The 72089-nt window shown below is 35.1% G+C and overlaps 2 protein-coding genes and 4 pseudogenes across 2 annotated transcripts; all 6 read right to left on the minus strand.

Moving 5' to 3' along the window:
- Positions 1–719: 719 nt before the first annotated feature.
- On the minus strand, positions 720–1664 carry LOC109674736 (olfactory receptor 52A1-like). The gene has a single exon (XM_020151649.2). The coding sequence runs from the start codon at positions 1662–1664 to the stop codon at positions 720–722; it is 945 nt and encodes a 314-aa protein (XP_020007238.2).
- A 7246-nt stretch (positions 1665–8910) lies between these two features.
- Positions 8911–9839, minus strand: LOC109674745 (olfactory receptor 52A1-like; annotated as a pseudogene).
- Positions 9840–30846: 21007 nt separating this feature from the next.
- Positions 30847–31791, minus strand: LOC109674737 (olfactory receptor 52A1-like). Its single transcript, XM_020151650.1, has one exon. It carries the CDS (start codon positions 31789–31791, stop codon positions 30847–30849), a length of 945 nt encoding a protein of 314 aa, XP_020007239.1.
- Positions 31792–41414: 9623 nt separating this feature from the next.
- Positions 41415–42336, minus strand: LOC109674742 (olfactory receptor 52A1-like; annotated as a pseudogene).
- Positions 42337–48900: 6564 nt separating this feature from the next.
- Positions 48901–49677, minus strand: LOC109674744 (olfactory receptor 52A1-like; annotated as a pseudogene).
- An 8351-nt stretch (positions 49678–58028) lies between these two features.
- Positions 58029–59026, minus strand: LOC109674746 (olfactory receptor 52Z1P-like; annotated as a pseudogene).
- Positions 59027–72089: the final 13063 nt, after the last annotated feature.

Raw genomic sequence — 72089 nt, forward strand, 5'->3', positions numbered from 1 at the left:
AGAAATATTAGGTTGTGTGTCAAACTTATTTCTGTGTTAATGCTCTCTTCATAATTGTTAATGATAGTATAGGTTTTGATAACCTAAAATAATAATCAGTTTGGATAAATTTATTAAAAATATTGTTGGATGGAGCAGGAAAAATATTGGATGTTAAGTGATCTGTGTGCCTGTAAAATCCAAATAACCTAAGGAAAATATTTGTCATACTAGACAATCTCATCAAGGCAAGAAAGTTGTTTCTCGATATGGAACATATAAGATGCACTGCCTTCATGTTTTAGAAACCACTAAGGTGTTAAAGAAAAATGAATGAACAAGTCATTTTCGAGGAGTGCCTGGACATTCTGTGAAAATGAGCCTTGTAATTCCATTCAATGACAGAGGCATAAGACATGAATAATTATGAAGATTGATTCTTAGAGGAAGAGGTCAAACATAGACTAATAATTGAAAGGTACTAAAATGAGATACACTTACTATTTTGTTCTTGTTACATTTATTCCTTTCATTCTTCAGGTAAGATTCACAAATCCAGCGACTGGTAGGTGCCATGGAATATGGTCACTTGAATACAATTTACATACTAGCATATTTACAAACAAATACACTGGAAAGGTAGGTATATCAAACACTTAGAGGGCTGTGGTTGTTTTGTTTTCATATATCACTCCTATTGCACAAAAAAGAAAGAAAGCAGATATAAATAAAGGTTAATTTTATGAACAACACATTTTTGCCACATTCAAGCGGATCTGCTTGGTCTTCAAACCATAAACAAGTGGATTGAGAAATGGTGGGACCAGCAGGTACATGCTAGAGAAGAGGATATGGATGTAAGGGGGAATGTGAGAACCAAACCTATGTGTGAAGAAAGAGAAGAAGGCAAGGAAGTAGAACTGGAGGAACACACAAATGTGAGCGACGCAGGTATTAAATGCCTTAAATCTGGCCTCTTTCTGGGGCAAATGAAAAACTGTGATAAATATCTGTACATAAGACAATGTGATGAATGTGAGGTCAAACACTGAAATAGCGAAAGCCACAAACAACCCATAGATTTTATTGACCCTGACATTTCCTACAATTAGTTTCACAATGGCCATATGCTCACAGTAGGAATGAGAGATGACTGTTGTGTGATATAACTGAAACTGGTGCTGAAATTTTATTAGTACTATGCCTGGGGATATGAGAACAGCTGCCCTGACCACTAGGAAAGCTCCCATTTGTGTGATCAGCTGGTTGGTGAAGATGGTCCCATGTCTCAGTGGGTAGCAGATGGCCACATAACGGTCCAGGGCCATGGCCAGCAGGATGCCTGACTCTACACCTTGAAAGGTGTGGATAAGCCACATTTGAAGCAAGCAGGAATCAAAGTAGATTTCTGGAATATGAAACCAGAAGACTCCAAGCATCTTGGGCATAATGCTGCTAGCAAGTGCAATGTCTGTGGCTCCTAGCATCCCTACAAAAATGTACATAGGCTCATGGAGGCTGTGCTCTGCTTTGATGATAAAGAGAAGGAAAGAATTTCCAATCATACCTATGAGATACATGGCACAGAATGGGATCCCAATCCAGCACTGCACAGACTCTAGGCCTGGGATACCAATTAGTGTCAGCACAGAAGGCATGAAGACCGTCATGTTGGGGGGGTACATGGTGTTCTTGGGTCCTGATATCAAACAAAAGATTTTTCTCACGCAGTTCTATTGCACTCTACTTTCTGTTCTTATCCAAAGTCAACATATTAAGAGTGTCTGATTTTGGTAGACTGTTCCATAGAAATATATCACTGTTTTCAGAAGGGTCATCCCTGTTTATTGAGCCAAAGAAAGATGTTAACTGCATGTCGAATTGATTCCATTACAAAGAACAAAATCACATCTTTAAAAGTTGAAACTGCTCTTCTGTCTGTCAGTTCCTCTTTATGTCTGTGAATTAAAAGTGAAACTTCTTTATTTTGATTGGTATTTTCATTCTATTCCATATATGAGTGTCTTTATTCTCAATTTCAGGTTTTTTCTCAGTGCTCTGTTCCTAATTGTCTTTAGTTGAGGGACAGCCAGTTCACACCAGCCGATTTTCACCCTGATCAATATATTAGTTAGAAGGCACTAGAGATAAGTATAGTTGAAACTCAGTTATTTATTGGTATGTATCTCTATGCCACCCAAATCTATGTAAGAGTAAATTTCTTTTCATAGTATCTGAAAGGAGGTGTTCAGAATAAAAAATTTAAAACCATATTCTTTTGACAAAGTTGGAGCAATGTTTCTGCCACATTTTAAATTTCTTGAAATTCTATATTCTTTTGTTTTTATTTTCATGAGATGAACTTTTAAAGTTTATTGTGGACTTCAATTAATTAAAATTCTATAATATACTCCAGAAGCTAGAGAGGAGCAAGCTCCAATAGAATGGACAGCAGTAATGCACATGGAAAGAGGACTCATTTTTTTTTTCTGGCAGCCGTAGGATTTGAACTCAAAGCCTCACATTTGCCAGGGATGTGTTCTATCACTCAAGCCCAGGATTCGTTATTAATGAAATGCAGATATGGAGAATTGGCAATGATGTTACTTAGCCAGAATACAGTCTAGTTTCTGGGTTTCACCTCTGCAGAAGTTGAAATATGGTCAACTTCATGAAATATGGTCAACAGCATGAAATATGGTCAATACGTTTGTTCTTAAAAAAATAGAGATAATCTTGAAGTTTCATGTCATTGACTGAGTTTAAGAAAAGGAGATTTATTGAAAAGAAAGGTGAAAAAAAATAGTTTTCTTAAAAGGAGTCAAATAGAGTACTAGCAGAGACAACAGACAATTGATAGAGATATGGAAAGCACCATATTAAGTGAAGTAAGCCAGTTCAGAAAGAGAAACTATGTGGAGGATAGGTACGAATATAAGCATTATCATATATACATATATGCAGAGCAATTATCCAACACTGGAACTGCTTGAAGAGACTAGGTGAGGAGGAAACAGAGAAAACAATGACAGTGCATAGTATTGAAATACATGGTATCCATGTGGGAACAAGACACAGTGAAATGAACTAAAAACTGTTGAACAATATGGGATGGGCAGAAACAGGAAGGAAAAGTAAGAGAGGGTGCTGGAAGAGGTAAAGCAGACTTATTTACAGGTGGACGACTGAGGCAAACTCCACCTAGCAATGAACACTTAAATACTGAAGGACAGAAACGTAAACTAGGTCTTGCTATAGGGAGTGTACTAGTGGGAGGATGAGCCAATGAGTAGGGTACAGGAGGTGAATATGGTGAATGCACATTACATACATGTGTGAATATAATGTTAAAACTTGTTGAAGTCTTTTTAAGACCAGGAAGGAGAAGAGTGGAATAATGGATTGAACAAACTTAATCAGGGTACATTGTATGCATATATAGAAATGTCTCAACACGAACCCTGTGCAATATTATATACTAAAAAAATAAATAACTGAAGAATTTTCAAACTCTTCTAATTTTCTGGATGGCTGAATTATCTCATCAAACAGCTTAAAGCTTGAAAACTAAGATGAAATTTCTCTAATCAAAAGTATCACTTTTAAAAATTACATATTATTAATTAAGAAATTCTTCAGTTATGTATAGAGAAATGTTTATGATGAGTTTTGCAACACAAAATCATGCTATCTTATTCTTTCAAAGGCTTTCAAGGAAATTTCCTTATGCCAGAAAGCTCATGAATTGTCTAACCTTATCTTTGACTTCAAAAATATGCCAATAATTCAGAGTGCTTCTGGTTATTGGTGTTGACTCTCCAGTAAAAGAATGAAGTTATCTAAGGACAGATAAGGACATGTTATGGCAGCAAGGCTGTATCTGCTGACATATATTTAGGATAAAACAGTCAGTTAAATACTGTGACTCTGACAGGATTTTATATCAATATTTACTTTTATGATATCCCAAATGGTTGGTCAGTGAATTTTTTCTAATAAGGGCAACATTTTTTACCTCTGAATGCAATCTAGCTGGAATTGGATACATTTAGGAAGCATGGGTGTCTGAATTATTCAAAGGTAAGGTCCTGGACTGGTGAGCATTACTTGACAAATACAAACAAGGGAGTGGTAGGCATAGGTTATGTAAGTACCAGGTTTGATGAATGGTGTGATTGTTATTGGAAAAGCTGTTAATAATAAATTATGGGAGTATAATTGATAATTGTGGTACTTACCCCCTAGTCATTGTCATCAGTTGGCTTGAATTTCAACAGGTACATGATGAATATCTTCAGTTTTTCATGTCCCTTTCACTAATCACACTACAATCTTTTTCTTTCATGGTGTCCAGTTATGTTTCCCTGAGTTTTATGTTTTGGCTTCTGTTTAACAGAACCTACTTACTGTCATGAACTCTAATCCATTTGGTTCCAGGGATTTGTGCCAATAAGACACTGTGAACATGTCAGGATAGATTTCATACTTTTCTTTCGTCTCTCCAATACACACATTCTTTTTCCTCACTAGGTCTATTTGAAACCATAATTGTGGGTTAAACCACTGTAAAATTCATGTCAAGGACTAGAACACAGTGTCTATTTTAATGTTTTCTAATGAATGTGTGGAGAAAGAAGAGGCATCATGAATGTGGAATGAAGGTTTTTCAAGTCATCAGCCCAAGCCACAGGGACCAAACAAATTTTCAACATCTCTCTTGGGTTCATTCACACAAAATGCTTCTAATGATTTTCACACGCACAAAGTTCCCATGACTCTCTTCTCTATTCCCTTAGTGTAAAAACAGTGATTCATAAATCAGTGCTTTTTCTTTTCAATCAGGAATCCTTTTTGCTATCATTATGTACAGAAAAAAAAAAACCTTGTGTACGCTTCAATGCCAATTCCACTCTAATTTTAAAATATTTTTGTCACACTTCCTTAAATGGAGGCCAAGACTTATCATTAAGGGAGTGAAAGTAGATGTGTATCCACAACTACTGCTTTACCACATATCTTCCAGTTAATCTTCTGTGACTGATGCCCTTTTGGTAACATCAATAACATTCTGGAGTGATCAATTGTATTAAAGATGTCTAAGTCTTGCCATCTATAGATCTAAGCAATTGTTGTACAATTGACTACATGTTTTTTCATCTTGCCTTTTTTCTCTTTTTCCCTTGTTACTGTGGTTGCTCCTTGTTGTTCCAAAAGCAATGATGAACTTGGTTCTAAGTGAGGTTGAGAGCTGTCAGCATAGTATGCCAGTGTCCTGTGATAGCCCCCACTCTCCTCTCTCCATAGAGCAATGAACTGCTGAGCAGGGTGTGAAAGAACAGAGACTTGTTCTCAGAACACCTGAGTCCCTCAGTTCCCCTCCACCAGTGCAGAGCTCAGTGCTCTGTTTGTCCCTCCACAATAAGAAGTGTTTTGTGGACAATCCTAAGGTCGTGCATGGGATGCGTCAGAGGCCACAAAGGCCAAAAGTGGGGTTTGTACCACTCATGAGAATCTGCTTGGCTGATGGGCAATAAAGCACAGCTCAGGGAGCACATGCTTCAAAAACACAATGGTGATATGTTTCTTAGAGTTGATAGAATTCTCTCTTGTACTATAGATGAACCATCAAGAAACAAATAAGAAAGTAGCACAAGGAGTCAGATATGTAACACAGAGATGGAGATAGTGATCTTGAGTGAAGCTTTCATGTCCTGTTAGGACAATTGGTCAGGTATTATTAATGGAGTGTTACTTAATGTTAACAATTAACTCTTCAAATAAAAATGTTCTGGTTTTATGAGTTGCTGATTTCTGTGCTTTAATTGCTACTACCAATTACAAGATGTAAATGTGAGTCCCATGAATGCAGTGATAAAATGTACATCACATATATTAATGGGCTGCTGTGATGCAGGATGAACACAGCATCAGGCATGACCTAGTAGATCCTAGATCTCAAATGCTTGCTCACCTTGGTGGAACTGAGATCGAACAAATCCTCCCTGCATACATCCTTTTTGTTGCTATTTCTGCCAACTGAACTGTAGGCATTACAGTTTCTCTGATAAGACAGGGCAATAGCAGATAGAGTCAGCATCTCTTAAGGAGGGATTTTCCAAGTTTAATAATTTTCATAATCTTTAAGAGATTTACAGAGAGGATGAAGGAAGCATCTGCACTGACAGGTTTGACCATGGTAAATATGGAACATGCCAATGCAAAAGCAAAGGAAATACTAATTTTACAAAAGCACTCATTATAGTTTAAATATAGAATATTAACCAAGTCGTGCATGTATTTTCCATGCCTTCTCTTTTAACTCTTCTTACTTTGTCATCCAAAATTAGATCATACATAACTTTAATTTAGCCAATTTAGCAGGTGTTTGTTTACAATTTGTACTTGTCATTCAAAAGAATGGAAGCATGCTACAGTACATCATCTTTCAGTGTTGAGTGAAGTAAGCAAGATAAAAACCCTTTGTCTTACGATTCCATTCATATGAATTACCTAACATAGAGTAATTAAGAGAAGAATATGGATCACAAATTACAAGAGATTGGAGAGTTGGGTTTTGATATGTACAGAGCATTTGCTTTAGGACAATGAAAAAGTTGTTGAATTAGATATTGATGATGGTGGCACAATATTCTGGAAAAATGAATTTCACTGAAATGCACTTTAGAATGATTCATATTCTGGCAAATGTTATTGTACATATTCATATATGTTATTATATATCCATATAACATAACACATAATGCTATTATATACATAACATGATCATATCCCCTTAAACACATTTTTAAATAGAACAATTAACATCAAAAATACAATGACATCTAGTTAGTATATTGCATGAAATTAGACTTAATTCATAGATTGTTATGAAGGAATTATTATTCCAAGGAAAATGAAGAATTTCTACATTTATTTGTGATACATATATATTTTATTACCAACTGTAATGGTTTTCTGTTACTACTGCTGCAAAAAACATTATTTGTATGTTGTTTTGTGAAACCCTGTTTTCTCCCACTCCTGCTATGCTGTGAAATGATTCAGTTATCCACAAAAAGTAAATAAATGCAGTGCAGATGCCAGATTTGTCATATGTATTATTTTTATTGATTATTTAGCTTAAGCCCTCACTTAGGATTCAGTGTTCTTCAGGTTCATATATCCATTTGATATGTCCTGGCCTTGTTATACACAAGAATGATTCTTCCAATCAATGGCAGTAAAATTCTAAATTTCAATTGCACATAAACAAATTATTATCGAGCATCATAAAGTGATTTAGATTGTTTTAACTAATAGGCATCTTGAATTTGTATCTTCTCACACAAAGCCTACGCTATTTATTGTTTGGTGCTCTATATAGAATTTTTCTGAATTCTAGTAAGAACGTTAATTCTGCTACCAGATTAGTTTAATTCGTAAGGAAATTATGTTACCTATAAATAACTACTCATATCAGTAACTCAGCAGAAAGAACTATTGTAAATTTTGAGACTTAATTTCAAAGATGCCCAAACCTAGCCTTTGTGTCTACAATATCATTTCCTGCACATCTAGGAGATTCAGTCCATAAAAACAGATAGAATTTCCACCAACCATGGACAAACTATACAATGTTTCTTACATATGCAGTGATTTTAATTTGAACAAAGTATAAATATCAGAACATAAGTGGAAATTATCCATAAGCTTTTGAAAAAAAGAAATCCTGTGTATCACTGTTAACTAGCAGCAAATTCTCAGGTAACTAGTCTTAGACATAACACTCCATCTCTTCATCAATAAAGCATCTTGCTTCATTTAAAAGCATGTTGTACATCTGTTTGGAGGCTATGAGGTCACATGTCTCATTGAAACACACATGTGTGAATGGTTTTCTGTTAGACATAAACTGCCCACTGACGTATCTGATGCGACCCAGCCACTGTGCACAACATCATAGCCATATTTTTATTCATAATTTCCCTGTCTCCACAGTGTTTTCGAATTGAACCCTATTGAAAAATCTGTTTTTTTCTTAAACCACATTCTGTAAACAAAAGCTCCCCCTGTATGATGTGTGGGTTCTTCCTTTACAACTCATTCATCATTGCTTGGTAATCATATTACCTAGGTGTAACACAAATCTCTTTTTCTAGCTCTCTTTCTCTCCCTGCCTCCTGATTGCCTCGTTCTTTCTCTCAGAAATATTCAGCTACGAACTCAGAAATACTAGGTTGTGTGTCAAACTTATTTCTATGTTAATATTCTCTTCATAATTGTTATGATAGTGTATGTTTTGATAACCTAAAATAATAATCAGTTTGGATAAATTCATTAAAAACAGTGTTGGATATAGCAAGAAAAATATTAGATGTTAAATGATCTGTATGCCTCTAACTTCCAAATAACCTAAGGAAAATATTTGTCATACTAGACAATCTCCTCAAGCCAGAAAGTAGTTTCTGGATATTTACCATATAAGAGGCACTCCCTTCACGTTTTAGAAAGCACTAGGGTGCTAAAGAAAAATGAATGACAAAATCATTTTTGAGGAGTGCCTGGATATTCTTTGAAAATGAGCCTTGAAATTATATTCAAAGACAGAGGCATAAGCCATGATTATTATGAAGATTGATTCTTAGAGGAAGAGGTCAAACATAGACTAAAAATTGAAAGACACCAAAATGACACACACTATTTTGTTCTTGTTACTTTTATTCCTTTCATTCTTCAGTAAGCTTCACAAACCGGGTGACTGTTAGATGCCACGGAATATGGTCACTTCAATTAACATACTAGCAAATTTACAAATAAATACACTGGAAAGGTAGGTATATCAAACACTTAGAGGGTTGTGGTTGTTTTGTTTTCATGTATCACTCCTATTGCACAAAAAGGAAAGAATGCAGGTATTAATCAAGGTGGATTTTATGAACAACACATTTTTGCAACATTCAGGCGGATCTGCTTGGCCTTCAAACCATAAACAAGTGAATTGAGAAATGGCGGGACCAGCAGGTACATGCTAGAGAAAGAGGATATGGATGTAAGGGGGAATGTGAGAACCAAACTTATGTGTGAAGAAGGAGAAGAAGGCAAGGACATAGAACTGGAGGAACACACAAATGTGAGTGATACAGGTATTAAATGCCTTAAATCTGGCCTCTTTCTGGGGCAAATGAAAAACTGTGATAAATATCTGTACATAAGACAATGTGATGAATGTGAGGTCAAACACTGAAACAGCGAAAGCCACAAACAACCCGTAGATTTTATTGACCCTGACATTTCCTACAATTAGTTTCACAATGGCCATATGCTCACAGTAGGAATGAGAGATGTTTGTTGTGTGATATAACTGAAACCGGTGATGAAACTTTATCAGTACTATGCCTGGGGATATGAGAATAGTAGCCCTGGCCACTAGGAAAGCTCCCATTTGTGTGATCAGCTGGTTGGTGAAGATGGTCCCATGTCTCAGTGGGTAGCAGATGGCCACTAACTGTCCAGGGCCATGGCCAGCAGGATGCCTGACTCTACACATTGAAAGGTGTGGATAAGCCACATTTGAAGCAAGCAGGAATCAAAGTAGATTTCTGGAATATGAAACCAGAAGACTCCAAGCATCTAGCAAGTGCAATGCCTGTAGTTCCTAGCAACCCTACAAAAATGTGCATAGGCTCATGGAGGCTGTGCTCTGCTTTGATGATAAAAAGAAGGAAATAATTTGCAATCATACCTATGAGATACATGGCACAGAATGGGATCCCAATCCAGCACTGCACAGACTCCAGGCCTGGGATACCAATTAGTGTCAGCACAGAAGGCATGAAGACCGTCATGTTGGAGGGGTACATGATGTTCTTAGGCCTCGCGATGTCAAACAAAAGAAGTTTCTCAGGCAGTGCTATTGCAGTCTACTTTCTGTTCTTATCCAAAGTGAACATATTAAGAGTTTCTCTTTGGTGGACTGTTCCATAGAAATATATCACTGTTTTCAGAATGGTCGTCCCTTGTAGTGAGCCAAGAAAGGTGTTATGAGCCTGAACGTTTGATTCCAGTAGAAAGAACAAAATCACATGGGCAAAAGTGAAACTGTTCACCTGTTATTTCCTCTTCAGAACTGTGGACCAAACATTAGATTTCTTTGTGTTTATTTTACTTATTTCCTGAGTCTGTCTATATCCTAATTTCAACTTTTTTCCAATGTTCTGTTCCTAATTGCCTTTAGTTGAGGAACAATCAGTTCAGACCATCAAATTCTCACTCTCATCAGTATATTAGTGTAAAAGACAATAGTGATAAGAATAGTTGAAATTCAGTACATAGTGTTTTCCATATCTTTAGGTATCTGTAGGCCATCCATATCGCTATAAAAGTAAATGTCTTTTCAAAAGAACCTGAAGGAAGGTCTTTAGAAAAGAAAATTTAAAGTGAGGTACTTTTGACAAGTTTAGACCAAAGTTGCTTGACACAATATAAGTTTCTTAAAATCTTATCTACTTTTTATTCTATTTCCAAGAGATGAGCTTCTTATAATTTATTATGCAGTTAACCAAAGTTCTGTAATACACCTTAGAATATCTAGATAGAATAACCTCTAATACAATGGACAGTGGTAATGCACATGGAAAGGAGATTCATTTTTTTTTTCTGGCTGTAACGGAATTTGAACTCAAAGCTTCACATTTGTCCGGCAAGTGCTCTATATGTTGAGCCCAGGATTCATTCGTAATGAAATGCAAATATGGAGAAATTGGCAATGTTTTTACTTAGCCAGAATAGACTAGTTCCTTGGGTTCCAACTAGGAAGAAAAGTAAACTAAGTCATGCTAAAGGAGGCTAGTACAGGGAGGGGAAGGGCAATGAAGAGAGTAAAGGAGGTAAATATTGTCAATGTACTTTACATACATTCATGAATATAATGTTACAGCTTGTTGAAGTCTTTTTAAGACAACAAGGAGAAGAGTGGAATAATGGAAGGAATGAACATAATCAGGGTATGTTGTATGCATGTATAGAAATGTCTCAACACGACCCCCTGTGCAATATTATACACTAAAAACATAAATAACTGAAGAATTTTCAATTCTTCTAAATGTCCCAGAGGGCTGAATTATCTCGTATCACAGCTTATAACTTGAAAACTTAGATGAAATTTATCCGATCCAAAGTATCACTTCTAAAATTACATATTCTTAATTATGAAATTCTTCAGTTATGTGTAGAGAAATGCTTATGATGAGTTTTGCAACACAAAATCATGCTATCTTATTCTTTCAAAGCTTTCAAGGAAATTTACTCATGTCAGAAGGCTCATGAATTTTCTAACCTTATCTTTGACTTTAAAAATATGCCAATAATTCAGACAGAGAGTTACTGGGGTTAACTCTCCAGTAAAAGAATCAAGTTATCAGAGGTCACTTTATGGCAGCAAAGCTGTATCTGTGGGCATATGTATATATATATATATATATATATATGATAAACCAAGCAGTTGAATAGTGTGACTTTTATACCAATACTGGTTTTATGATATCCCAAACTGCTGGTCAGTGACTCTTTCCAATAGGAGCAATATTTTTCTTGTCTGAATATAATCACAGCTAGAACTGGATATATTTGAATTATTCAAAGGTAAGGGCTTAGACTGGCATTACTTGAGAAACTCAAAGAATGGCTGGAAGGCATAGGGTATGTAAGCACCTGGTTAGAGGAATGGTGTGATTGTGTTTGGAAAAGCAGTTAATAATAAATTATGGGGGTAATGTTAGGAATTCTGAGACTTACCTTGTAGTGTTGTAATGAGCTGGAGTGGATTTCAACTGTAACCTGATGAATATTTTAATTTTTCATGTTCCTTTCACTCTTCACTTAGTAATCTCTTTCTTTCATGGCTTCCAGTTACATTTCCTCAAGTTTTTTGTTTAGCTTTTGTTTAACAGCACACACTTAATGTCATGAACTCAAATCTACTTGGTGCCAGGGATTTCTGCTAATAAGATACTATGAACATCTCAGGATAGATTTTCATGCGTTTCTTTTGTCTCTTCAATACACACATTCTTTTTCCTCACCTGTTCTATCTGAAACCATACTTGTTCGTTAAACTGCTGTAAAACTCATGGCAGGGACTGGAACACAGTGTCTAATTTAACGTTCTCTAAAGAATTTGTGGAGAAGGAAGAGGCATCATGAACATGTAATGAAGGATTTTCAAGTCACCAGCCCAAGCCACAGGGACCAAACAGATTTTCAAACATCCCTCTTGGGTTCATTCACATTAAAATGCTTCTAATGATTTTCACACTTAGAGAGGTCCGATGACTCTCTTCTTTATCCCTTAAGGCTAAATACAGGAATTCATAAGTGCTTTTTCTTTTTAATCATGACTGCTTTTTGCTATCGTTATGTACAGAATTAGCATAAATGCTAATTCCACTCTAATGTTAAAAACATTTTTGCCCACTTCCTTTCATAGAGGTCAAGATTTATCTTTCTAGAATGAAAGTAGTTGTGTATCCACAACTACTCCTTTACCACATATCTTCCAATTAATCTTCTGAAGTCTCACTCTTCCAAAGTTATTTGACTGATGACCTTTTGGTAAAATCAATAACATTCCAGAGTGATGAATTATATAAGATGTCTAAGTCCTGACACCTACAGATCTAAACAAGTTGTTGCACAATTAACTACATTTTTATTCATATTGCCCTTTCCCTCTTTTTTCCTTGTTACTTTCATTGCTCCTCGTCTTTCCAAAAGCAGTGATGAACTTAGTTCTAGGTGAGGCTGAGAGTTGCCAGCCCAGCATGCCAGTGTCCTGTAATAGCTCCCACTCTACTCCCTCCACAGAGACATGAACTGCAGAGCAGGGTGTGAAAGAACAGGGACTTGTTCTCAGAACACCTAAGTCCCTCAGTTCCCCTCCACCAGTGCAGAGCTCAGTGTTCTGTTTGTTCCCTCCACATTCAGATGTGTTTTGTGGACAATCCTAGGGTCATGCTTGGGATGTGTCAGAGGCCACAAAGGCCAGAAGTGCGGTCTGTACAGCTCATGAGAATCTGCGTGGCTGATGGATAAAAAAGTTCTGTGCAGTGAGCAGAGCCTTCTAAAACAATTGTGATATGCTTCCTATAGTTGAAGAAATTCTATCTTGTACTGTAGATGAACCATCAAGATACAAATAGGAATGTAGCACAAGGAATCAGATATGTAAGTCAGAGATGGAGATGGTGATTTTGAGTGAAGTTTTAATGTCTTGTTAGGACTATTGGTCAGGCATAATTAATGGAGTGCTATTTAATATTTAATAATTAACTCTTCAAATAAATATGTCCTGATTTTATGAGTAGCTTATTCCTGGGCTTTAATTACTATTACCAATTACAAAATGTAAATGTGAGTCCAGTGAATGTAGTGATAAAATGTACATCACATACATTACTGGGCTGCTGTGATGCAGGATGAACATAGCATCAGGCATGACCTCAGTAGACCTTAGATCTCAACTGCTTGCTCACCTTGGTGGAACTGAGATCGAACCCAATCTTCCTACATACATCCTTTTTGTTCCTGTTTCCTGCCAACTGAATTGTAAGCAGTACAGTTTCTCTGATAAGACAGGGTAATAGCAGATAGAGTCAGCATCTCTTAAGGAGGGATTTTCCAAGTTTAATAATTTTCAGGATCTTTAAAAGGTTTACAGAGAGGATGAGGGAAGCATTTGCACTGACAGGCACGACCACGGTATACATGGAGCATGCGAATGCAAAAGCAATGGATACATTAATATTACAAAAGCACTCATTATTGTTTAAATATAGAATATTAATTCACGTTGTGTATGTATTTTCCATGCCTTCTCTTTTAACTCTTCTAACTTTGTCATCCAAAATTAGATAATACATAACTTTAATTTAGTCAATTTAGTTGTGTTTATAATTTGTACTTATCATTCAAAAGAGCCTATTCCACACCCATAGTAAAAATAGGTTGATACAGAGATGGAGAAGGAGGTAGTATTTCAGACAGATATGTAGGCAATGAGAAAGAGATAGTAATGGTGGTGATAGAATTAGAGGGAAAGAAAAAAAGAGAGACAGAGAGAGAGAAAGAGATACTGAGAGACAGTGACACAGTGAAAAACAGTGACAGAAGACATAAAGAGACTTGATTCCAACTAAAAAAAAAATCTGTCATGGTGACATGGGTGATTATCATTTTTACTTACTCAAACACAACATTATAAGCTATTTTCTAATATCAGTAATTGTAAATGTAAATTGTAAATATTTTCTAATATCAGTAATTGTAAATTCTTTCCTCTATCATTTTGAGGATTTGGATAAATTTTATTTCATATTAACACTTGCGTATTGCTGTATTGCTTTAATCTACACTGTGATCTTTGATAAAAGTGGGGCCTTTTTTTTCATTTGGTTAAAAATATTTTTTTTAATTTTTAAAATATTTTATTCATATGAACATACAATATTTGGGTCATTTCTCCCCCCTACCCCTCACTCCCTCGCTACCAGGCAGAAACTATTTTGCCCTCATCTCTTATTTTGTTGAAGAGAGAATGTAAGGGATAATAGGAAGGACCAAGGGGTTTTGCTAGTTGTGATAAGAATAGCTATACAGGGAGTTGACTTGCATTGCTCTCCTGTGCATGTGTTTTATCTTCTACATAAATTCTTCTCAAACTAATCTTTTCTTTAGTCCTGGTCCCCTTCTCATACTGGCCACTGTCACTTTAAAGTATCTGCATTAGTTTCTCTGTGTTGAGGGCAACAAATCCTATCTAGTTTTTTAGGTGTCTTTTTTTTAATATTTATTGTTTTATTATTCATATGTGCATACAATGCTTGGGTCATTTCTCCCCCCTGCCCCCACCGCCTCCCTTAACACCCACTCCGCCTCCTCCCTCTCCTCCCCCACTTTCTTCCCCCCACCCCCTCAATACCCACAGAAACTATTTTGCCCTTATCTTTAATTTTGTTGAAGAGGTAGTATAAGCAATTATAGGAAGGAACAAGGGTTTTTGCTAGTTGAGATAAGGATAGCTATACAGGGAGTAGACTTGCATTGCTTTCCTGTGCATGTGTGTTACTTTCTAGGTTAATTCTTTTTGGTCTAACCTTTTCTCCAGTTCCTGGTCCCCTTCTCCTATTGGCCTCTGTTGCTTTTAAGGTATCTGCTTTACTTTCTCTGTGTTGAGGGCAACAAATGCTAGCTAATTTTTTAGGTGTCTTACCTATCCTCATATCTCCCTTGTGTGCTCTTGCTTTTATCACGTGCTGAACTCCAATCCCCTTGTTGTGTTTGCCCTTGATCTAATGTCTGCATATGAGGGAGAACATAAGATTTTTGGTCTTTTGGGCCAGGCTAATCTCACTCAGAATGATGTTCTCCAATTCCATCCATTTACCAGCGAATGATAGCATTTCATTTTTCTTCGTGGCTGCATAAAATTCCATTGTGTATAGATACAACATTTTCTTGATCCATTCGTCAGTAGTGGAACATCTTGGCTGTTTCCAAAACTTGTGAATATTGTGAATAGTGCTGCAATAAATATGGGTGTGCAGGTGCCTCTGGAGTAACCTGTGTCACAGTCTTTTGGTTATATCCCCAAGAGAGGTATTGCTGCATCAAATTGTAGATCAATGTTTAGCTTTTTAAGAAGCCTCCAAATTTTTTTCCAGAGTGGTTGTACTAGTTTACATTCTCACCAGCAGTGTAAGAGGGTTCCTTTTTCCCCACATCCTCGCCAACACCTGTTGGTGGTGGTGTTGCTAATGATACTTAGTGTGGTTTTAATTTGCATTTCCTTTATTGCTAGAGATGGTGAGCATTTTTTCATGTGATTTTTGGCCATTTGAATTTCATTTTTTGAGATCTGTGTAGTTCACTTGCCCATTTCTTTATTGGTTCATTAATTTTGGGAGAATTTAGTTTTTTAAGTTCCCTATATATTCTGGATATCAGTCCTTTGTCTGATGTGTAGCTGGCAAATATTTTCTCCCACTCTGTGAGTGGTCTCTTCAGTTTAGAGACCACTTCTTTTGTTGAGCAGAAGGATTTTAGTTTTGTGAAGTCCCATTTATCTATGCTATCTCTTAGTTGCTGTGCTGCTGGGGTTCCATTGAGAAAGTTCTTGCTTAAACCTATTAGTTCCAAAGTATTTCCTACTCTTTCCTGTACCAACTTTAGAGTTTGTGGTCTGATATTAAGATCCTTGACCCATTTTGAGTTAATATTAGTATAGGATGATATACATGTTTCTAGTTTCAGTTTTTTGCACACTGCTAACCAGTTTTCCCAGCAGTTTTTGTTGAAGAGACTGTCTTTTCTCCATCATAAATTTTTAGCGCCTTTGTCAAAGACAAATTGGTTATAGTTGTTTGGCTTCATATCTGGGTCCTCTATTCTGTTCCACTGGTCTTCATGCCTGTGTTTGTGCCAGCACCATGCTGTTTTTATTGTTATTGCTTTGTAATATAGTTTGAAGTCGGGTATCGTGATACCTCCAGCATCGTTCTTTTAACTGAGTGTTGGCTTGGCTATTCGTGGCCTCTTGTGTTTCCATATAAATTTTATGGTAGATTTTTCAATCTCTTAAAATGAATGTCATTGGAATTTTGATGGGAATTGCTTTAAACATGTAGATTACTTTTGAGAGTATAGACATTTTTACTACTTTGATTCTACCAGTCCATGAGCATGGGAGATCTCTCCACTTTCTATAGTGTTCCTCAATCTCTTTCTTCAGAACTTTATAGCTTTCCTTGTAGAGGTCGTTCACATCCTTTGTTAAGTTTACACCTAGGTATTTGATTTTTTTTGAGGCTATTGTAAATGGAATTGTTTTCATATATTCTTTCTCAGTTTGTTCATTATTCGTGTATAGAATTGCTAATGATTTTTCTATGTTGATTTTATATCCTGCTACCTTGCTATAGTTATTGATGGTGTCTAGGAGCTTTTGAGTATAGTTTTTTGGGTCTTTAAGGTATAGGATCATGTCTTCTGCAAACAGGGATATTTTGACAGTTTCTTTACCTATTTGTATTCCTTTTATTCCTTCTTCTTGCCTAATTGCTCTGGCTAGGAATTCCAGTACTATGTTGAATAGGAGTGGAGATAGTGGGCATCCTTGTCTCATTCCTGATTTTAGAGGGAATGGTTTTAGTTTTTCACTGTTAAGTATAATGCTGGCTGTAGGTTTGTCATATATAGCTTTTATAATGTTGAGGAACTTTCCTTCTATTCCTAGTTTTCTTAGAGCTTTTATCATGAAATGGTGTTGGATCTTATCAAAGGCTTTTTCTGCATGTATTGAGATGATCAAGTGGTTTTTGTCTTTGCTTCTGTTAATGTGGTTTATTACGTTTATTGATTTTCATATGTTAAACCACCCCAGCATTCCTGGGATGAAGCCTACTTGGTCGTGGTGAATGATCTTTTTGATGTGTTGTTGAATTTGGTTTGCCATTATTTTGTTGAGGATTTTTGCATGAATGTTCATTAAGGAGATTGGCCTATAGATCTCCTTTTTGGAGGTGTCTTTGCCTGGTTTTGGGATAAGTGTAATACTGGCTTCATAAAATGTTTTAGGCAGTTTTCTTTCCCTTTTTGTTTCATGGAAAAGTTTAAGGAGTGTTGTATCAGTTCTTCTTTAAAGGTCTGATAGAATTCAGCAGAGAATCCATCAGGTCCTGGACTTTTCATTCTGGGGAGATTCTTGATTGCTGCTTCAATTTCATTTTGTGTTATAGATCTATTCAGTTGTTTAATGTCCTCATGGTTCACTTTGGATGATCATATGTATCTAGAAATCTGTCCATTTCTTTAAGATTTTCGAATTTATTGGAATATAAGTTCTCAAAGTAGTCTCTGATGATTTCCTGGACTTCCATGGTGTTTGTTGTTATCTCCCGTTTTGCATTCCTGATTTTACTAATTTGGGTTTTTTCTCTCCTCATTTTGGTCAGGTTTGCCAGGCGTCTATCGATCTTGTTTGTTTTTTCAAAGAACCAACTTTTTGTTTCATTAATTCTTTGTATGGTTTTTTTGGTTTCTATTTCGTTGATTTCAGCTCTTGTTTTTATTATTTCTCTCCTTCTACTTGTTTTGGGACTTGCTTGTTCTTGTTTTTCTAGGAGTTTGAGATGTATCATTATGTGATTGATTTGAGATCTTTCAGTCTTTTTAATATATGCAGTCATGGCTATAAACTTTCCTCTCAGGACTGCCTTTGCTGTGTCCCATAGGTTCTGGTAGATTGTGTTTTCATTTTTATTGACTTCCAGGAACTTTTTAATTTCCTGTTTTATTTTATCAATGACCCATTTTTCATTAAGCAATGAGTTATTCAGTTTCCAGCTGTTTGCATGTTTTTTGTCTTTATCTTTGTTGTTGAGTTCTAGTTTTATTGCATTGTGATCAGATAGAATGCATGGTATTATTTCTATTTTCTTATATTTGCTGAGGCTTGGTTTGTGCCCTGGGATATGATCTATTTTAGTGAATATTCCACGGGCTGCTAAGAAGAATATATATTATGTAGAAGTTGAATGAAATGTTCTGTGGACATCAACTAGGTCTATTTGATCTACGGTATATTTTAGATCTAGGATTTCTTTATTTATTTTTGTTTGGATGACCTATGTATTGATGATAATGGGGTTTTAAAGTCTACCATGACCATTGTGTTGGAGTTAATATATGCTTTTAGGTCCTTCAGGGTATGTTTGATGAAATTCGGTGCATTGACATTGGGTGCATATAGGTTGATAATTATTATTTCCTTTTGGTCTGTTTCCCCTTTTATTAGTATGGAATGTCCTTCTTTATCTCATTTTGTCAATGTAGGTTTGAAGTATACTTTGTCTGAGATAAGTAATGCTACTCCTGCCTGTTTTCGGGGGCCATTGGCTTGGTAAGTCTTCTTCCAGCCTTTCACCCTAAGCCTGTGCTTATTTCTATCTGTGAGAGAAAGAGAGAGAGAGAGAGAGAAAGAGAGAGACAGAGAGAGAGAGAGAGACAGAGAGACAGTGAGATAGAGAAAAACCCTGACAGGATACACAAAGAGATTTGATTCCAACTGAAAAAAATCTGTCATGGAGACATGGGTGATTATCATTTTTACTTACTTAAACACAAACTTATAAGCATTTTTCTAATATCGGTAATAGTAAATGTTGGTCTTTTCTTTTCTCTATCATTTTGAGGATTTGGATATATTTTATTTCTTATTAACACTTACGTATCTATGTATTGCTTAATCTACACTGTGATCTTTGAAAAAATTGGTGCCTTTTGATGCATGCATGATGTTATTATTCTCCTGTTTTTATATTATGTGTGTTCATATTTAACTGGTTATGATTTACTTCCTCTTTATTATGTTATTGTTGTATTGGGGTTACATTGTGACATTTACAAAAATTACTACAATATATCACAGTTGAATTCACCTCCTTCATCATTCTCCTTTATTTCTCCTCCCATTTTTGGAATAGTTTCAACATCTCATTTTTCCATTTTTTACATGAGTGCATAATACTTCTACTGTATTCAGCCCCTTCACACTCTCCCACTGGTACCAAACCCCAAACAGTAACTTTTTACTTTTCTGTTGTCTGTTTTTGAAAAAAAGTATTTTGTTTAAAAGAGTCCTACTAATTTTCCAAATTGTTCTCCTTTCAAAAACATTAAAATCCAAAATTCATTTTTTTCTGCTCATGTATTTTTATTTTATTATTATTTTTGTTCATTTAATCACATATGCATACATTTTGGGGTCATTTCTGCACTTTTCCCCCTTTCCCCACCTTTATCCCTTCCCCCACCTTTACCCCCTTTCCTCCCTCAGTTCCAGGCAGGTTCCATTCTGCCCTTAACTCTGATTTTGCTGAAGAAAAGATGTAAGCATAATAAGAAAGACAAAGCATTTTTGCTAGCTGAGTTTAGGATAGCTATACAGAAGGATTCCTACCATTGCTTTCATGTATGCATGTGTTACAATCCATGTTGATTCAACTCTAACTGATCTTTACATTGGTTCCAGATCCCTGCTTATGATAACCTGTCATTTTAAAGTTTCTGTATTAGTTCCTCTGGAGTGGGGACATCAAATGCTTTCATGTTTTGGGTTTTCTACCTATTCCTATACCTCCCGTATGTGCTCTCCCCTTGTCTTGTGATCCAAGCCCAACCACATTGCTGCTTTTGCCCTAGATCTAAAGTCTGCATGTGAGGGAGAACATATGATTTTTGGACATCAATGTGTGGCTGACCTGGCTCAGACTGATGATCTCCAGTTCCATCTATTTAACTGATGATAAGATTTCATTTTTCTTCCTGGCTGAATAAATTCCATTGTGTACAAGTACCACATTTTCTTGAAGCATTCATCATTAGTGAGGAAGGAATCTTAGTTGTTTCCATAACTTGGCTATTGTTATGCCAAAGTTCTTAAAAATGGAGATATGATCTAAAGTTAAGTTTTAATCTATAAAATACTTAGGAGAAAATCTATAGTATACTTAGGAGAAAAACCAAACTGGTATATCCGCATGAAACTTGATTTGGCATTATATTCTTCAATGTGTACCACAAATCATGAGTAATAAGGAAAAATAAATGTATTGGAGCTTGTTAAAATTAAACGTTTTCATGCAAAAAAAAAGAGAAAGGAAAAAAAGTTGCAGCATAAGGAATTTAATACAAATCACATGTCTGATAAGAGTGCAATATGCAGAGCATATGAAATTCTCCTACAGCTCCAATAGCAAAGAGACAAACAGCCCAAGTTTAAAATGGACAAATGCCTTCAATGATCATTTCGGAAGGAAGATGTAAAAATGACCATTGACACATGTAATGCAAAGCAGAAGCACAATGAGATATAGCATCATGTCTACAGGAATGCCTGGAATTAACAACGAATAGATAAGCAAAATGAACACTAACAAGCTTTGGCAAGGATGCAATGAAATTAGAACCCCCAAACATTACTAGTGTGAATGCAAAATAGTGCATTCTCTGTGGGAATTTGCTTGGTACTTTCAAAGGTTCTAATTCCAATAGAACCCCAAAGAAACTGCAAAACTGTAAAAATGAATTTAAATATATACCTGGACTCAAACGTGCACTACTGCATTATGAACAATAGCCAATGTGTAGAATTAAAAGAGATGTATGCCAATAGAGGAACAGACTAAACAAAATGTGGGTTGTACACATAGTGGAAATTTATATAGTCATAAAAATGGAGTATGGAAGCATGCTACAGTACATGATTTTTTAATGTAAACAAGATGAAAAACAAGTGCTCTATGATTCCATTCATATGAATTATTTAAAATAGGGTAATTAAGAGAATATGGATTACAAATTACAAGAGATTGGAGAGTTGTTTCTTGATATGTACAGAGATTTTGCTTTAGTACAATGAAAAAGTTGTGGAATTAGATATTAATGACAGCAACACAATATTCTGGAAAAATGAATTTCACTGAACTGTACTTTAGAATGATTCATTTTCTGTAAATGTTATTGTACATATTCATATATGTTATTATATATTCATATAACACAACACATAATACTATTATATACATAATATGATACATATCCCCATCAGTACATTTTTAAATAGAACAATTAACATGCAAAATATAATGGCGTCTAGTTATTATATTGAATGGAATTAGACTTAATTCATAGATCGCTAGGCAGGAAATAATAATTCCAAGGAAAATGAGGAATTTCTAAATCTATTTCTGATACATATATATTTTATAACCACCTGGAATGGTGTTCTATTACTACTGATGAATTAAACATTATTTCTATGTTGTCTTGTGGAACCCTGTTGTCTTCTACTCCTGCTGTGCTGAGAAATGATCTAGTTTTCCACAATAATAAATAAATGCACTTCAGATGCCAAATTTGTCTTTTCCATCTTAATCTGTATTATTTTTATTGACTATTGAGTCTAAGACCTCATTTAGTATTCAGTGCTCTCCAGGTACATTCGTCCATCTGCTATATCCTGACCTTGTTACACACAAGAATAATTTTTCCAGATAATCATTTTCAATCAATGGTAGTAAAATTCTAAAATTCAATTGCACTTAATTTATTATTGTGCCTAATAAAGTGATTTAGATTGTTTTAATTTATAGACATTTTGAATTTGCATCTTCTCACACAAAGCCTAAGCTATTTATTGTTTGGTGCTCTATATAGAATTTTTCTGAATTCTAGTGAGAACATTAATTCTGCTACCTTATTAGTTTAATTCTTAAGGAAATTATTTTATCTATAAACAACTATCCATATCAGTAACTCAGCAGAACTGACTGACATATTGTATCTGAAGCAACCCAGCAACTATGCACAACACAATAGCCATATTTTTATTCATACTTTCCCTGTCTCTGCACAGTGTTTTCAAAATGAACCTTATTGAAAATTCAGTTTTTATCTTAAACTACATTCTGTAAACAAAACTTCCCCCTGTAAGATGTGTGGGTTCTTCCTTCACAACTCATTCATCATTGCTTGGTAATCACATTACTTAACTAAAACACAAATCTCTTTTTTTTCTCTCTCTTTCTCTCCCTGCCTCCTGATTGCCTCGTTCTTTAGATATCTCTATGCCACCCAAATCTACATAAGAGTAAATTTTCTTTCAAAGAATCTGAAAGAGGGCTTTGGAAATAAAATTCAAAGCCATGTACTTTTGACAAACTTGGGACAACATTCCTGCCACATTTTAAATTACTTGCAATTCTATATTCTTTTGTTTTATTTCCATGAAGTGAACTTCTTAACGTTTATTGTGAACTTCAATTAACTAAAATTCTGTAATATACTCCAGAATAGCTAGAGAGAAGCAACCTCCAACAGAATGGACAGCTGTAATGCACATGGAAAGAGGACTCTTTTTTTTTTCTGGTAGCCATAGAATTTGAACTCAAAACCTCACATTTGACAGGGAAGTGTCAAATGTGACTCAAGCCCAGGATTCATTTTTAATGAAATGCAAATATGGAGAATTGGCAATGATGTTACTTAGCCAGAATGCAGTCTAGTTTTTCTTGGTTTTCACCCTTGCAGAACTATCATTAGCATGAAATATGGCCAATATGTTTTCACTAGTTCTTAAAAAAATAGAGATAATCTTGAAGTTTTATGTCATTGGCTGAGTTTAAGAAAAGGAGATTTATTGAAAAGAAAGAGGTGAAAAAAATAGTTTTTTAAAAGGAGTCAAATAGAGTACTAGCAGAGACAACAGACAATTGAAAGAGATATGGAGATCATCATATTAGGTGAAGTAAGCCAGTTCAGAAAGAGAAATGTCACATGATTTCTCTCATATGTGGAGGATAGATACGAATACAAGCATTATCACATATACATATATGCAGTGCAATTATTCAACATTGGAACTACTTGAAGAGACTAGGCAAGGAGGAAGTAGAGAAGACAATGATAGTGCATAATATTGAAATACATGGCATCCATGTGGATCAAGACACAATGAAATGAACTAAAAGCTGTTGAACAATATGGGATGGGCAGAAACAGGAAGGAAAAGTAAGAGAGGGTGCTGGAAGAGTTAAGGCACACTTATTTATAGGTGGAATACTGAGACAAACTCCACCTAATAAAAAACACTTAAATACTGAAGGACAGAAAAGTAAACTAGGTCATGTTAAAGAGAGTGTACTAATGGGAAGGGGAAGGTCAATGAAGAGGGTACAGGAGGTAAATATGGTCAATGTACTTTACATACATTCATAAATATAATGTTAAAACTTGTTGAAGTCTTTTTTTAGAGGAGGAAGGCGAACAGTGGAATAACGGATTGAACAAACATAATCAGGGTGCATTGTATGAATGTATAGAAATGTCTCAACACGACCCCCTGTGCAATATTACATACTAAAAAATAAATAACAGAAGAATTTTCAAACTCTTCTAAATTTCCCAGATGGCTGAATTATCTCATATCATAGCTTATAACTTGAAAACTTAGATGAAATTTCTCTGATCAAAAGTATCGCTTTTAAAAATTATATATTATTAATTAAGAAATTCTTCAGTTATGTATAGAGAAATGCTTATGATGAGTTTTGCAACACAAAATCATGCTATCTTATTCTTTCAAAGGCTTTCAAGGAAATTTCCTTATGCCAGAAGGCTCATGAATTGTCTGACCTTATCTTTGACTTTAAAAATAGGCCAGTTATTCAGACAGTGTTTCTGGTTGCTGGTGTTGACTCTCCCATAAAAGAATGAAGTTATCTGAGGACATTTTATGGCAGCAAGGCTGTATCTGCTGACATATATTTAGGATAAAGCAGTCAGTTAAATACTGTGACTATTACAGGATTTTATACCAATATTTACTTTTATGATATCCCAAACGGTTGGTCAGTGAATCTTTCTAATAAGAGCAACATTTTTTACCTCTGAATGCAATATAGCTAGAATTGGATATATTTAGGAAGCATGGGTGTCTGAATTATTCAAAGGTAAGGTCCTGGACTGGTGAGCATTACTTGACAAATACAAACAAGGGAGTGGTAGGCATAGGGTATGTAAGTACCAGGTTTGATGAATGGTGTGATTGTTATTGGAAAAGCTGTTAATAATAAATTATGGGTGTATAATTGGTAATTGTGGGACTTACCCCCTAGTCATTGTCATCAGTTGGCTTGGCTTTCAACAAGTACATGATGAATATCTTCTGTTTTTCCTGTACCTTTCACTCATCACCCAGCAATTTTTTTCATTCATGGCATCCAATTATGTTTTCTTGAGTTATATGTTGTTGGCTTCTGTTTAACAGAATCCACTTACTGTCATGAACTCTAATCCATTTGGTGCCAGGAAATTCTGCCAATAAGATACTGTGAACATGTCAGGATAGATTTTCATACTTTTCTTTTGTCTCTTCCATACACACATTCTTTTTCCTCACTCTATCTATCTGAAACCATAATTGTGGGTTAAACCACTGTAAAATTCATGGCAAGGACTGGAACCCAGTGTCTATTTTAATGTTCTCTAAAGAATCTGTGGAGAAGGAAGAGGCATTATCAACATGGAATAAAGGATTTTCAAGTCACCAGCCCAAGCCACAGGGACAAAACAGATTTTCAAACATCCCACTTGGGTTCATTCACATAAAATGCTTCTAATGATTTTCACACTTACATAGAGTTCCCGTGACTCTCTTCTTTATTCCCTTTAGGTAATACATAAGTGCTTTTTCTTTTTAATCATGACTCCTTTTACTCATTATGTACGTAAGATGTGTATCTGAAACTACTCCTTTAGCCCGTATCTTCCAATTAATCGTCTGCAGTCTCACTCTTCCAAAGTTTATTTGAGTGATGCCCTTTTGGTAAAATCAATAACATTCCAGAGTGATGAATTATATCAAAGATGTCTAAGTCCTAACATCTTTAGATCTATACAATTTGTTACACAATTGACTACATTTTTATTCATCTTGCCCTTTCTCTTTTTCTCCTTGTTACTTTCCTTGCTCCTCATCTTTCCAAAGCAGTGATGAACTTGGTATTTGGTGAGACTGAGAGCTGTCAGCACAGCATGCCAGTGTCCTGTGAGAGCCCCCACTCTTTTCCCTCCACAGAGTGAAAACTGCTGAGCAGGGTCTGCAAGAATAGATACTTGTTCTCAGAACACCTGAGTCCCTCAGTTCCCCTCCACCAGTGCAGAGCTCAGTGCTCTGTTCCCTCCACAATAAGATGTGTTTTGTGGACAATCCTAAGGTCATGCATGGGATGCATCAGAAGCCACAAAGGCCAATGTGCAGGGAGCACATGCTTCAAAAACACCTTGGTGATATGTTTCCTATAGTTGAAGGAATTCTATTTTATACTACAGATGAGCCATCAAGAAACAAATAAGAAAGTATCACAAGAAGTCAGATATGTAACTCAGCGATGGAGATTGTGATTTTGAGTGAAGTTTTCATGTCCTGTTAGGACTATTGGTCAGGTATAATTAATTCAGTGCTATTTAATATTTAACAATTAACTCTTCAAATAAAAATGTCCTGATTTTATGAGTTGCTTATTCCTGGACTTTAATTACTACTACCAATTACAAGATGTAAATGTGAGTCCCATGAATGCAGTGATAAAATGTACATCACATACATTACTGGGCTGCTGTGATGCAGGATGAACATAGCATCAGGCAGGACCTAAGTAGACCCTAGATTTCAAATGCTTGCTCACCTCAGTGGAACTGAAATTGAAGCCAATCTTCCTACATACATCCTTTTTGTTGCTATTTCTGCCAACTGAACTGCAGGCATTATAGTTTCTCTGATAAGACAGGGCAATAGAAATAGAATCAGCATCTCTTAAGGAAGGATTTTCCAAGTTTAATATTTTTCAGGATCTTTAAAAGGTTTACAGATAGGATGAGGGAAGCATTTGCACTGACAGACATGACCATGGTGTACATGGAACATGCCAATGCAAAATCAATGGCAACATTAATTTTACAAAAGCACTCATTATAGTTAAAATATAAATATTAATTCAAATTGTGCATGAATTTTCCATGTCTTCTCTTTTAACTCTTCTAATTTTGTCAACCAAAATTAGATGATACATAACTTTAACTTTGCCAGTTTAGTATGTGTTTTTTACAACATGAACTTATCATTCAAAAGAACCTATTCCGCACCAATAGTAAAAAAAAGATTGATACAGAGATGGAGATAGAACTTCAGACAGATATGTAGGCAATGAGAAAGAGATAGTAAAGGTGGTGACAGTATTAGAGGGAAAGAGAGAGGGAGAGATACTGAGAGACAGTGACATAGAGAAAAACCGTGACAGAAGACACAAAGAGCCTTGATTCCAACTGAAAAAAATCTGTCATGGAGACATGGGTGATTATCATTTTTACTTACTTAAACACAAAATTATAAGCATTTTTCTAATATCAGTAATAGTAAATGTTGGTCTTGTCTTCCTCTATCATTTTGAGGAATTGGATGTATTTTATTTCATATTAGCACTTATGTATCGCTATATGGCTTTAATCTACACTGTGATCTTTGATAAAATTGGTGCCTTTTGATGCATCCATGTTGTTATTATTCTCCTGTCTTTATACTATGTGTGTTCATATTTAATTGGTTAAGATTTACTTCCTCTTTATTATATTATTGTTGTATTGGGGGTACATTGTGACATTGACAAAGTTGTTACAATATATCACAGTTGAATCCACCTCCTCCATCATGCTCCTTTTTTCACCACCCCCATTTTTGGAATAGTTGCAACAAGTCTCATTTTTCCATTTTTTTTACATCAGTGCATAATACTTCTACTATATTCAGCCCCTTCATACTCTCCCACTGGTACCAAACTCCAGACATGAACTGTTTTACCTTCCTGTTCTCTGAATTTGAAAAAAGGTATTATTGTTTAAAATAGTTCTAATAATTTTCCAAATAGTCATCCTTTAAAATAACATTAAAATCTTTAATTCATAAAAATGGAGATAATATCTAAAGTTATTAGCTGAACTATAACATACTTACAAGAAAAACCAAACAGATATATCTTCATGAAATTTGATTTGGCATTATATTCTTCAATGTGAACCACAAATCATGAGTAATAAGGAAAAATAAATGTTTTTGAGCTTGTTAAAATTAAAAGTTTTCATGCAAAGAAGGAGAAAGTAAAAAGAAAAGTTGCAGCACGGGGAAGATAGTTACAAATCACATGTCTGATAAGGGTGTAGTATGCAGAGCATATGAAATTCTCTTACAACTCCAATAACAAAGAGACAAACAGCCCAAGTTTAAAAAGGACAGATGCCTTCAGTGATCATTTTTGAAGGAAGATGTAAAAATGACCATTGACACATGAAATGCAGAGCAGAAGCACAATGAGATATTGCATCATGTCTACAGGAATGCCTGGAATTAATAACAAATAGAGAAGCAAAATGAACACTAACTAGCTTTGGCAAGGATACAATGAAATTAGAATCCCCAAACATTACTGGTGTGAATGTGGAATGGTGCATTCTCTGCAGGAAGTAGCTTGGTACCTTCTGAGGTTCTAAATCAATAGAAATCCAAAGGGCCCTGCAAAACTGTAAAAATGGATTTAATATATACCTGGACTTAAATGTGCACTACAGCATTATGAACAATAGTCAATGTGTAGAGTTAACAGAAGTGTATACCAGTAGCAGAACAGATTAAACAAAATGTGGCTTGTACACACAGTAGAAATTTATACAGTCATAAAAAAGAAATGGGCTATGGAAGCATGCTACCGTACATGATTTTTTAGTGTTGATTGAAGTAAGCAAGATAAAAAACAAGTGCCTTACGATTCCATTCATATAAATTACTTAAAATAGGGTAATTAAGAGAAGAATATGGATCACAAATTACAATAGACTGGAGAGTTGGTTCTTGATATGTACAGAGATTTTGCTTTAGGACATTGAAAAAGTTGTGCAATTTTATATTGATGATGGTGGCACAATATTCTGGAAAAATAAATTTCACTGAAATACACTTTAGAATGATTCATACTCTGGCAAATGTTATTGTACATATTCATATATGTTATTATATATCCATATAACATAACACATAATACTATTATATACATAATATGATACATATCCCTGAAGTACATTTTAAAATAGAACAATTAAGATGCAAAACACAATAAGATCTAGTTACTATATTGAAAGAAATTAGACTTAATTCATAGATTGTTATGAAGGGAATTATTATTCCAAGGAAAATGAAGAATTTCTACATTTATTTGTGATACATATATATTTTATTACCAACTGGAATGGTGTTCTATTACTACCGCTGAATAAAACATTATTTCTATGTTGTCTTGTGAAACTCTGTTGTATCCCATCCCTGCTCTGCTGTGAAATGATTCAGTTATCCATACTAAGTAAATAAATACATTCCAGATGCCAGATTTGTCATCTGTATTATTTTTATTGATTATTTAGCCTAAGACCTCACTTAGAATTCAATGTTTTTCTGGCGCATTTATCCATTTGATATGTTGGCCTTGTTAAACACAGATAATCATTAGCAATCCATGGTAATAAAATTTTAAATTTCAATTTCACGTGCATCATAGAGTAATTTAGATTGTTTTAATTAATAGGAATCTTGAATTTGTATCTTCTCAAACAAAGCCTAAGCTGTTTATTGTTTGGTGCTCTAATAGAATTTTTCTGAATTCTAGTGAGAACATTAATTCTGCTACTAGATTACTTTAATTCTTAAGGAAATTATGTTATCTACAAACAACTACTCATATCAGTAACTCAGCAGAATGAACTATGGTAAATTTTGAGACTTAATCTCAAAGATGCCCAAAGCTAGCCTTTGTGTCTACAATATCATTTCCTGCACATCTAGGAGATTCAGTCCATAAAACCAGCTAGAATTTCCACCAACTGTGGACAAACTATACAATATTTCTTAAATATACAGTGATTTAAATTTCAACAAAGTATAAATATCAGCATACAAGTGGAAATTATCCATAATCTTTTGAAAAGAAGAAATCTTGGGTTTCACAATAAACTAGTACCAAAATCTCAGGTGACTAGTCTTAGACATAACACTCCATCTCTTCATCAATAAAGCATCTTGCTTCATTTAAAAGCAGGTTGTACATCTGTTTGGAGGCTATGAGGTCACATGTCTCATTGAAACACACATGTGTGAATGGTTTTCTTTTAGACATAAACTGCCCACTGAGATATGGCATCTGAAGCAACCCAGCAACTGTGCACAACATCATAGCCATATTTTTATTCATAATTTCCCTGTCTCCACACAGTTTTCAAATTGAACCCTATTGAAAAATCTATGTTTTTATCTTAAACCACATTCTGTAAACAAAAGCTCCCCCTGTATGGTGTGTGGGTTCTTCCTTCACAACTCATTCATCATTGCTTGGTAATCACATTACCTAAGTGAAACACAAATCTCTTTTTCTTTCTCTCTCTTTCTCTCCCTGCCCCTTGATTGCCTTGTTCATATCTCAGATATATTCACCTATGAACTCAGAAAATTAGGTTGTGCATCAAACTTATTTCTATGTTAATATTCTCTTCATAATTGTTATGATAGTATAGGTTTTGATAACCTAAAATAATGAACAGTTTAGGTAAATACATTACAAATATTGTTGGGTATAAAGGAAAAATATTAGACGCTAAATGATCTGTATGCCTGTAACTTCCAAATAAACTAAATAAAATTTTGTAATATTAGATGATCTCATCAAAGCAGAAAGTTGTTTCTGGACATGGAACTTGTAAGATGCACTCCCTTCATGTTTTAGAAACCACTGGAGTGTTAAAGAAAAATGAATGAACAAGTCATTTTCGAAGAGTGCCTGCACATTCTGGGAAAATGAGCCTTGTAATTCCATTCAATGACAGAGGCATAAGACATGAATAATTATGAAGCTTGATTCTAAGAGGAAGAGGTCAAACATAGACTAAAAATTGAAAGGCTCCAAAATGAGATATACTTACTATTTTGTTCTTGTTACATTTATTCCTTTCATTCTTCAGGTAAGATTCACAAAACCCAGAGAATGGTAGATGCCATAGAAAATGGTCACTTGAATACAATTTACGTATTAGCAAATTTACAAACAAATACACTTGAAAGGTAGGTATATCAAACACTTAGAGGGTTGTGGTTGTTTTCTTTTCATGTATCAATCGTATTGCACAAAAAGGAAAGAATGCAGGCATTAATCAAGGTTCATTTTATGTAGAACACATTTTTGCCACATTCAAGCGGATCTGCTTGGTCTTCAAACCATAAACAAGTGGATTGAGAAATGGCGGGACCAGCAAGTACATGCTAGAGAAGAGGATATGGATGTAAGGGGGAATGTGAGAACCAAACCTATGTGTGAAGAAGGAGAAGAAGGCAAGGAGGTAGAACTGGAGGAACACACATATGTGAGCGACACAGGTATTAAATGCCTTAAATCTGGCCTCTTTCTGGGGCAAACGAAAAACTGTGATAAATATCTGTACATAAGACAATGTGATGAATGTGAGGTCAAACCCTGCAACAGCGAAAGCCACAAACAAGCCATAGATTTTATTGACTCTGATATTTCCTACAATTAGTTTCACAATGGCCATATGCTCACAGTAGGAATGAGAGATGACTGTTGTGTGATATAACTGAAACCGGTGCTGAAACTTTATCAACACTATGCATGGGGATACGAGAATAGCAGCCCTGGCCAGTAGGAAAGCTCCCATTTGTGTGATCAGCTGGTTGGTGAAGATGGTCCCATGTCTCAGTGGGTAGCAGATGGCCACATAATGGTCCAGGGCCATGGCCAGCAGGATGCCTGACTCTATACCTTGAAAGGTATGGATAAGCCACATTTGAAGCAAGCAGGAATCAAAGTAGATTTCTGGAATATGAAACCAGATGACTCCAAGCATCTTGGGCATAATGCTGCTAGCAAGTGCAATGTCTGTGGCTCCTAGCATCCCTACAAAAATGTACACAGGCTCATGGAGGCTGTGCTCTGCTTTGATGATAAAGAGAAGGAAAGAATTTCCAATCATGCCAATGAGATACATGGCACAGAATGGGATCCCAATCCAGCACTGCACAGACTCTAGGCCTGGGATACCAATTAGTGTCAGCACAGAAGGCATGAAGACCGTCATGTTGGAGGGGTACATGGTGTTCTTAGGCTTCCTGATGTCAAACAAAAGAAGTTTCTCAGGCAGTGCTATTGCACTCTACTTTCTGTTCTTATCCAAAGTCAACTAAGAGTGTCTTATTTTGGTAGACCACTCCATAGAAATATACCACTGTTTTCAGAAAGGTCATCCCTGTTTATTGAGCCAAAGAAAGATGTTAAGTGCATGTCTATTTGATTCCATTAGAAAGAACAAAATCACATGTGTAAAAGTTGAAACTGCTCTTGTGTCTGTCAGTTCCCCTTCATATCTGTGGATTTAAAGTGAGACTTCTTTATTTGATTGGTATTTTCATTCTATCCCATTTATGAGTGTCTTTATCCTAGATTTCAGGTTTTTTTCCAGTGTTCTCTTCCTAAATGTCTTTAGCTGAAGGAAAGCCAGTTCAGTCCTGCCGATTTTCACCCTGATTAGTATACTAGTATAGAAGGCACCAGAGATAAGAATAGTTGACTCAGGTGTATATTGGCAGGTATCTCTATGTCACCCAAATCTATGTAAGAGTAAATGTCTTTTCAAAGAGTCTGGAAGAAGGGCTTTGAAAAGAAAATTCAAAGCCATGTACTTTTGAGGCAAAGTTCCTGCCACATTTAAAATTTCTCACAATTCTATATTCCTTTGTTTTTATTTACATGAGATGAGCTTATTAAAGTTTATTTTGAACTTCAGTTAACTAAAATTCTGTAATATACTGCAGAATAGCTCGAGAGGAGCAACCTCCAATAGAATGGAAAGCGGTAATGCACATGGAAAGACAACTTTTTTTTTTTTTCTTGTTACAATATGCTTTGAACTTAAAGCCTCACATTTGACAGGGAAGTGTTCTATCAGTCAAGCCCAGGATTTGTTATTAATGAAATGCATAATGGAGAATTGACAATGATGTTACCTAGCCAGAATACAGTATAGTTTCTTGGGTTTCACCCTTGCAGAATTATCATTAGCATGAAATATGGCTGATATGTTTTCGTTAGTTTTTAAAAAATTAGAGTTAATCTTGAGGTTTCAATAAATCTCCTTTGCTGAGTTTAAGCAAAGGAGATTTATTGAAAAGAAATAGGTGATAAAAATAGTTTTCTTTAAAGGAGTCAAATAGTGTACTAGCAGAGACAACAGACAATTGATAAGGATATGGAGATCATCATATTAAGTGAAGTAAGCCAGCTCAGAAAGAGAAACGTCACAAGATTTCTCTCATATGTGAGGATAGATACGAATACAAGCATAAACATATATACATATATACAGAGCAATTATCCAACACTGGAACTGCTTGAGGCGACTAAGTGAGAAGGGAACGGAGCAGACAATGACATTGCGTCATATTGAAATACATGGCATCTGTGTGGGAACAAGACACAGTGAAATGAAGTAAAAGCTGTTGAACAATATGGGATGGGCAGAAACAAGAAGGAAAAGTAAGAGAGGGTGCTGGAAGAGTTAAAGCACACTTATTTACAGGTGGAATACTGAGGCAAACCCCACTGAACAATGAACACAAATATTGAAGGATAGAAATGTAAACTAGGTCATGCTAAAGGGAGGTTACTTGAGGGAGGGGAAAGGTCAATGAATAGGATACAGGAGGTAAATATGGTCAATGTACTTACATACATGTATGAATATAATGTTAAAACATGCTGAAGTCTTTTTAAGATGAGGAAGGCGAACAGTAGAATAATGGATTGAACGAACTTAATCAGGGTACATTGTATGCATATATAGAAATGTCTCAACACAACCCTCTGTGCAATATTATGTACTAAAAAAATAAATAACTGAAGAATGTTCAAATTTCCCAGTTGGCTGAATTATCTCATATCATAGCTTATAACTTGAAAACTTAGGTGAAATTTCTCTGATCAAAAGTATCACTTTTAAAAATTACATATTATTAATTAAAAAATTCTTCAGTTATGTATAGAGAAATGCTTATGATGAGTTTTGCAACACAAAATCATGCTATCTTATTCTTTCAAAGCTTTCAAGGAAATTTCCTTATGCCGGAAGGCTCATGAATTGTCTAACCTTATCTTTGAGTTAAAAAATATGCCAATAATTCAGACAGTGCTTCTGGTTGCTGGTGTTGACTCTCCCGTAAAAGAATGAAGTTATCTGAGGACGTTTTATGGAAGCAAGGCTGTATCTGCTGACATATATTTAGGATAAAGCAGTCAGTTAAATACTGTGACAATCACAGGATTTTATACCAATATTTACTTTTATGATATCCCAAACTGTTGGTCAGTGAATCTTTCTAATAAGAGCAACATTTTTTACCTTTGAATGCAATCTAGCTAGAATTGGATATATTTAGGAAGCATGGGTATCTGAATTATTCAAAGGTATTGTCCTGAACTGGTGAGCATTACTTAACAAATACAAAGAGGGGAGTGGTAGGCATAGGGTATGTAAGCACCTGGTTAGATGAATAGTATGATTGTTATTGGAAAAGCTGTTAATAATAAATTATGGGAGTATAACTGGTAATTGTGGGACTTACCCCTAGTCATTGTCATCAGTTGGCTTGACTTTCAACATGCACATGATGAATATCTTCTGTTTTTCATGTCCCTTTCAATAATCACACGGCAATGTTCTTCTTTCATGGCGTCCAGTTATGTTTCCTTGAGTTTTATGTGTGGCTTCTGTTTAACAGAACCTACTTACTGTCATGAACTGTAATCTCTTTGGTGCCAGGAAATTCTGCCAATAAGATACTGTGAACATGTCAGGATAGATTTTCATACTTTTCTTTTGTCTCTTCCATACACACATTCTTTTTCCTCACTATGTCTATCTGAAACCATAATTGTGTGGGTAAAACCACTGCAACATTCATGGCAAGGACTGGAACCCAGTGTCTATTTTAATGTTCTCTAATGAATCTGTGGAGAAGGAAGAGGCATCATGAACATGGAATAAAGGATTTTCAAGTCACCAGCCCAAGCCACAGGGACCAAACAGATTTTCAAACATCCCACTTGGGTTCATTCACATAAAAGGCTCCTAATGATTTTCACACTTAGAGAGGTCCTGTGACTCTCTTCTTTATTCCCTTTAGGCTAAATACAGTGATTCATAAATAAGTGCTTTTTCTTTTTAATCATGACTTCTTTTGCTATCCTTATGTACAGAAAAAAAAAAACCTTGTGTACGCTTCAAAGCAAATGCTACTCTATTGTTAAAAATATTTTTGCCATACTTCCTTTAATGGAGGCCAAGATTTATCTTTCTAGAATGAAAGTAGTTGTGTATCCACAACTACTCCTTTACCACGTATCTTCCAATTAATCTTCAGCAGTCTCACTCTTCCAAAGTTTATTTGACTGATACCCTTTTGGTAAAATCAATAACATTCCGGAGTGACGAATTATATCAAAGATGTCTAAGTTCTGCCACCTACAGATCTAAGCAAGTTGTTTCACAATTGATTACATTTTATTCATCTTGCCCTTTCTCTCATTTTCCTTGTTACTTTTGTTGCTCCTCGTCTTTCCAAAAGCAGTGGTGAAGTTGGTTCTGGGTGAGGTTGAAAGCTGTCAGCACAGCATGCCAGTGTCTTGTGATAGCCCCCACTCTCCTCCTCCACTGAGCAGGGTCTGAAAGAACAGAGACTTGTTCTCAGAACACCTGAGTCCCTCAGTTCCCCTCCACCAGTACAGAGCTCAGTGCTTTGTTTGATCCCTCCTCAATAAGATGGGTTTGGTGGGCAATCCTAGGGTCACGCATGGGCTGCGTCAGAGGCCTCAAAGGCCAAAAGTGGAGTCTGTACCGCTCATGAGAATCTGCTTGGCTGATGGACAATAAAGCACTGTGCAGGGAGTACATGCTTCAAATGCACAGGTGTGAGATGCTTCCTATAGTTGAAGGAATTCTATCTTGTACTATAGATGAACCATCAAGAAACAAATAAGAAAGTAGTGCAAGGAGTCAGATATGTAACTCAGAGATGGATATGGTGATTTTCAGTGAAGCTTTCATGTCTTGTTAGGACTATTTGTCAGGTATAATTAATTCAATGCTATTTAATATTTAACAATTAACTCCTCAAATAAAAATGTCCTGATTTTATGATTGGCTGATTTTTGTGCTTTAATTACTACTACCAATTACAAGATGTAAATGTGAGTCCATTGACTGCAGTTATAAAATGTTCATCACATACGTTACGGGACAGCTGTGATACAGGATGAATACAGCATCAGGCATGACCTAAGTAGATCGTAGATCTCAAATACTTGAGATCGAACCCAATCTTCCTACATACATCCTTTTGTTGCTGTTTACTGCTAACTGAACTGTAGTCATTTAGTTTCTCTGACAAGACAGGGCAATAGCAGATAGAGTCAGCATCTCTTAAGGAGGGATTTTCCAAGTTTAATTTTTTTCAGAATGTTTAAAAGGTTTACAGAGAGGATGAGGGAAGCATTTGCACTGACAGGCATTACCATGGTATAAATGGAATATGCCAATGCAAAAGCAATGGAATCATTAATTTTACAAAAGCACTCATTATAGTTTAAATATAGAATATCAATTCAGGTTGTGTATGTGTTTTCCATGCCTTCTCTTTTAACTTTACTACCCTTTGAATCCAAAATTACATCATACATAACTTTAATTTAGCCAATTTAGCATGTGTTTGTTTACAACTTGTACTTATCATTCAAAAGAACCTGTTCCATACCCATATTAAAAAATAGATTGATTCAGAGATGAAGATAGAGGTATAACTTCAGACAGATGTGTAACTAATGAAAAAGAGATAGTAATGGTGGTGGCAATAATAGAGAGAGAGAGAGAGAGAGATACAGAGAGACAGTGAGATAGAGAAAAATAGTGACAAAGACACAAAGAGACTTTATTCCAACTGAAAAAACTCTGTCATGGTGACATGGGTGATTATCATTTTTACTTACTTAAACACAAAACTATAAGCATTTTTCTAATATCAGTAATAGTAAATGTTGGTCTTGTCTTTCCTCTATCATTTTCAGGATTTGGATATATTTTATTTCATATTAACACATATCGCTTGTATTGCTTTAATCTACACTGTGATCTTTGATAAAATTGGTGCCTTATGATGCATACATGCTGTTATTATTCTACTGTATTTATATTATGTGTGTTCATATTTAATTGGTTAAGGTTTACTCCTCTTTATTATATTACTGTTGTTGGGGGTAAACTGTGATATTTACAAAAGTTGTTACAATATATCACAGTTGAATTCACCTACTCCACCATTCTCCTTTTTTTCACCTCCCATATTTGGAATAGTTTCACCATGTCTCGTTTTTCCATTTTTTTTACATGAGTGCATAATACTTCTACTGTATTCAGCTCCTTCACACTCTCTCACTGGTACCAAACCCCAGACAGGAATTGTTTACCTTCCTGTGCTCTGTTTTTGAAAAAAAAGGTAATTTTGTTTAAAATAGTTCTACTAATTTTCCAAATAGTCTTCCTTTCAAAAACATTAAAATCCAAACATTTTTTTGCACATGTATTTTTATTTTATTTTATTTTGTTCCTTTAATCACATGTGCATACATTTTTGGGTCATTTCTGCACCCTTTCCCCTTTCCCCACCCTTACCCCCTTCCCCACCTCAGTTCCAGGCAGGTCACGATGTGCCCTTATCTCTGATTTTGTTGAAGAAAAGACATAAGCATAATAAGAAAGACAAAGCATTTTTGCTAGCTGAGTTAAGGATAGCTATACAGAAAGATTCCTACCATTGCTTTCATGTACCCATATGTTACAACCAATGTTGATTAAACTCTAACTGATCTTTACACTGGTTCCTGATCCCCTTCTCATGTTAATCTCTGTCATTTTAAGGTTTCTGTATTAGTTACTCTGGAGTGGGGACATCAAATGCTTTCATGTTTTGGGTTTTCTACATATTCCTATCTCTCCCATATGTGCTCTTTCCCTGTCCTGTGATCCAAGTTCTACTACATTGCTGCTTTTGCCCTAGATCTAAAGTCTGCATATGAGGGAGAACGTAAGATTTTTGGTCTTCTAAGCCTGGCTGACCTGACTCAGAATGATGTTCTTCCAGTTCCATCCATTTACCTGCAAATGGTAAGATTTCATTTTTCTTCCTGGCTGAGTAAAATTCCATTGTGTACAAGTACCACATTTTCTTGATTCATTCATCATTAGTGAGGCATCTTAATTGTTTCCATAACTTGGCTATTGTTATGCCAAAGTTCTTAAAAATGGAGATATGATCTAAAGTTAGGAGCTAATCTATAAAAAACTTAGGAGAAAATCTATAGAATACTTAGGAGAAAAAAAACCAAACAGATATATCTGCGTGAAATTTGATTTTGCATTATATTCTTCAATGTGAGCCACAAATCATGAGTAATAAGGAAAAATAAATGTATTGGAGCTTGTTAAAATTAAAAGTTTTCATGCAAAAAAAGAGAAAGTAAAAAAAAAGTTGCAGCATAAGGAAGATAGTTACAAATCACATGTCTGATAAGGGTACAATATGCAGAGTGTATGACATTGTTGTACAACTCCAATTGCAAAGAGACAAACAGCCCAAGTTTAAAATGGACAAATGCCTTCAATGATCATTTCGGAAGGAAGATGTAAAAATGACCATTGACACAGGAAATGCAAAGCGGAAGCACAATGAGATATAGCATCACATCTACAGGAATGCCTGTAATTAACAATGAAAAGATAAGCAAAATGAACACTAACTAGCTTTGGCAAGGATACAATGAAATTAGAACCCCCAAACATTACTAGTGTGAATGCAAAATGGTGCATTCTCTGTGGCAATTAGCTTGGTACTTTCAAAGGTTCTAATTTCAGTAGAACCCCAAAGGGCACTGCAAAATTGTAAAAATGGATTTGAATATATACCTGGACTCAAATGTGCACTACAGCATTATGAACAATAGCCAATGTGTAGAATTAAAAGAAATGTATGCCAATAGAGGAACAGATTAAACAAAATGTGGGTTGTACACACAGTGGAAATTTATACAGTCATAAAAAATGGAGTATGAAAGCATGCTATGGTACATGATTTTTTAATGTTGACTGATGAAAGCAAGATGAAAAACAAGTGCCTTATGATTCCATTCATATGAATTATTTAAAATAGGGTAATTAAGAGAAGAATATGGATCACAAATTACAATAGATTGGTGAGTTGTTTCTTGATATGTACAGAGATTTTGCTTTAGGACAATGAAAAAGTTGTTGAATTAGATATTGATAATGGTGGCACAATATTCTGGAAAAATGAATTTCACTGAAATGTACTTTAGAATGATTCATATGCTGGCAAATGTTATTGTATGTATTCAGATATGTTATTATTTATCCACATAACATAACTCATAATATTATTATATACATAACATGATACATATCCCACTAAGTACATTTTTGAAAAGAACAATTAATATACAAAATACAATGGCATCTAGTTAACATATTGAATGGAATTCAACTTAATTTATAGATTGTTAGGCAGGAAATAATAATTCCAAGGAAAATGAAGAATTTCTAGATCTATTTGTGATACATATATATTTTATTACCAACTGGAATGGTGTTCTATTACTACTGCTGCACAAACATTATTTCTGTGTTGTCTTGTGGAACCCTGTTGTCTCGTGGAACCCTGTTGTCTCTCACTCCTGCTCTGCTGTGAAATGATCCAGTTATCCACAATAAGTAAATAAATGCACTCCAGATGCCAAATTTATCTTTTCCACCTTAATCTATATTATTTTTATTGATTATTGAGCCTAAGGTCTCACTTAGTATTCAATGTTCTCCAGGTGCATTTGTCCATCAGATATGTCCTGGCCTTGTTACACACAAGAATGATTTTTCCAGATAATCATCTGCAATCAATGGCAATAAAATTCTAAAATTCAATTGCTCTTAAACAAATTATTATTAAGCATCATAAAGTGATTTAGATTGTTTTAATTAATAGGCATCTTGAATTTGTATCTTCTCACACAAAGCCTAAGCTATTCAATGTTTGGTGCTCTATATAAATTTTTCTGAATTCTAGTGAGAACATTAATTCTGCTACTAGATTACTTTAATTTTTAAGGAAATTATGTTATCTATAAACAACTACCCACATCAGTAACTCAGCAGAATGAACTATTGTAAATTTTGAGACTTAATCTCAAAGATGCCCAAACCTAGCCTTTGTGTCTACAATATCATCCCCTACAGATCTAGGAGATTCAGACAATAAAACCAGCTACAGTTTCCACCAACTGAAGACAAACTATACAATATTTCTTCCATATGCAGTGATATTAATTTGAACAAGGTATAAATATTAGCACACAAGTGGAAATTATCCATAATCTCCTGAAAAAAGTTTTCACAATCAACTAGCACTAAATTCCCAGGTCACTAGTCTTAGATACAACACTCTTTCTCTTCGTCCATAAAACACCTTGCTTCATTTAAAAGCATGTTATACATCTGTTCGGAGGCTATGAGGTCACATGTCTTGTTGAAACACATGTGCGAATGGTTTTCTGTTAGACATAAACTACCCAGTGACATATTGTATCTGAAGCAACCCAGCAACTGTGCACAACATCATAGCCATATTTTTATTCATACTTTCCCTGTCTCCACACAGTTTTCAAATTGAACCCTATTGAAAAATATGTTTTTTTCTTAAACCACATTCTGTAAACAAAAGCTCCCCCTGTATGGTGTGTGTGTTCTCCCTTCACAACTCATTCATCATTGCTTGGTAATCACATTACCTAAGTGAAACACAAATCTCTTTTTCTTTCTCTCTCTTTCTCTCCCTGCCTCCTGATTGCCTCATTCTTTCTCTCAGAAATATTCAGCTATGAACTCAGAAAAATTAGGTTGTGTGTGAAACTTATTTCTATGCTAATATTCTTTTTATAATTTTTATGATAGTATAGGTTTTGATGAACTAAAATAATAAACAATTGGGATAAATTCATTACAAATAATTGTTGGAGACAGCAGGAAAAAATCATAGATGCTAAATGATCTGAGCGCCTATAACTTCCAAATAACCTAAGGAAAATATTTGTAATAGTAGTCAGTCTCATAAAAGCCAGAAAGTTGTCTCTGAATATCGAACACATAAGATGCACTCCCTTCATTTTTAAAAAACTACTGGGGTGTTAAAGAAAAATGAATAAACAAGTCATTTTTGAGAGTGCCTGGACTTTCTGGGAAAATGAGCCATGTAATTCAATTTAAAGACAGAGGCATAAGACATGAATAATTACGAAGACTGATTCTAAGAGGAAGAGGTCAAACATAGACTAAAAATTGAAAGGCTCCAAAACGAGATAGACTTACTATTTTGTTCTTGTTACATTTATTCCTTTAGTTCTTCAGATAAGATTCACAAACCCAGCTACTGGTAGATGCGATAGAATATGGTTACTTGAATACAATTTAAATATGAGCAAATTTACAAACAAATATACTTGAAAGGTAGGTATATCAAACACTTAGAGGGTTGTGGTTGTTTTCTTTTCATGTATCAATCGTATTGCACAAAAAGGAAAGAATGCAGGTATTAATCAAAGTTCATTTTATGTAGAACACATTTTTGCCACATTCAAGCGGATCTGCTTGGTCTTCAAACCATAAACAAGTGGATTGAGAAATGGCGGGACCAGCAAGTACATGCTAGAGAAGAGGATATGGATGTAAGGGGGGATGTGAGAACCAAACCTATGTGTGAAGAAGGATAAGAAGGCAAGAAAGTAGAACTGGAGGAACACACAAATGTGAGTGATGCAGGTATTAAATGCCTTAAATCTGGCCTCTTTCTGGGGCAAACGAAAAACTGTGATAAATATCTGCATGTAAGACAATGTGATAAATATGAGGTCAAACCCTGCAACAGCGAAAGCCACAAACAAGCCATAGATTTTATTGACTCTGACATTTCCTACAATTAGTTTCACAATGGCCATATGCTCACAGTAGGAATGAGAGATGACTGTTGTGTGATATAACTGAAACCGGTGCTGAAACTTTATCAACACTATGCATGGGGATACGAGAATAGCAGCCCTGGCCAGTAGGAAAGCTCCCATTTGTGTGATCAGCTGGTTGGTGAAGATGGTCCCATGTCTCAGTGGGTAGCAGATGGCCACATAACGGTCCAGGGCCATGGCCAGCAGGATGCCTGACTCTATACCTTGAAAGGTATGGATAAGCCACATTAGATTTCTGGAATACGAAACCAGAAGACTCCAAGCATCTTGGGCATAATGCTGCTAGCAAGTGCAATGTCTGTGGCTCCCAGCATCCCTACAAAAATGTATATAGGCTCATGGAGGTTGTGCTCTGCTTTGATGATAAAGAGAAGGAAAGAATTTCCAATCATGCCAATGAAATACATGGCACAGAATGGGATCCCAATCCAGCACGCACAGACTCTAGGCCTGGGATACCAATTAGTGTCAGCACAGAAGGCATGAAGACCGTCATGTTGGAGGGGTACATGGTGTTCTTGGGTCTTGTGATGTCAAACAAAAGAAGTTTCTCAGGCAGTGCTATTGCACTCTACTTTCTGTTCTTATCCAAAGTCAACATATTAAGAGTGTCTGATTTTGGTAGACTGCTCCGTAGAATTATGTCACTGTTTTAAGAAAGGTTGTCCATGTGTAGTGAGCCAAGAAAGATGTTATGAGCCTGACAGTTTGATTCCAGTAGAAAGAACAAAATCACATGGGCAAAAGTGAAACTGTTCATCTGTTATTTCCTCTTCAGACCTGTGGACAAAAAAATCAGACTTCTTTGTTTTCATTTTACTGAATTTCATGAGTCTGTCTACATCATAATTTCAACTTTTTTCCAATGTTCTGTTCCTAATTGCCTTTAGTTGAGGAACAGTCAGTTCAGACCATCAAATTCTCACTCTCATCAGTATATTAGTGTAAAAGACAATAGTGATAAGAATAGTTGAAATTCAGTACATAGTGTTTTCCATATCTTTAGGTATCTGTAGGCCATCCATATCGCTATAAAAGTAAATGTCTTTTCAAAAGAACCTGAAGGAAGGTCTTTAGAAAAGAAAATCAAAATGAGGTACTTTTGACAATTTAGACCAAAGATGCTTGCCACATTTTAAGTTTCTTATAATCTTATCTACTTCTGATTCTATTTCTAAAGATGAACATCTTATAATTTATTGCTCAATTAGCCAGACTTCTGTAATATACTGCAGGATATCTAGATAGAAGGAACCTCTAATAGAATGGACAGTGGTAATGCACATGGAAACAGGACTTATTTTTTTTCTAGTAGTAATAGGATTTGAACTCAAAGCCTCACATTTGACGGGCAAGTGCTGTATCTGTTAAGCCAAGGATTCATTCGTAATGAAATGCAAATATGGAGAAATTTGCAATGACGTTACTTAGCCAGAATAGAGTCTAGTTTCTTGGGTTTCATCCTTGCAGTTGATATTAGCATGAGATATGGCCGAAATGTTTTCAGTAGTTTTTTAAAAAATAGAAATAATCTTGAAGTTTCATATCATTTGCTGAGTTTAAGCAAAGCAGTTTTGTTGAAAAGAAGGACGTGAAAAAATAGTTTTCTTAAATGGAGTCAAATAGAGTAGTAGCAGAGACAACACACAACTGATAGAGATATGGAGATCATCATATTAATTGAAGTAAGCCAGTTCAGAAAGAGAAATGTCACATATTTTTTCTCATATGTGGAGGATAGGTATGAATACAAGCATTATCATATATACATATATGCAGAGCAATTATCCAATACTGGAACTGCTTGAGGAGACTAGGTGGAGAGGGAACAGAGCAGACAATGACAGTGCGTCATATTGAAATACATGGCATCTGTGTGGGAACAAGACACAGTGAAATGAACTAAAAGCTGTTGAACAATATGGGATGGGCAGAAACAAGAAGGAAAAGTAAGAGAAGGTGCTGGAAGAGTAAAAATCACACTTATTTACAGGTGGAATACTGAGGCAAACCCCACTGAACAATGAACACAAATACTGAAGGATAGAAAAGTAAACTAGGTCATGCTAAAGGGAGGTTACTAGAGGGAGAGGAAATGTCAATGAATAGGGTAGAGGAGGTAAATATGGTCAGTGTACTTTACATACATGTATGAATATAGTGTTAAAACTTGTGGAAGTATTTTTAAGACAAGGAAGGTGAAGAGTGGAATAATGAATTGAATGAACATAATCAGGGTACATTGTATGCATACACAGAAATGTCTCAACATGACCCCCTGTGCAGTAATATATACTAACAGAAAACAAAAAATAAATAACTGAAAATTCTGTCACTTAATTTCCCTGATGACTGAATTATCTCATACTTTGGCCTTATAACTAAATACCTTACATGCAATTTCTCTGAACAAAAGTGTCACTTTTAAAAATTACTTGTTATTAATTAAGAAATTCTTAAATTATATATTAAGGAAAGGCTTATAAATATGTTTGAAACAAAAAATTAGCCTGTTTTATTCTTTCAAATGCTTTCAAGGAAATTTCCTTATTCCAGAAAGCTCATGAATTGTCTAATCTTGTACTTGACTTTGAAAATATGACAATAATAATAATAATTATTAATAATAATAATAGTAATTCAGACAGTGCCACTGGTTACTGGTATTAACTCTCCAATAAAAGAATCAAGTTATCTGAGGACACATTGTGGCAGCACAGACTTATCTGCTGACATAAAACTCATGGCAAGGTCTGGAACCCAGTGTCTATTTTAGTGTTCTCTAATGAATATGTGGAGAAGGAATAGGCATCATAAACATGGGATGAAGAATTTTTCAAGTTACCAGCTCATGCCACAGGGACCAAACAGATTTTCAATCATCCCTCTTGAGCTCATTCACATAAAATGCTTCAAATGATTTTTATACTTACGGAGGTCCTGTGACTCTCTTCTTTATTCCCTTTAAGCTAAATGTAGGGATTCATATATAAGTGCCTTTTTTCTTAATCATGACTCCTTTTCTACTATCGTTATTTACAGAAAAAAAAGTCTTTGTGTACGCTTAAATGCTAATTCTACTCTAATGTTAAAAGTATTTTTGCCACACTTCCTTTAATGGAGGCCAAGATTTATCTTTCTAGAATGAAAGTAGTTGTGGATACACAACTACTCCTTTACCATGTATCTTCCAATTAATCTTCTGCAGCCTCACTCTTCCAAAGTTTATTTGACTGATGCCATTTTAGTAAAATCAGTAACATTCCAGAGTGATGAATTATATCAAAGATGTCTAAGTTCTGCTACCTACAGATCTAAACAAGTTGTTGCACAATTAACTACATTTTTATTCATCTTGCCCTTTCCCTCTTTTATCCTTGTTACTTTCATTGCTCCTCGTCTTTCCAAAAGCAGTGATGAACTTGGTTCTAGGTGAGGCTGAGAGCTGTCAGCACAGCATGCCAGTGTCCTGTGATAGCCCCCACTCTCCTCCCTCCACAGAGCGATGAACTACTGAGCAGGGTCTGTAGGAACAGAGACTTGTTTGCAGAACACCTGAGTCCCTCAGTTCCCCTCCACCAGTGCAGAGCTCAGTGCTCTGTTTGTTTCCTCCACAATAAGAAGTGTTTCGTGGACAATCCTAAGGTCATGCATGGGATGCATCAGAGGCCACAAAAGCCAAAAGTGGGGTCTGTACCACTCATGAGAATCTGCATGGCTGATGGACAATAAAGCTCTGTGCAGTGAGCAGAGCCTTCCAAAACAGTTGTGATTTGCTTCCTATAGTTGAAGGAATTCTCTCTTGTACTATAAATGAGCTGTCAAAAAACAAATAAGAAAGTAGCACAAGGAGTCAGATATGTAACTCAGAGATGGAGATGGTGATTTTGAGTTAACCTTTCATGTCTTGTTAGGACTATTTGTCAGGTATAATTAATTCAGTGCTATTTAATATTTAACAATTAACTATTCAAATAAAAATATCAGATAGAGTCAGCATCTCTTAAGGAGGGATTTTTCACGTTTAATAATTTTCAGAATCTGTAAAAGGATTACAGAGAGGATGAAGGAAGCATTTGCACTAAAAGCATGACTATGGTATACATGGAACGTGCCAATGCAAAAGCAATGGAAACATTAATTTTACAAAATCATTAATTATAATTTGAATATAGAAAATTAATTTGTTTCGTACGTATTTTCCATGCCTTCTTTTTTAACTTTGCTACCTTTGTCATCCAATATTACATCATACATAACCTTAATTTAGCCAATTTAGCATGTTTGTTTACAACTTGTACTTATCATTCGACAGAACCTATTCCACACTCATAGTAAAAGATAGATTGATACACAGATGGAAAAGGAGGTAGAACCTCAGACAGATATGTAGCTAATGAGAAAGAGATAGCAATGGTGGTGACAGTATTAGACGGAAAGAGACAGAGAGAGAGAGAGAGAGAGAGATACTGAGAGACAGTGAGATAGAGAGAAATAGTGACAGAAGACACAAAAAGACTTGATTCCAACTGAAAAAAATCTGTCATGGCAACATGGGTGATTATCATTTTACTTACTTAAACACAAAGTTCTAAGCATTTTTCTAATATCAGTAATACTAAATATTGGTCTTGTCTTTCCTCTATCCTTTTTAGGATTTGGATACATTTTATTTCATATTAACACTTACGTATTGTTGTATTGTTTTAATCTACACTGTGATCTTTGATAAAAGTTGGACCTTTTGATGCATCCATGCTGTTATTATTCTCTTGTTTTTATACTATGTGTGCTTATATTTAATTGTTTAAGATTTACTTCCTTTTTTATTATATTATTGTTGTATTTGGGGTACATTGTGACATTTACAAAAGTTGTTACAATATATCACAGTTGAATTCACCTTCTCCATCATGCTCATTTTTCATCCTCTATTTTTGGAATAGTTACAACATGTCTCATTTTTTCCATTTTTTACATGGGTGCATAATACTTCTACTGTATTCAGCCCCTTCACCCTCTCCCACATAACATATCTCATAAAGTTATTATATACATAGCATGATACATATCCCCTTAAGAACATTTTTAAATAGAAAAATTAACATGGAAAATACAATAACATCTAGCTAGTATATTGAATAGAATTAGACTTAATTCATAGACTGTTATGAGGGAATTATTATTCCAAGGAAAATGAAGAATATCTACATTTATTTGTGATGCATATATATTTTATTACCACCTCGAATGGTGTTCTTTACTACTGCTGAATAAAACATTATTTCTGTGTTGTCTTGTGAAACCCTGTTGTCTCCCACCCATGCCTGATGTGAAATGATCCAGTTATCCACAGTAAGTAAATAAATGCACTCCAAATGCCAGATTTGTCATTTCCACCTTAATCTGTATTATTTTTATTGATTATTTAGCCTAAGATTTCCCTTATGATTCAATGTTCTTCAGGTGCATTTGTCCATCAGATATGTCCCAGTCTTGTTACACACAGATAATCATTTGCAATCAATGGTAGTAAAATTTTAAATTTCAATTGCACTTAATTTATTATCATGCATCGTAGAGTAATTTAGATTGTTTTAATTAATAGGCATCTTGATTTGTGTCTTCTCACACAAAGCCTAAGCTGTTTATTGTTTGGTGCTCTATATAGAATTTTTCTGAATTCTAGTGAGAACATTAATTCTGCTACCAGATTAGTTTAATTCTTAAGGAAATTATGTTATCTATAAACAACTGCCCACATTAGTAACTCAGCAGAATGAACTATTGTAAATTTTGAGTCTTAATCTCAAAGATGCCCAAACCTAGCCTTTGTGTCTACAGTATCATCTCCTGCAGACCTAGGAGATCCAGTCCATAAAACCAGGTAGACTTTCCACCAACTGTGGACAAACTATACAATATTTGTTTCATAGGCAGTGATTTTAATTTGAACAAAGTATAAATATCAGCACACAAGTGGAAATTATCCATAAGCTTTTGAAAAAAAGAAATCCTGTGTTTCACAATCAACTAATAGTAAATTCTCTGGTCACCAGTCTTAGACATAACACTCATTCTCTTCATCAATAAAACACTTTATTCATTTAAAATCATGTTGTACATCTCCTGGGAGGCTATGAGGTCACACGTCTAGTTGAAACACACGTGTGAATGGTTTTATGTTAGAAATAAACTACCCGCTGACATATTATATCTGAAGCAACCCAGCAACTGTTCACAACATCATAGCCATATTTTTATTCATACTTTCCCTGTCTGTGCACAGTGTTTTCAAATTGTGTCAAACTTATTTCTACGTTAATATTCTCTTCATAATTGTTATGATAACCTAAAATAATAGCCTAAAAATAACCTAAAATTGTTTGATAATAATAGCCTTAAAATAACCTAAAATTGTTTGATAACCTAAAATAATAATTAGTTTGGATAAATTCATTACATATATTGTTGGATACAGCAGGAAAAATCATAGGTGCTAAATGATCTCTGTGCTTGTAACTTCCAAATAACCTAAGGAAAATATTTGTAATACTAGACCATCTCATCAAAGCCAGAAAGTCATTTTTGGATATGAAACATATAAGATGCACTCCCTTCATGTTTTAAAAACCACTGGGGTGTTAAAGAAAAATGAATGAACAAGTTATTTTTGAAGAGTGCCTGGAAATTCTGGGAAAATGAGCCTTGCAATTCCATTCAATGACAGAGGCATAAGACATGAATAATTATGAAGATTGATTCTTAGAGGAAGAGGTCAAACATAGACTAAAAATTGAAAGGCACTAAATGAGATACATTTACTATTTTGTTCTTGTTACATTTATTCTTTTAGTTCTTCAGGTAAGATTCAATAACTCAGCAACTGGTAGATGCCATGGAATATGGTCACTAGCAAATTTACCAATACTAGCAAATTTACTAGCAAATTTACCAATAAATACACTGGAAAGGTAGGTGTATCAAACACTTAGAGGGTTGTAGTTGTTTTGTTTTCATGTACTACTCGTATTGCACAAAAAAGAAAGAATGCATGTATTAATCAAGGTTGATTTTATGAACAACACATTTTTGCCACATTCAAGAGGATCTGCTTGGTCTTCAAACCATAAACAAGTGGATTGAGAAATGGAGGGACCAGCAGGTACATGCTAGAGAAGAGGATATGGATGTAAAGGGGGATGTGAGAACTAAACCTATGTGTGAAGAAGGAGAAGAAGGCAAGGAGGTAGAACTGGAGAAACACACAAATGTGAGCAATACAGGTATTAAATGCCTTAAATCTGGCCTCTTTCTGGACCAAATGAAAAACTGTGATAAATATCTGTATGTATGACAATGTGATGAATGTGAGGTCAAACACTGAAATAGTGAAGGCCACTTGGAAAGTTCCCATTTGCGTGATCAGGTGGTTGGTGAAGATGGTCCCATGTCTCAGTGGGTAGCAGATGGCCATGTAATGGTCCAGAGCCATGGCCAGCAGGATGCCTGACTCTACACCTTGAAAGGTATGGATAAGCCACATTTGAAGAAAGCAGGAATCAAAGTAGATTTTGGGAATATGAAACTAGGAGACTCCAAGCATCTTGGGCATAATGCTGCTAGCAAGTGCAATGCCTGTGGCTCCTAGCATCCCTACAAAAATGTACATAGGCTCATGGAGGCTATGCTCTGCTTTGATGATAAAGAGAAGGAAAGAATTTCCCATCATGCCAATGAGATACATGGCACAGAATGGGATCCCAATCCAGCACTGCACAGACTCTAGGCCTGGGATACCAATTAGTGTCAGCACAGAAGGCATTAAGACCGTCATGTTGGGGGGGTACATGGTGTTCTTAGGCCTCCTGATGTCAAACAAAAGAAGTTTCTCAGGCAGTGCTATTGCACTCTACTTTCTGTTCTTATCCAAAGTCAACATATTAAGAGTGTCTTATTTTGGTAGACCGCTCCATAGAAATATACCACTGTTTTCAGAAAGGTCATCCCTGTTTATTGAGCCAAAGAAAGATGTTAAGTGCATGTCTATTTGATTCCATTAGAAAGAACAAAATCACATGCGTAAAAGTTGAAACTGCTCTTGTGTCTGTCAGTTCCCCTTCATATCTGTGGATTTAAAGTGAGACTTCTTTATTTTAATTGGTATTTTCATTCTATCCCATTTTTGAGTGTCTTTATCCTAGATACCAGGTTTTTTTCCAGTGTTCTGTTCCTAATTGTCTTTAGTTGAGAGACAGCCAGTTCACACCAGCCGATTTTCACCCTGATCAGTATATTAGTGCAGAAGGCACTAGAGATAAGAATAGTTGAAACTCAGGTGTATATAGGTATCCCTATGCCACCCAAATCTATGTAAGAGTAAATTTCTTTTCAAAGAATCTAAAAGAAGATCTTTGGAACAGAAAATTCAAAGCCATGTACTTTTGACAAAGTTGGAGCAAAGTTCCTGCCACATTTTAAATTTCTTGCAATTCTATATTCTTTTGTTTTTATTTCCATGAGATGACCTTCTTAAAGTTTATTTTGCACTTCAATTAATGGACAAATGACTACACTGATCATTTCTGAAGGTAGATATAAAAATGTCCATAGACACATGAAACGCAAAGCAGAAGCACTATGAGATATTGCATCAGGTCTACATGAATGCCTGGAATTAACAATGAATAGACAAGCAAAATTAACCTTAAGAAGCTTTGGCAAGGATACAATAAAATTAGAACTCCCAAACATTACTGGTGTGAATGCAGAATGGTACATTCGCTGTGGAAAGTAGCTTGGTAGTTTCTAAATTTCTAATTCCAATAGAACCACAAAAGGGCACTATAAAACTGTAAAAATGATTTTAAATACATACATGGACTCAAATGTGCACTACAGAATTATGAACAATAGCCAATGTGTAGAATTAACAGAAGTATATACAAGTAGAGAAACAGATTAAACAAAACGTGGCTTGTACACACAGTGAAAATTTATACAATCATAAAAAAGATTAGAGTATGGAGGCATGCTACAGTACATGATTTTTTAATGTTGAATGAAGTTAGCAAGCTGAGTAACAAATGTTTTGTGATTCTATTCTTATGAATTATTTAAAATAGGGAAATTAAGAGAAGTGTATAGATTACAAGTTACAAGTGATTTGAGAGTTTTTTCTTGATTTTGTACAGAGACTTTTGCTTTAGGGTAACAAAAAATTTTGGAATTATATATTGATGGTGGCACAATATTCTGGAAAAATGAATTTCACTGAAATGCACTTTAGAATGATTCATATTCTGGCAAATGTTTTTGTATATATTGGTATATGTTATATATACATATAACTTTATATATAATGTTATATATAAATAACATAATATATAGCTCCTTAAGTATATTTTTAAATTTAAAACATTGTGTAGAAAACACAGGAAGATCAAGTTAGTGTATTGAATGGGATTATACTTAATGTTTGTTTGTTTTGAAGGGAATATTTATTATTTCAAGGAAAATGAACAATTCCTACAGTTATTTCAGATGCATATATATTTTATTACCACCTGGAATGGTATTCTATTACTAATGCTGCATAAAACATTATTTCTATGTTTTCTTATGAAACTTTGTTGTCTTTGACCCCCTGCTCTCCTGTTCAATGGTCCTGTCTTCCACAATAAATAAATGCACTCCAGATATCAGAGTTGTCTTTTCCACCTTAATCTGCATTCTTTTTATTGATTTATGTCAGCTAAGACCTCAGATACAATTTAGAGTTCTTCAGTTGTATTTATTATCCTTGTGTTTCTAGGTGATGAAAGTGTTACTTTCATCATCAAAACTGTGTCATGAAATACAAAGTCTGAACAGAACAATGAAGAATAAGGATATTTAATATTTTACATAAAGTCTCATTTCAAACAAATTCTAGGACCAGATAGTGTCATTACTGAATTCTATCAAACACTTAATGAAGTACAACCAGGTCTTTACAAACTCTTCCAAAAAATCAAAGAATAAGCAGTACTTACAAATTCACTTTTAAGACTATCATTTCTCTGGTAATGAAGCCAAAGTCACTGCAAATCAATAAATGAAATTATAAACCAATATCTTTATAAACATTGATGCAAAATTCCTTAACAAAATACAAGAAAACCAAATTCTTCAACACATTTAGAGACTAATTCACCATGATCAGGTTCTATTTATCCCTGGTATATAGCAAAATGCACAAATGAATAAGTGTGATATATTACATTACCTAAAGGAGGCACAAACATTATATGACCATTTCAATAGATACTGAAATGCATTTGTCAAAAAATGAATCTCCTTCCATGATGAAAACTCTCAGTACATTAGATATAGAGAGGATGAACTATAGCACAAGAAAGGCCGTAAATAATAAACACAGAACTAACTTTAATCTCAACACTCAAAAAGTGAAAAGAGAAATCAAGATGGCAGAGAACTGATGGAACCCTGGATTCTTGACCTGGACGATTGCAAACAAATATTGCTGCTTTTTCTGCCAACCAAGATACTGCCAGAACATAGTGGCCACATAATATCCATTGATCAACCTGTAACCAACTTTTTATTTATTTATTCATTATTTATTTATTTTCTCATGTTGTGTTGGGTGTCAGCATATTGTAGCATTTACAAACGTTCTTACAATGTTAAACATATCACACTTGAATTCCCTCCCTCTGCTTCTTTCCCCAATCCTTCTATCCTGATTCCTGGAACAGTTTCTGACATGTATCATTTTTGCATTTACATACATGTATATATATTTGTTGCACCATATTCATCTTCCTATTCCTTTCCCAAAACCTCCTCTCTCCCACTGGTTCTATCTCCCTGCAGAACCTGTTCTACCCTCCTGTTCTCTGAGTTTGTAGAAGAAAAAACATAAAAGGTAAAAAACATGTTTTGCTAGTTAAGGTAAAGATAGCTACATAGGTAGTTTCCTTGTGTTGTTCCCATGCATATGTGTGTTACAACTCCAGTGGATTGGCCTTTTCCAGTCCTCTTTACTCCTCCTTGGTCCATTTTCCATGGTGGCCCTGGCCAGTGTAAAATTTCCATATTCATTCCTGTATAGTGAGCACATCAACCTCATTCATGTTTTTGGTTTCTTTCCCTTGCCCTGTCCCCCCTTTCACAGCCTCCCCTTAGTGTGACCCATGTCCAATAATATTGCTGCATTTGTTCAACTAACTTTTTAAAGCACTTAACAACCAGGTACAGGGTTGGGCTGTTGCTGTTGGCCCACAACTGGGAACAGCTGGGAGCAGGGTCAGATGGCCCTGGCCAATTTGCTGCTTTTTTCTTTTCTTTATTCTCTCTGTCTTAATTCCCTCCCATCTGGGCCAATAAAGCTCAAACACAATGCACAGAGCCACAAAAAGACACCTGCAATCATGTGGGATTTCCTGGGATTTCCTACCATAATACACACAGGCACAGAACCTCTATTTGTGGCCTGCCTTTACAGATCTCTCTCTGCCTTAGTGTGCCTGCAACTTCTCACCAACAAGCAATGAAGAGAACAACACAAAGAGACCTGTGAGCACCTGGGATACCAGGACTGCCAAAGACAAGCAGACACAAAATCTGTGTCTGCCTTCTGCCTGCACTGCCCTGTAGCTGAACACTTTTCAACAAAGTGAATCTACAAACCTGCCAGGCTTGCCCTGCAAGTGGAAGGGGTAAGTTACTTCTGAGACTCTGCCTGATCCAGAGGGTCCACTCCACTAAGGAGCGCTGGCTCAAATGCCCAGAGCTCAGTTCTCTACAGCTGTCAAATAGACAAGAGCAAGCCCCTATAAAATAAAAGCATCACAACTTCAACCTGAAATCAGAGGAGTGTCCAGAACATTCAAAGAACTGATATGTATTTTTCTTTATTTTTATTTTTTAAAAATTTACTTTTTTTAATTTTAACTTTTATTTTCATTTTTTTCCATTTTATGTTACCTACTTCCCTACACCATTCTGTCCTAACACTAACTCATTCTGCCCCATTTTGCTTTCTCTCCCCAAATTTTTCTTTCTCATCTCTTTCCATCTTCTCTCCCTTCCTTCCTCCTCACTATGTCAACCTCCTCAATACACACTACCCACTGAAGAGCCTATAATACCAGCTTTACATATTACCCCAACCTTCCTATCTCTCAGCAATCCCTGACAATGGCACCCTCTTCCACAATAGCTGAACTATACCTCAACACACACTAGGGACTTAGCACCCTAGAAACCCCATAACTCAAGTCCTTACCTGCCTGACCTCATCCATTTTCTTCCCCTTCCTTTGGTGCCAGTCTTTTTCAATATCTGATTATCCACCTCTATCTAAGAAAACGTTATCCCTCCAATCTCCACTGCTTATATATAGATAATATCACCAAAGGGCTCCCTGCACATTGGCCTGGCATTGAATAAGTGAATTTGTTATTGCTAATTAATACCGCCAAGTCACAGAACAGAAATAGCACAAAAACTTCCTAATGACTAAGCCAGTCATAGCACAGTAATTGAGTCAAGAGGAAGATATCAGGTAATTTAAATCCTGAAATAGTCACTCAGAAACATAGATGCACAGCACATCATAGAAGCATGGGAAGAAGAAGAAGGCAAGGAAACTCTTCCTCTCAATGGACAAACAATTTGATAGAGGATTTAGTTGGAAAGGAAGAAAATGAATACCCTGTTCCTGACCCTAAAAGAATGATGATAAATATGACCAGAGAGCACAATGATGTCCATGAGAAAATCTCTCAAAGAGGAAATTATGAATGAGATCATTGAGATAGTCATGGAGAAGCTACAACAGATAGTTAAACAGAATGTACAGGATGCACTCAAACAGTATCAAGACATCAGAAATAAAAAAATTGAGAAGAAATAGAAACAATTAAATGAGCTTAGAGAGGACTTCAACAAACTCCAAACTGAATCAAAGAAGACTGTAAAAAAAGAGGTTTATGAAATAAAGACAACAACACAAGATGTGAAAGAGGAATTTAACAAAGATATGCAAAACCTCAGAAGAAAGAATCAAACAGAAACACTGGAAATAAATGGTTTTTTAAATCAAATAAAAAAAAATACTGGGGAAAGCCACTCCAGCAGACTAGAACAAGTGGAAAACAGAATCTCGGGACTCAAAGGCAAAATAAATATTAAAGAAAAAAACAGAAGGATTCTTAGACAAAAGATCCAAACATGTGAAAGGAATATGCAAGAACTCAGAGACTCCATCAAAAGACCATGTGAATCATGGGTATCAAAGAAGGAGAAGAGATACAGGCCAAAGTAATATGAAATATATTCAACAAAATAAAAGCAGAAAATTTCCCTAATAACAAGAAATAGTTGTCCATTTAGGTATAGGGAGCCTCCAGTACAACAAACTGCCTTGACCAAAATAGAATGTCTCCATGGTATATTATTGTTAAAATATCCATCACAGAGAACAGAGAAAGAATATTGAAGGCTGTAAGAGAAAACAAAAAATGAATAGCATATAAAAGTGAATCCATCAAAATAACAGCAGACTTCTCAACAGAAACCTTAAAAGCAGGAGGCATGGAGCGAGGTTTCTTGAGCACTGAAAGAAAACAATTTCATTCCTGGATATTCTATCAGCAAAACTATCATTCAAAATAGATGGAAGAATAAAAGTCTTCCATGATAAATGGAAAATAAAACAATATATGACCACCCACCACCACTATAGGAGATTCTCAAAGAAATTCTACAGACAGAAGATGAAAACAAATATTACATGAAAGGATGGAAAGTTTTAAACTTCATGAAAAGAACAGAAAAGTGACAAGAGATTAGCATTGACTCCCTGGCTGCACCACACTCAAATCCTTAAACAACAAATACAGCTAAATACAGGAGTCACCACATACCCCTCAATACTAGCACTAAATGATAAGGGACTCAACACCCCCATCAAAAGATACCATTTGGCAAACTGGATTAAAAAGGAAGATCTTGGTGAACCTTCCTTGATGTTTACAAGAGTCACACATTATTGACAGAAACAAACACTGACTTAAATCTGATGGAACTGAGGATGTCTACAGAGTATTCCATCCTGCAACAGCACAATATACATTCTTCTCAGTAGGCCATGGAACTTTTTCCAAAATAGACCATATCTTAGGGCACAAAGCAAATCTCAACAGATGTAAGAAAATTGAAATAATTCCCTACATACTATCTGATCACAATGCAGTAAAACTAGAACTCAACAACAAAAGCAGCAGCAGAAAATACTTGAATAGTCGGAGGTTGAGCAACACATTGCTCAATGATCAGTGGGTCATAGAAGAAATAAGGCGGAACTCAAAAAGTTCCTGGAATGCAATGAAAATGAAAGCACAACCTATCAGATCCTATGGGACACAGAAAAGGCAGTCCTAAGAATAAAGTTTAAAGCCATGAGTACATCTATTAATAACACAGAAAGATCGCAAATAAACAACCTATTGCTACATCTCAAACTTCTAGAAAAACAAGAACAACTAAACCCAAAACAAGCAGAAGGAAAGAAATAATAAAAATAAGGGCTGAAATAAAAAAAAAAAACAAAGACCAAGAAAACTGCAAAATGGACAAAAGCCTTAAAGCATAAGATCTGAAACTGTAAAACTTAAGAAGAAAGCATGAGATGGAAAGGTCCACAGCATTGATTTAGACAAGGACATTTTGAATATGAACCTGAAAGCACACAAAAGTAACAATTGAATCCCTTTTCTTTGCACACTGTGCTTTCTGTCAAATGATTTCATTATGTCTGAGGTCACTTCAGGCAGAACAGGACCACAGGAGTAGCTTTATTCTTATGACTGTAGTCTTTCTGGATCAGCTTCCTGGGACAATTGCTATTCTTTTACCTAGATGAGGTATTCTTTGACTTTGTCTCACATTCTGATAACAATTATCCTGCTGCTCACTCATATGAAGTATTATTATTACTTCACCAAACTTGGCACCTTAGATTTTTAAAAATTTTCTCTTTATTAATTCTATGTGGAAGAGTCTGAAAATTTTACCTCAGCCCTTTCAGAACTTTCCAATTTTAGGTTGTGCATTAGTGTTTTGTTGTTGGGGAATCATTTTTAACTAGCTGAGTGTTTAGTGGCCAAAGTGACAGTAGAATCTGAAAATTCCTCTTATTTTCCTCTGCAGCAGTGACTCGGTGACTTTTTAAATTCCATAATAGTGGTATTTAAAATATAGAGACCACAGATTTTGTTCAAGTATGACACTTGATCTGACAGTAGGAGAAATTTGTCTTATACTCCTCATCTGCCAGGATTTCCCCTGTAAAATGCATATATTGTCACCACATTTAAGTATACTCAACCTCATGAAATTATTGTGATGAAACAAATTTCACAGAAGAATGCCTCAAGCATAATACAACTGTTTTCAAGTTAAACAAATTTAGTATAAAATTCAAATTTTTTAAATATACATCAAAATAGTGTTTAAAGTTCTATGTCTTCTCACTTCCTAACAAATCAAATAATTTAGAAAAGTGCATTTAAAACTTTTAAAAATTCTTCACAGTACATATGAAATAGATTCTGATAAAAAATAGCTATGATATGGTGCCTTCTGTTACTGTTTTACATATTTGCTGGTCAACATAGAAATATTTTATATTTTGACAGAAATTCAGACTGAGTATAAAAATGTTAAGACTCTACCCTCTTATTTCCTAAATCTACAAAGGAAAGGTCATTTTATTAGCCCTAAAATACAGTTATCTTCATGTATCCTTAACATAAGTTAAAATTCATGCTAATAAAACGTCATTGTTTTAAAGCATTATTGGTAGTAAAAATTAGTTGAATGAGTGGTTTTATTGAGATACTTCCGCAGAGGTATATAATATATTTTGATCAAAGTCATCCGCTCTATTATACACTCTTTAAAGCTCATTATTTTAATGGGGTTTTTTTCTCAAAAATCTTTCAGTACACTAAGCTACTCCAGTGAAAACTTTTGCAGATATTATCATTTTAAATGTGTTTAAAGTGTTTTGTTAATTTCATTTATTCTTGTTCCTCACTTGAAACAGACTTTTAAAGAGAAAGAGATAGACGTGGAGAGAGAAAGAAAGTTTTATTTAGAAATACACAATATTTAGAATTATCTCTCATTTTATCAGCATGCACTCATAGGAGAAAAGAGCAAAATGACTTGATCTTTAATTTGTTTGGTCTTAACCCCATAAATGATAAGGTTGATCATAGGAGGCACCACCACATACAGCTTGGTCACTAAAATGTATATATGACGAGGGATGGTTTTTCCCCCAAAGAGATGTGCAAAAAATGAAAAGAATGTTGGAGTATAAAACATAAGGATGACACAGATATGGGAACCTCAAGTATTAAGGGCTTTCTATCTGGAAGCCCAGGAAGGTATCTGAAAAACTGTGCAAAGTATCATTGTGTAGGACAAAATGATGAACTATAGAAATGATCCCTGAAAATATAGTCTTTGTGGGACTAAATGATGAATATTACATCCAGTCCTGTAGAAAGTAGGGTCACAATCAGACCAGATATAATGTTGACATGATATTGTCACATGCCAACCTGGCAATGCCCATGTACTCACAGTAGGAATGGGGATGAGGTTTTTCCCACAATACAGAAGTCAATACACCAGGAGGATGAAGGCAAACCAGATGAAAAAGCTCCTGACCACTGCTGCTATCCCAATCTTCCCAATGACTGAGGAGGTGAGGACTGTTGTGTATCTTGGTGGGTAACAGATGGCTACATAACAGTCAAATGCCATGGCAAGGAGAATGGCAGATTCTGCCACAAAGATGAAATGTATGAAGAACATTTGGGACACACAGCCACCAAAGAATATATCTGTGGAATTGAACCAGAAGATGGACAGCACCTTGGGTGCTGTGGCTGTGGAGAGCAGTCATCTGCGAAGGCCAGCATGAAAAGAAAGAGATTCATGGGCACATGGAGACTGCGCTCAGTCACAATCAGGAGAATAAGGAAGATGTTGCCTATGACAGTCACAATGTACATAGTGCAAATAGGAATGCATATCCAGATATACAAATCTTCCAGACCTGGGATTCCAGTCAGAACATATCACACATCTTGGGGACTGGTGTGATTATGAAAAGAAGGGACCTTTCCATAATCTAAGCCTACTACCCTTTATGAAGACCACAACGATGAGGATTCAGGAGCACCACCGAGGCTGAAGGAGATTTGATAGTAAGATTTCCCTATGTGAAACAATGACATGATGGGAAAATGTACATAAATTACACTTCTTCTATCAAAGAAGTAGTGCTCGCATCTCAAAAAAGTAGTTAACATTAAATAACTTTTTAATATATATCCTAGTACTTTACATATATAAATTTATAAACTCCTTACAATAACCTATTGAAAAGATTTCTACCCATAACCACACTCTCAGTCCTACAAATGGAAAAAGTAGGTCCCACAGTCTTTCAGTCTCTTACACTAGAATCCACTTGATTCAAAGTCAAACAGAGTAAATCTGAGCTCTGATTTTGCTCACCATCTATTACTTCCTATCAAAATAAAATTAGATGCAAACTACAAATATTTCACTAGTCATATCTCTGAAGAAAATTGATATGAAATTGAGGTTTGTCACTTATGTAAGTAGGAATAAATTTAAGCAAAATAGATTTCAAGCAACATAGTACATATGCCCTTTCCCACATTGATTAACCACTGACAGGATGCTAAGCCTTTTGCTGGCCATTAAAGATAAGAAAATGAATTAAATTGATACTTATCTGACAATCGATCCATCATTCAAACTCTAACTATGGGCAAAATTCCACACTTCCAAATTTCTAACCTGAACTATTGGCAAAGCCTAACTGTGCTAGGTTCTTATATATGCTTAGTACATAGTGAATTATATTCTGTTTCCTGAGGATCACTGGTTAAATATTAGCCATTTTACTTTATATTAGCAAGTGTACCATTGCAGCAGATAATTTACTGTTTTCATACTAAAATGTATATATGGTCCTTAGTAAAAATAGAAGAATATTTACAAATTAATAGTTCCAATTGAATGTGTATAAAAGCCAAGGGACGTTTTGGTGAAAAGGTATGACAGGAGATAAAACACAGGGTAGGATGTACGTGTGTGTGTGTTTATAAATATAAGCATGGATCTGTACATGGATATAAGACTTGTGATTGAAAGATGAATCCCAAACTTCCCACTCCCTTTCTCAGACAAAAGGTAGATAAAGACCTTATTTTCTAAAGAATACTGACTAGACGATGGAAGTATGCTGCATCTATACACAATGGAATCTTATATTATTAATGTATGATAAATAAAAACTACTCAATCCTGTTAAAAAAGAATTCATTTTCTCAGGTATTATTTGGACTTAAGAAATTACTGTCCATTCACATCTTGATTCTACTGTGGTCCAGTATACCAACCATGTACAGTACAGTTTTACTACTTTCTATTTTTACTAATTGTTGAATATCCTAAGTCTATTATAGGATGAAAATATCTAATTGTTGAATATCCTAAGTCTATTATAGGATGAAAATATCTGGACGATGCTTTTTTAAAATTACTGTTAAATATGTAAAACCCAAATGGTCAGTCAATTTGGCCGTGTCTTAAATTGGCAAGAGGATCTTTAAAAATATTAGAATAAAAGGTTAAGATGTTTGCATCTATGGATCTTCTTTGTTCACCTAAGGCAATTCTTTTGCCACATAGCTGACATTCTTCAAATCTTTATGGGAATTTGATGCATTGGATTGAGAAAAAGAAGATTAATTCTAAAACATGCCTGACACAGATCCATGCCAGAGCAATCCATGTGAATGACAAATACTCATGAAGGGTGGGTGATGGTGAGGGGCACTTTATTTTTTAAAGGCTTTTATTAGTGCATGATAGTTACACAGGGGATTTTCTTATGATATTTCCATTTATACATATATTGTAAACTGGTTTGGTTCATTCCCTCCATTATTCTTCCTTCTCCCCACGCTCCTTAAAATAAAATCACATGTATGGAAAGCACCTCAACCATATTCACCCTCCTTCATGTAAGACATACTATAAAATGATATTAGAGGACTAGAGGTGGTTCAAGTAGTAGAGTTTCTGTTTGAAAGTATAAACCCCTGAGTTCAAACTCCAGTCCTGTCAAATAAAAAAAAAATGGACATCAGATATGGGAGAAGAATAATCTATGCAATAAAAAAAAACAGAAATGGAGACACAAGGAAAGGAATATAAACTCTGCAGGTTTTCTTCGAAGTTTGTGGGTGATCTTTTAGGACACCAATAATCTTTTGTTTTATTTTCATTATAACATGTACAAGACTTGTGATTACTCCAATCATAGACCTGGGCTTCAGGTGACATTATTCTGTGGTATTATTGATGGCATATTCTGACGGAAATGTGAATGGCAGAGTTAGTGGTGCTGGGGAGGAATAGAAGCAATGTGGTTCTGGGGACATATATGATAGAATAAAAATACTGGCTAAGTCATATTCTAGTGTATGACCAGGGAAAGTTACTTACTTTGAACTTTGGTTCTCTTGTATAAAAAGAATTTAAAAATTAGTACCAATTTAAAGTGTCAGTCAGTTCTGAAGTTAGAATTTCAGCATTCTAACCACATTAATCAGCTGCATCACTGTTCCACTGACAGATGATATTAAAGCCCATAAAATAACTGTCAAAAGAGCAAAAATAATTGCTACTTTAAACACGTTTAACTTTCTAGTCCTCAGGTTTATGATTAAACTGAGGTTAAGTTTGTTTAGGGGTACCATGAAGACCAAATGTATATTCTTTTTTATTTATTTTTTTAGATATATTTCCTTATACTGGGTACATTGTACCACTTGGTAATCATCACTCCAAATCTGTTTTTTATTTTTAAAAGGTCACACAGCATAGAAATGGACACATGGGTTTTGAATTGGAGCATTATTCTTGCATTGGCACTAAATGACACCTTTATTACATACAGAAGAGAGCAAAGAGGCTGAGCTACAGCCTCTTAATATGTGTCTTGACTAGTACATTTTATATAATAAATATTCAGTAAATGTTGTAAAAATTGTGTTTATGCATGTGTGTATTCATATACACATTATTTTTAACTATTAAGCTTGTTTGACCACTAAGCCTTATTTAAATTACTAGAAGCTCATCCCATTATGCATATGATTCAGATGTACATGGAAAAGAAGAGATTGAGGAGAGATAGTGAGGATTTGCATGACAATAAAAATTGTCCTCTTTGCCTGGTTGTCTGATGATGACCAGAATAACAAAGAATGGAATCCACAGGTGAACTCTGAAGACTCTGCTGGTAACTTAGACAATTTCAAATTGTATTACTCTATAGTTTTAGTTGCCACACCCCTTTGAAGAATCATTATTTTTTTTTATGATCACAGTTTTCAGTAGATAACAATTTCAGATACCTATAAACTGTAACCCAGCTTTTTTTCTAGTTACTTATTTTTAGTAATATTCTATGCAATATGTTAGCATCTATGTCCATCAATATGTTTAATCTTCCTTACAGTGTTCTACATTCAATTGTCTAAAATCCTTGGGCCACATGTTTTGAGAAATAATTTCCCAGATTTTAGAAAAGTTAAATGATCATACTTTTGATAATAAATATTATAGCATTGATATCTTGTCTACTTCCTTGTAGTCATATAGGCATGTATTTCTGTAGGGAATATATAGACATTTAATTATGTAGAATGAATAAATATTATAAATATCCTCATTTGTTTGTGTCACATTTGACTTTAGGTCAGATTATGCTGACAAAAATCTTCAGTTTTCAAATTTCTATGGCTTTCAAGAAAATAGGCACTGGAGGTGTGGCTCAAGCAGTACAGCACCAGTCTGCAAAGCTCTGAGTTCAAATCCTAGTCCCACCAGAAAAATGGATAAGAGATTGTGGCCCTGTTAACCAAAACAGTGGTTCAAATTCCTTGGATCTCTGATTACTTTTCTATAAAATAAAGACTTGGATTGGTCAGTATTTTACCACTAATTCTTCATTAGCATGTATGATTTTCTGAACTGAACTTACACAGTTGTTTTGTAGGGAAAATAGAGCCCTGAACAGTTAGTACCATATACCAAAAGGTGGAAGACAGAAAAAGAAATGAAAGCCTTCATCTTATTACAAGGCTAAGTAAGGAAAATTGAGAAGAATCCCAGGTGGTACTTCATTTTGCACAATCTATTTGGGCACAACTGGATCCCAGCTTTCTTTGCTTTTCTGAGATAATACAGCTGGGAGTTGGTACCAATGGAGAGATGAGAGCAGAACTATTCATTCCTTTCACTTGATTTGAAGACTGTATAGTTCCCCAGCACAGGGCAACCATACTTCTGGAGCTTCGTAAAAAATGAAGAAAAAAAATTAACCTAAAGCCTTAAAAAACAGAATGAAGGACAAGAAGGTAAAACAGGTCCTTCCTGGGGGTGAGTATGAGTAGGAGTAGGGGAGGCATAAAGAAAGGGTGAAGTTGGACAAATATGGTGGACGTATCTGGTATTCAAGTATGAAAATAGAGCAACAAAACCTACTGAAATCCTTCTAATAAGGAGTGAGGGGGATAAAGAAGAAATGAGGAGGTGGTGAATCTAATTTAGATATATTATATTGTAAGCACTTATATAAATATCACAATACCCTCCATACAACAATAGTATACTAATAATAAATTTTAAAGTAATTTTCAAATTAATTTTTCTCTGAGTTAATATCTGTGCAATCAGAAGGATATAGAAATAAAATGAAAGCAGACACTCATATCTTAAGGCACATATAAAATCATCTGTACACAGCTAATCATTATTGGCCAGAAGTTGCAACTTTGGTTCATGATATTCAAGCTCTATGCCACTTAAAACAGATGCTAACCTAGGAATGCTTGCTGACTTGGCCTCCAACACTCAGAATTCAAGTTTTCTGACAAGGTTAGAGATGCAACCACAGAAAATACATGCCTTTTAACAATTCAGGAAAAATAACTGTTGGAGACTCTTTAAATGCATATTGAGAGGTAAGATGGGAATCAGGAAATGGTAGTGTGATGAGGAGAAGAAATGACATAAAGAGAAAGGTAGTCAGATATGCCAAATGTACCAAAAGCTGAAACTATAGTTAAAGAGAGAGAGAGAGAGAGAGAGAGAGAGAGAGAGAGAGAAACTAAGAGTTTCCCCAACATCGAGCTGTGTTTTGGTCTCTCAAAGTTAATGTGACTATTTATTGTTGTTGTTTTCTCTGATTTCCCAGCAACCAGGACAATGTCTGGCATAAAATGAATTTAGGGAACAAAGATCAAAGAACTTGAGCCTAGGACTATAATAAGATTTGCAGTATTCTTTCAGTATCCTTTGTCTGGAATGTTGACTTAGAAAGTATGTCTGTGATTAAACAGATCATTCTTTCAAAGGGGTCCATTTGTTTTCCTGCTCATTAAATCTGATCTATTTGTACAGACAGTTTTGTATTTTTTCCATCTTTCAGGAATGATTCTCTATGTGAATACTTATAAATTGATTGCAATAAAGCAGGTTAAAAACCAACAGTTCTTGTTCAGCCTAAAAGCACAGAGGAAGTCTATTTGTTTACACAGTATTGAATAAGACACTCATGTGTATGGGTAAGAATTCTGCTGGCCTCGAAACTGGACCACTGTGTGACAATCTGTGATAAACTGAGATCACAGATATTCTGCCTACCAATTTCTCTCTCAGATTGGGGTTGTAGTGACACTCACAATAGTACTCCTTGTAGCTCCATCAAATGTTGGTTAAATTCAACTAGACCACTGTGGTCTCTCATTACTACAGTGAGCACTTGGCCATCATGAAGTTGGCAGCAGAAGATGTTTGAAACAACCAGATCTTTGGACTGTTTGTGACTTTAAGTATACTTAGATTGGACATAATCTTTGCCACACTCTCTTACATTGGGATATTTGAAGAGCTCCCACATTAACTCTTCAAACTGCCTCAAATGGAAGAGAAGCTTGCCCACTTTTGTGTCTTCTTTGAGTTTTACCCTCTGGACTTCTTCTTTACACACAAGTTTGGGTTCCACATTCCATCCTGTATATTCAGGATCTCTGTCTAACACGTATGTATTTGTTCTACCTTTTTTTAAATACTATCGTTTATGGAGTAAAGGCCAAACAGATTTGAGGTCAACTATTCAAGATATTCCACTTTGAGGATCCTTTTTGATTTCTCATTTATATCATCTTACTTCAAATAGCATTGTTTCTCAAGCTCATTGTGCCCTAAAATGCAGTTTGGGTTTGTATTCAACATGATAAGATTTTGACTCCTTCTTAAACAATTTCACCTCTTTTGGTAATAGAAATCTTGAAGCACACATATGTCATCACATTTGAGTTTCAGTTAACACAAACTGCAAAAAGCATAATAGTTGGCTATGATATTTTACCTTTCAGAAATGGACATTTTTAAAAACCAATAGTGTTAATATTTTAGCTTCTCTCTAAGAATATCAAGTGGTATTGATACCGCTGTATATTAAATTCATTCTAATGTATTTAATTGCATTGTAAATCATTCATTCTATAATTTTAATCACTAATCATCATTATCATCATAAAACAAAGTTCTTCATTGAATGTTTATAAATTAAGCACTCAGTTTAAAAAGAAAACTTTCATTTATGCATCAAAATGTAGTCATAATTCTTTTTTTCCAAAACACCCATCATATAGCTTATAACAAGGATGTGTATGGGAAGTTATTAACATTAAATTAAACTCTAGTAGGAAAATTTGGATTGAGAACAAAGGAAATAAATATAGAGTGGTTAGCACTTAACATACTTGTTTTGTGCTGATATTTTATACAGACATTAACTAAATAAATATAAAATCAATCTTATAAATGTAGCTCAAAGAAAAAACACTAAGTCCCAAAGGAGACAATATTTTTCTATCATTTTTGTTTATGAGTATGATTTTATAAATATTTTTGCATTCCATGAGAACTAATATCCAGGATAATAATTGTATCTCATAAATGTACAGGAAATGTATATAATTGCTTATTAGACTTCTATCTTCAATGGATTTTGCTGTGAATTCTTCGATAGATTAGGGAACAATGTTTTTAATAAAAATCTTAAATAGTAGATTAAGTTCAACAGGAAGGAGCAGAATGATGAAGACAACTATGCAGGGAGAATAGGGCTAGAGTATAATGACACAGGCATCTGGTGGCAAATGACTGCTCAGAATTTTTAGAGGTTGAATTTGGGGCCTATCCTCCATTCTGCATACCAGCTCCTGGCTAGTATATGTTTGCATCACATACTTGGATATAAGTTTATCCTAGCTACATTCTGAGTGGTTGATAAAATGAAATCACACACACATTTTTTCTGAGAAAAAATGTTGAATTTTAATTATATTAGTGTACTGTTTTGGATTACATTTTCTTTAAATAGTTTTTTATTAGGATATATAAATTGTACAGGGAAGATGCATTGTGATAATTACAAACAGGTTTCTATTGTACATTGTTTGGATCCCCCCTACTAGCTCTCCTCCTTGACTGTCTCCATGTCCCACTTAAAGGAATTGCAAGAGGTTTCATTATTCTATTTCATGTAAGTATATAAAGTCCACCAAGTAGATTCCCTCACCTTCATCTCCTTCATTAACCCTTTCCACTCTCACAAGTGCCCTCCCACTGTGCCTATTTTACATTCCTGTCTTTCATTATTAATTCCGAAGTTAATGTTCAACAGGGTTTCTTGGTGTATCCCCACTGTGAGTACACTCTACTTTGGTCCAATCAACCCCTTCCCACTCCCCATATTTCAATAGCTTTTATACATATTGTTATATCTTCTCCCTTCATAGATGTTGTGTTTAAAGGTATTGTTGATGTTCTATCATTCTCTTTTCCTTTCCCTCCTTCCACCAGTTCCACAGAGTGTTGCTGTTACAAACATGTTCTATCTATGTGTTTGTATATGATCATGCTTGTTTTGTATACATGTTTATGTTTTGGCTCTATCTTCCACCTATGAAAGAAAACATGTGACCTTTGTCTTTCTAAATCTATATTACTAAATTTAACATTATGTCTTCCAATTGCATCCATTTACCTTCACTTCACGTGGCATCATTCTCCTTTATGGCTTAGTTAAATGCCATATATATATTGAATATACACCATATATAATTCCATATATTACATTATATATATATATATAAAACATTTTTTGATCCATTCACAGTAATAGGGCATGTGGGTTGTTTCCATAGCTTGGCTATTGTGAGCAGTGCTGTGATAAACATCTATGTAAAAGTGTCTCTATTGTATCCTGACTTTTGTTTCTTTGGATTATACTTTCTTATGTGAAGTTAAGATCAGATATTCTACACAATATGCTTATGATTTCACCATTATCACTGTACTGTCTTTTAAATACATTAATGACCAAATGACCTCCATAGTGTCAAAAGTCAGAAGTTTACTACTTGGACATCTATTCCATTTAAGACTTTATTCTCTTCAAGAGAGAATTCAATTGCCACTCTATCATGTGATATATCCCCTTCCTGGAATCCTTCTACTGATTCTTTTATTGGTAAAATAATCTTCATTCTACAAGAGTAGCTTGAGACTTTTTTTGGAATTTCTTCCAGGCTGCTTTAACTGAGGTTCCTCTTAGACACAGTTACATACTTTGTGACATATAGTATTCTATTCAATATGAAAATTATGTCATATTAAAACACATAATTTTATTGTCATTTTTCAATGTAACTGGATATCTAATAATTTAATAAAGTATTATTTAATGCCACATAGATTGTTGTTATTTGTCACTTAGTAAATACTCAATGATGTAGAATGACTGCCATTCAATTATTTCAGTGCCCTAGTGTGTCATTCATGAAAATGAGAAATGACAAATGATCTGAATGGGGAAAACATCAACATAATCCAATTATGTTAAGGACTGTTTAAGGAAATAGAACTCTTTAGTACAGATATCTATTTGGCAGCAGTAAATAGAATGCAGAATAAAGAAACTAATTTATTTAATCTCCATTTATCCAACACTTGTATATAAAGAATACTACAATTTTTGCTGTGCTGAGGTTTGAAACAGGGTGTTGTACATATTAAGAAAGTGCTCTACCACAGAGCTACATCCTTGTCCTAAGGAATATTTTTTATTGAAGGCCAGGCACAGTGGCTTATGCTGGTAATCACAGATTTTTGGGAGGCAAAGGTCAGGACAATTGTGGTTCAAGCCCTGGCCACAGAAAAAATTAGTGGACCGTATTTTAATGAATAAGCCAGGTATGGTTGCCAGTAGTTGGAACCTGTTATTCCAACTACTGGGAGATACAGTTTGGTGAATCACAGTGTGAGATTAGCTCTGGGAAAAAATGTGAAGCCCTATCTGAAAAATTGCAAAAAGAAAAAAAGAAAAAATATGTAGGGTGATGAATATGGCACAAATATTGTGTACACATGAATGTAAATGGAAAATGAGATTTTTTGAAACTATTCCAAGGATGGGGGAAGGAGGAAAAAAGGAGAATGAAAGAAAGGGTGAATTCAGCTATGATATATTTTAAGAACTTTAGTAAATAGCACAATGTACCCCCAGCACAATAATAATAAAAAATTTTTAAAAGACTTGTAAAATTCAAAAAACAAAGTCTCTTTTAGTATGAAAAAAAAATGAAAAACAAAGAAAGGAAAAGAAAAAGGTAGTGTCATTGCTCAAGTGATAAAATAGTTGCCTAGCAAACCTAAGACACTGAGTTAAAGCAAAATTACCACTAAAAAAGAACATTATTCTATGGAATAAACTAAATAATAAAATTCTATCCATAAGTTAATTTCATCCATATATTAACCCTACAAATCATCTAATGAATAAAAGCAATGATGAAACTGAGGCTGAGATAAATGCGAAGGTTGCTCCTCACCTTGGGATGAAGTCACAAACATCAAAAACCAGAACAAAACCTGCAGTTTTAGATTTGGACTGAAGATGTCAGTGAATATTCCTGGTTTGCATTACTATCCAGAAAATGAATTGAGATATATGAAAGGTGGGTGTGGCTACTACCCAGACCTTTGTCTTCCAGCATGTCCTTGAGCAGTGAGTCCTCCGCTCCAGTGCATCTAACAGATACCCCTTCAAGCTCTGCTAAGCTAATTCTGAGCCTTATCACAATGTAGAAATCAATTCTATGACTGTTCAGGTTTGCCACCTTCCATTCCATTTACCTTTAATTCAGACTCAAATACTTAATATCATGCAATCTTTTTGCATCTATATTATTAAGTACATGGAAACTGCCTTGAAGTTAGGAATCAATCTGATTAATCTGTGTTTCTAATGCTGCAGAACTCAATGATGGATGTCTTATTCCTCCCTTGCCACACACAATACACACACACACACACACACACACACACACAACCATGGAGTCTTTGATGCCTGACAATGCAGAATTTGCTGTAAGGTCTCAACAACTCTAGTAAACCCGAATCCAACATCTCTCTCTCTCTTTTTTTTTTTTTCCTTTCTTGTGCTGTGTGAGAGTACATTGTGGCATTTGCAAAAGTTCTAACAATGAATCAAATATATCATACTTGAATTCACATCCTCCACCACTTTCCCTTATCCCTCTTTCCCCAATTCCTAGAATAGTTTCAACAGGTATTAGTTTTGCATTTACATACGCGTGTACAAATTTTTTGCACCCTAGTCACCTTCCTGTCCCCTTTCCTTGTCTTTTCCCCACACCGGTGCCAATGCTCCCTCTGCTCCCCTTTCCCTGGAAGAACCTGTTCTGCCCTTCTTTTTTCCAATTCTTTAGAAGAAAAAACAAAAGATAAAAAGAAAAACATGACATTTTTGCTTCTTTGACATAAAGGTATCTACACAGTGAGTTTCCTTGTGATATTTCCATATATGTATGTATTATAACCACAATTGGATTATCGCCTCTATTTTTCTTCATTCTATCTTAGTCCCGTTCTTATGGTAGTTTCAGCTGGTTTAAGATTTCTATATTCATTTTTGTATAGAGAGTATATCAAGCATATTCAAGTTTTTAGTTTCCTTCTTTTATCCTACCCCTCTCATTAGTGACCTCTCTTTAGTGTGACCACTGCTTCATAATATTGCTGCATCTGTATTAGTTGTATCTTCCACATATGAGAGAGAATGTGCAGCATTTGGTCTTCTGAGCCTGACTAACTTCACTTAAGGTGATGTTCTCCACTTCCATCCATTTACCTGTGAATGACAATATTTCATTTTCTTTTGTGTCTGAGTAAACTTCCATTGTATATGAATACTACATTTTCTTAATTCATTTTTCAATAGTGGGGCATCTTGGTTGCTTCCATAGCTTGGCTATTGTGAATAGTGCTGCAATTAACATAGGTGTTCAGGTGCCTTTGTTGTTAGCTGACTCACATTCCTTCGGGTATATCCCTAGCACTGGTATTACAGGATCATGTGGCAGATCTATAGTTTTTTAAGGATCCTCCATATTGTTTTCCATAGCGGCTGTACTAGCTTACAATCCCACCAGCACTGTATGAGGGTTCCTTTTTCCTTGCATCCTTGCTAACATATTTTGTTGTTTGTTTTCTTAATGGTAGCCATTCTGATAGTAGTGAGGTAGAATCTTACTATGGTTTTGATTTGGATTTCCTTTATGACCAGGGATGGTGAGCGTTTTCTCATGTGTGTTTTAGCCATGTGGAATTCTTCATTTGAAAAGGCTCTGTTCAGTTCAATTGCTCATTTCTTCATTGGGTCATTGATTCTGGGGGGATTAGTTTTTTGATCTCCCTTTGTATTCTGGTTATCAGTCCTCATCTGATATGTAATTGGCAAAGATTTTCTCCCTCTATATGGGTAGCCATTTCTTTTGCCATGCAGAAGCTTTTTAATTTCACGGAGTCCCATTTGCCAATCTTTTCTCTTAGTTGTTGAGCCAAGTGAGTTCTACTGAGGAAGTCATTACCTACTCCTATTGCTTCCAGTGTATTCCCTGCTCTTTCCTGTACTAGCTTCAAGGTTTCAGGTCTTATATTAAGGTACTTAATCCACTTTGAGTTGGTACTTCTAAAGGGTGACAAACATGGATCTAATTTCCTTTTCTGTAGGCTGGTATCCAGTGTTCCTAGCAACATTTGTTGAAGAAGTTGTCTTTTCTCAGAACATTGTATGTTTTTGGTGCCTTTGTCTACAATTAGGTGAGTGTAGCTGTGTGGATTCATATCTGGGTCTTTTATTCTGTTCCATTGTCTTCATATTTGTTTCTGTGTCAGAGCCATGCTGTTTTCATTGCTATGGCTCTATAGTAGTGTTTGAAGTCAGGCATTATGATACGTCTATCATTACTCTTTTTGCTCAGTATTGCCTTGGCTATTCATGGATTTTTGTGCTTCCAAATGAACTTTAAGGTTGATTTTTCAATCTCTGTGATGAATGTCACTGAGATTTTGATGGGAATTGAGTTGAACATGTAGACTTCTTTTCCACAATATCTTTAAACTGTATAGATGATAGAAAGAACTCATTTTCCTAACCTGTAGATTTCATCTGATTGTTCACCTGGGTTTCATACACATATTTGAGAAGTTTAAAGTGACATTATTTTATCAATTACATTACAGAGTTCTGGACAACTCCTTTCTTCATTTTTATACTTCATTGATTAGCAAACTTATTTAGACCAATACCTCCCTTCTATCACATCCTCTTCAATAAGATTATTTGCTGTTATCTGTTATGAAGTTAGGAAATTGTGTCAGTTTCTATTACTTCTGGTAAATTCTAAGACTTTTTAATTGTTATCTTTAGCATACATGTATAGACTCTGTGCTATAAAGTTTGGTGTTTATATATTAACTGCACAATGTCAATGTGTTCAGCATCACAGTATCGTATCATGTACAGCATTATTCAGATCGGGACAAAGATAGTTTTATTTCTTCCTTCCACGTGTGTACACCTTGTTTTTGTTTTTCTTTTATTATTGAACTCACTATGAATTACAGTATGATGTTGAAGAAGAGTGGTGAGAGGTGGTGATTGCTTATTTCCAGATCTTAGGGGAAACATTGTTT

Source organism: Castor canadensis, chromosome 1 (assembly GCF_047511655.1).
Source record: "Castor canadensis chromosome 1, mCasCan1.hap1v2, whole genome shotgun sequence".
NCBI classification, from domain to species: domain Eukaryota; kingdom Metazoa; phylum Chordata; class Mammalia; order Rodentia; family Castoridae; genus Castor; species Castor canadensis.

What these genes read in the sequence shown, in the direction of transcription:
- LOC109674736 (XM_020151649.2), bottom strand. Translation starts at nt 1,664, where the DNA reads ATGTACCCCCCCAACATGACGGTCTTCATGCCTTCTGTGCTGACACTA.
- LOC109674737 (XM_020151650.1), bottom strand. Translation starts at nt 31,791, where the DNA reads ATGTACCCCTCCAACATGACGGTCTTCATGCCTTCTGTGCTGACACTA.